Source organism: Chionomys nivalis, chromosome 19 (assembly GCF_950005125.1).
Source record: "Chionomys nivalis chromosome 19, mChiNiv1.1, whole genome shotgun sequence".
NCBI classification, from domain to species: domain Eukaryota; kingdom Metazoa; phylum Chordata; class Mammalia; order Rodentia; family Cricetidae; genus Chionomys; species Chionomys nivalis.
The window spans coordinates 38384169-38456257 of record NC_080104.1 but is presented as its reverse complement, the minus strand read 5'-3'; positions in this window follow the sequence as shown (position 1 = coordinate 38456257).

The window sequence follows — 72089 nt, the reverse complement described above, 5'->3', positions numbered from 1 at the left end:
CTGTACACAGGAAATAGAGCTACTGCAAAGTTCCCAGCTGGGATTGACATACCAAAATGGACCCTACGCTGAATCATAAGGCCAGTGTTATATTGTAAAAATCTCTGACCACAGTGAAAATAACCAGCCAATGCACTTTTACATCACTCATAGGTCAGACAATGTTAGAGTTGAAATTAGAAAATATTTTGAAGTGAAATATGACAAAAATGTGATCTCGAAACTTGGTAGACATAGCTGTAGTTGCAGTCCAAGAGAAATGCTTTGCTTTAGAATCACCAACTAGAATGAAGGTTAGAGTTTAACAAAAGGAAAGCAATGTGTGATAATAGAATGCAAAATCAGTGACTTAGGGATCCAATAATATTGATAAGATAGTTTGTTTGGAGTGAATGAGACTGAGACAACATAAAGCATTATGTAAGGAAGATATTCTTCAAAACACAACTTTTTTTTTACTCTGAATATTATCTTGTCTTTTTGACCTTAAAATGTAAAAAGAAGATAATATGAACGACATCATAAGCCTGATTTGTGAATTTTAAAATGGAGAAAAAAATTAACAATATTTATCGAAATATGAAAGATGGTCTATTAAAAATATTGAATAACTGATACTCTAGTTGTTTTTATTGATAAATTGCCCCATACTTTATGGAGATCTAATCTCAGGTTTTCTCAGGCTTATCTGGAAGATAGAATAGAAAGTCTCATTTCTCAGCTTGTTGTGAGTATGGCATAAACTTGACATAAGTACTGAAAAGAGAGAAACAACATTGAAAACACGTAAATATAGGTCAAAGATGGGAAAGGAGTTTTGCTTGTTTTACCAATAATATCAAACTAAATACACAAATAAATAAATGCAGAAGGAATAGTATATTACAACTAATTTAGAAACATCAGAAGACAGAACAGCAAGTTTTAACAATCTTCCTGAACAACCAGACACTATTAATTTTATAAAATGCTACTCTGTTCTCTATGTTCCAGTGAGCAGGGCCAAGGAGATGGTTTAATAAAGAGGAAAAAATCTTTAAGGAATTAAAATAAACCAATCACTTCAAACACAATTTCCTTGTAAGACATACACGGAAAGTACACGGAATGAAAATTCATGGGCTAAGGAAAGTTTACTTTTGTTTGCTTTAGTTATTTATTTTGAAGATGAAAACAGAGGAACTTCATTATCATGCTGACTGAAATTTGTCTCTTTGAGAGATTGGCTGTCGACCAGCACAGAGCCCTCAGGTGTTAGTTGGTGATATGCAGCTTCCACATAAGTGATTTCTAAAACATGGCCTCAAAATACTTAACATCTCACAATTTTAATCTAAATAAATATTCTTTAAATTCAAAGTCCCAGTTAAAATATATAATTCATTACACTTACATGGCAATGGAGAAAATGTAATTCTTGTCAAATATTTATGGAATCAATACTGATAAAGTTTTCTTAATTTGAGGAAAGTAGTGCCTAAAATCTACAGGACAAAAATTTTACTTAATGGTGACATATCAAAATCTTTACACCTAAAAAAATAAATCAATATTGTCTGTTGTTATAGCACCTCTTTAACACTGACCCGGCGATGATAGACATGGGAGTAAGGTAAGAAAAAGAGATCTTATCTGCGCACAGTGATTTATAACTGCCGCTTTTGAGGAGCAACTCTTCATATAGGTAGCAATTCTTACAAACAAATAATAAATTAGAACTTCATAAATACAACACTTCATAAATACAACAAATTTTCAAATAAGGTCTTACTATGTAGCTCATGCTGGCCTTAGAACCCCTTTAATTTGCTATTCTAAGAATATAATTTTTTCCAAGAGCAAACTCAATGACAGACTTGAATAACGGAGACACGGATGACTACAGAAATTGTGAGCAGAAGATATGCTAAGGATCATAGAGGGGCAAGTATAAGGAAATTGGAAACAGATGAAAATGGTTTGTGTCTATAGGAACCCCCAAACCAGCACTGGCATAGCCAAGGCGAAGTACACAAAGAACAAGTATCTCAGGTGTGACCCTAACCAGGGATATCCAGTTCCAATATACATAGCGGCTGCTCACATTTCCTATGTCATAATTAATTTCAAGTAAAATGATCCATCTGAAATGGTCTGGCACCCGGTAGTTTAAATATAAAAGTAAATCAGCACAAGTGGTCTCCTTTCAATTCTCTTCTTTATGACTGACTGATTCTATCAGCTTGAGTCCTGCAGAAGAATCTATATTTAATATTTAATTCAGTAGACTTTTAATTAAGAAAATATTAAACTTTATTATCTATTTTGAAACACAGAAAATACAATTTCTATAATTAATGTAACTAAAAGGGTCATTAATAATATGCCCAAGACTCATTATGCAATCAAAAGCATTATTTACCTCAGCTGGGGATCAGCTCTCCCATCTCAGGCTCAAATAATGTTGGACAGAATTTCTTTAGTTAAATGTGCTCTCAAGTCTCTTGGATATAAGGAGGCGAATTAGATTTTGTTCAAGTTTTCTCATCGTGTTCAGCTGTCTTCGTTTTGTGGAATTTGCTCCTGTCATTCATTCGTTTGATTTTGTTTTCTCAAGTAAGATATAGCTATGCAGTTCAAATTCGACTGCCTCAAATTTGAGAGCCTCCTGCCTCAGACTTCTGAGGGCTAACACATCCAGCTGCATTCTCAAGTCTTAACATCAACTAGGTAACCTTCATTGTTGACGGAGGATAGTTAGTCACAGACTTGAACCAGAGAACAAGAATAGTTTTGAAGTTGCTGAGCACTTACGACTTTGATATAATGTCACTTGAAGAGCCAGCTCATAGTTCTGTGCCTAGCTTTGCATATAACAGTCAGCATTTGCTGTTTTACTAAAATTCAGAGATAACAGGGTGTCTTGTATTTTTATTTGCTTTATTTAGTAACACTATCCATTGGACAATCATAAGCAAACCCAGACCTAAAATGGTAAAATTCATATTGTTTGAGGATCTCTGGCTACAGAAATACAAATGTCATATTTTATTGCTAGTTATTATGACAGACTATTTTTAGCACTACCAAAATACACCTGTTAACAGGCTGAATGTCTTAAGGCATGTAAGTTTTAAGTTACTTAATTAAAATATGTTAATAAATATTCTGCTGAAATCTTACTATGAACCACAGATACCTGTTTTACCATTAGTTATTAATAATTGGGCTCAAGTTGCAACAAGGTCAAAATACTTGTCAAAGACAATCATATCACCACTCATTTTGACATTTTTTTAATAGTGCAGTGTGTGTGTGTGTGTGTGTGTGTGTGTGTGTGTGTGTGTTACTGGAGATTGAATCTAGGGCCTTAAATATGTCAAGCAAGCACTCTACTTCTGAGTTGCATGCCTAGCCATCTTTCTACCTGAGATGATGTCTCACTGAATCAAGGCTGACCTTGAAATCACTTTGTGGTCCAGTCCAGGCTGTCCTTGGACACAGAATCCTCCTACTTCAAACTCTTGAATATTTAGAATTACAGGCCTCTGCAAGCGTATCTAACAATAGTACAGGTTTTCTAATGAAGTAAACAGCATGCTGATTGAGATTCTGGCCCATGTTCCTTATCTTTACATGAACCAGTGCCACAGTAGTCAGGTCTGCCTGCAACACAGCTTTATATACAAAAGTAGGTTGTGATAGTCATTAACATGTCATAATATATTCAACACTTGTCTTATGACATGTAAACATTCTATTAAGGATCATAAGTAACACAAGATAGAACGTCAAACAGAAATTGCATTATATGAAACCCCTGTACATTGTCAAAGAAACTGTATGCATGTTTCATTAAATAAAATCCTGGGATTCACAAGATGTGAAATCACTTGGCAAAGTGAGGGGATTGTAGCATGAACTAGCAGTTTTGAAAGTTCAGCATGTGCTAATATATGCTGTCTGCTGTTGTCCCTACTCTTCTATAGAAATACAAGTTACTTGGTGAACTTGTAGTCAAAGGTCCCAGTCCTTGTATATCATTTCTTAATAAGGAAGTTAACTCAGTTAAGCTTAGCAAAAATAAATAAATAAATGAAAATAAATTTTAAAAATGGTTTGAATAGCACCAATGGAATATGAGCACAACTGATGAGTTTCCTGTTATTCTGTATTGTTGCACAAACCTCCAATCGCTCACAAACAGAAGTCAAAAGCAATAGCGTACTTGCACAAATGCAGGAGAAATAGATGCTGAGCAGTGCCATCAATTTTAGTTCCCTGTCAAAGTTAATTCAAGAAGAGTCATGCGGTATGAATAGATGAAAGTGTACACCATCGTCTTGTAGGACACTAGGAGACAGGAAATAAATACATTGAATGTGTTGCAGCACCTGGTGGTGCAGTACGACGACCCCAGCTACTCAGGAAGCTGAAAGAGGATTGAGAGTGCAAGACCAGCCAGGGCATCTTTTAAAAATGATTAGTGACCACAACAGTCACCCTTTCCCACCTCCCTCTCCTCTGTCCTTCCTTTCGCATGTCTGTCTCTTTCCTGTTAATCCTCTCTAGTTCACTGCCTCTTCTATAACCATCTATGTTTGCGTGTGATTTTGAAATTGTTTAGGACTTGTTTAGGCAGTCACATTATTGAGATGTCATGGATGTAGCTTCCCTGTCATAGCTAGAAGGCACAAAAAACAATGTATTCTGAGTTACTGTTTGGAAACAAGACGTTTAAACTGTTCTTGGGCTCTAGTTCCCCAGGCTGTACCTTTAAGTGCTGTTCACATCTGGGCAAAGTGTATGTTGGACCTAGAAAAAGATGCCAACATGGAAGTCTACTGGCTGGTCCAAGAAGACAAACCAAAAGAGATTTGAAACTAGAAAAAACTTGGTTGGAAAAGAAAATAAATGTTCCACATGGCCCAAAAGGAAGAAGGAAACAGAAAAATAATCCAAGAGAAAGAAAGTGTCCTTATACTATGGATCCAGGAATTAAAAGACAATCTATAACCAAAATCTTTAAGTAATTGGGCTAAGACAGTCGAGAAAAACAAACATTTGACTAATTGTACCGTTGAGGCTTAGCCACATCATGTACAGATGTCTGTGCCTTAAACTGGTTTTCAGGGAAATTTACATTTCCTCACAGTGACTCTTTAAAACCTGCTTTCCAATACAGAAGCTCATCTGGCGGATGACCTTGTGACTTCTCAGGCTCTAGGCCTCTTTTTCTGCTGTAACTTTAGCCAGAAAACAACATGGCCCAAAGAGGGGGATTGGCCACCTCAGCCTGTGCAAAGGACTCTGAAAACACACGTGTCTTCATTACTGTTCTATTGCTGTGAAGAGACCACTGCCACGGCAACTCTTATAATAGAAAACATTTAACCGGGGACTTGCTTATGGTATGAAAGGGTGAGCCTATGATCATGGCGGCAAGGAGTATGATAGTACACAGGCAGCCCTGTTTCTGCAGAAATAGCTGAGAACTTTGTATCCTTTGTATCCTGAGCTTCTGAAAATTCAGAACTCATGCACAGTGACACACCTCCTCCAACAAGGCCATTCAGTTCACCTGCCTGCTAGTCAGTTGCTTTCACATCAAAGCTCACTGTCTGTTTTTGTTTATTGTTGTTGTTGTTATTTTCAAACTAGTGTTATAGTACTAGTTTGTGGTATAGTTGTGCACGGTCCCTCGCTGGGTATCACAAGGGGTGGTAAAATGGGGGCTCTTTAACCATTAGAAGCAACCTAATTGGTGACAAGGGAAAGAGGTGTCTTCCTAGATTCTGAACATGACTGCATGTCTACAGATGATAGATAGATGTCAGAATAAGCCTAACAAAATATACCCCTTTAACAACAGGCTTATTTTAGTTATCTTTAAGAAACGGTGGGTGTGGGAGGAGTTCCAAACACAGAGACATTCCTTTTGTGAGGGAAGTGGCCTATTTGCAGGAGCATCTCCCTCTCTGTACCAGGAGAGGAACAAATTACAGGAGACTTACCAATGGAGAAGGACCCCGCTTAAATCCACAGGATGGACTTTTCTCACTCATAGTCCTTTCCCTACCACTTCTAATATGTTCCCGCACATTCTTCCTCTCTTTAATCTAATAATGGTATGTAGACAGAGAGCTATGTCACTTCTTTGATATTTAACATTGGTGTTGAATATCTTCTGTGGATATATGATGTGCCCGTGTTAATATTTTGTTGTATTTCCTACTTAATCAGGCTGTGGTTACACACATCAGAGTTAAGTTTATAGAAATAAAGATAGATTGTTTTTTCTTCTCCCACAAAAACGGTGAAAAAAACCGTTCATAAAAGTGAACTGGAGCCGGGCGGTGGTGGCGCACGCCTTTAATCCCAGCACTCGGGAGGCAGAGGCAGGCGGATCTCTGTGAGTTCGAGACCAGCCTGGTCTACAAGAGCTAGTTCCAGGACAGGCTCCAAAACCACAGAGAAACCTTGTCTCGAAAAACCAAAAAAAAAAAAAAAGTGAACTGGTAAATGTGTAGATGAGTGTGTGTGTGTGTGTGTGTGTGTGTGTGTGTGAGAGAGAGAGAGAGAGAGAGAGAGAGAGCAAGAGAGCGCAAAGTGCCCCTAAGTGAATGATGCTTGTTGTAGAAAATGAATTACGTACCGTAATGAAGGGCATTATGAATAAAATCATCAAGAAGCTTTCAGTGACCCTACTGCTGAGGGTGACGGATGAAAGAAGCAGAACAGCTAGGGATAAACAGATGTGGCTCCTTCTGAGAAGCTTTGGAAATGGTGTGTTAGCTTCTTCCCAGGTGCTTTGTGTGTCTAGATGAGGAAAGACTATCACAGAGACCCACATGTTATATCACACTAACCCCGTTTCACTTCAACACTTTTACACTGTCAGGTTGTAGAACTGCTGTCAGCACGATATGGTGATGGCTCAGCATTTAATAGAAAATGCTCTTCTGTGCTATTTTAAGAGCAGACCAAGATGCACGAGCTATATGACAGTACGAAGTGAACCACAGCTACCTTCATCACCATAAAAATGACTATGATGATTAAGGGACTGGCATCCATCTGGAAGGAAGGTTTTATGGATAAGTAGAAAGGTTTTGATTAAATTTAGAGACTTTATCATGACATACATCACTTTTTTTCTTCTTTAAGCTCAACAGGATAGTACTTCTGTGGCTGATTGAATCAGAGCTCTCAGAATAAAATGTTAGGCAAAATCAGACAAGTTGAAACTTAATTGGGAAAAAATGACATGACCTGCCTTTGGGTACAAAAATAACTTTGGGAGTGAAAAAAAATGGAACAAATATTGTTTTACTTCAGGAAAAGGGAACAAACTTTGTGTTTCTAATACAGGTCACTGATGAGGTATGATTGCCAAAAATAATAATGAGCTGTATTAATTAAAATATAGCACCTTCTCAGCAGACACCATGATCTGTCACATGATTGGGCAGCTCACACATGGTGCTAAGAGGAGCAGACTGTGCCTGGGAGTAAGAAGAGGAGCTGGTGCGGAGACAAGTGAGCGAGAAGACAAGAGGACTCTCAGTCTAATATGAGACATGGTAAGATGCACACAGAGATGTTACAGTGTGCATTGGACCCAGATGGTCTTTCACCAGTAGCACACACATCCCCTGCATGTGCAGCTTCTGGGGGCACACAGCACAATGGGATTCCTTTTCTTAGAACTGTTATTGGCCAAATACAGGCATCACACCAAATGTCATTCACCTAGTCATCAGTCCTCAGAAGTCCTCTAATCTCTACGAGCAACTCAACACCAGGGACCAGCCTGCACCCATGAATGATGGATGGGGTGGTGTGATGTCTGCATCCTTTACTCCGAGGCAGAACAGATGAGATGATGTAATCAATCTATAATCCAGAGATGCTGAGATGCCTGCACATGGCATGGTGCCTTCTTATAAAATCTGGACATAGTACGTACCGCCTGCTGAAATACACAGATAACACAAATTAAATGAAGAAGAGAGAGAGAGAGAGAGAGAGAGAGAGAGAGAGAGAGAGAGAGAGCTAGAGAAAATGATGATGTTCCAAAATCCATTAGTGGTCTAATTCAGGGAAATTTAAATTTTTCTTCTTATTCTGAAAGTTCAAAGAATTTTATTCTACGAAATAAACTGTCAATACACAGATTAGCAGGAAGAAAATGGAAAAACATGTCAGTACACACATGCACAGGAAATACACATCAGGATACAGAAACAGGGCAATATAATTGAAATATATATACAGTCAAGCAGTGGATGAGCTTCTAGGGCAAGGAGGAAAGTGGTAAAGTTTTTGCTTCCTCTGAAACATTACAAACCAGACCTCTGTCATCTTACCTGCTCTCAGCAATATCTTCCAATTTCCTACAAACAGAACATTAAGCCCTGAGCATTCAGTGACTTTTCTGGTCCAGAGATCCAAAGTCCTTCCATAATCCTAAAATGTGGTCATGTATATCACAAAAATAGTCTATTCTCTGGTACCAATTTCTATCTTAGGGTTTCTATTGCTGTGTTTCATTCCGTACCTAATGAAAAAGCAACTTTAACAGAAAGGGCTTTTTCAGCATTCACTTACACATAGCTGTCTAACAACAATGGAAGGCAAAGCATGAGCCCAAGGCAGGGACCCATAACTGAGGCAGAAGCCATAGGGTAATGCTACTTACTGGCTTGAGTCTAATATCTTGCTCACCCTGCTTTCTTACATAGCTCAGGACCTCTTGCTGAGGGTTGGCACTTCCCATAGTGGACTGGGAATTCTCCCATGTATCACTAATCAAGAAAGTGCCCTAAAGACTCACCTACAGGCCAGTCTTATGGAGGCATTTTCTCAATTGACAGTCCCTCTTCCCAAATGCCATTAGCTTGTGTCAAGTTGACAGGAAACTAACAGAGACAGGAACAGGAAGCCAATTCATAGAACCATATAATTTTTCCCTGAAGAGCACAAAGAAATATACAGTTTCCTCTCGCCTATCAACCCTGATAAGCCCTCGCTCTTACTTTCCCCAAATAACTTCTTCCCCACTGACTCAGATCTCCAATTCCTTCCCAACGTCCTGTGAACACTGATGAACTAACAGCACCCAGGTATTTGCCAGAAACAGTCTTGATAGAGATCAATAAATAGAGTTCATCAAGCTCAACAAATTACAGTTTAAGTGGTATTTTCTTCACAGAACTAGGCATCTGGCTACATAAGAAGCATCAACAAAATGGACTAGAAAAAAATATTTCCTGTGCATCTTCTACAGAGGAAAAACAGCATAATATTTTTAGCCAGGATTGTTATAGAAGCAAAATGATGTTTCATTCAAGTGTTCTCTTTAAGGACGGTGATGGTTAATCATTACTGTCAATGTAATTGCACTTTCAGTCAACTAAGTGGCACTCCCCTGCAAGATTAGTGAGAATATATCCAGGAAAGACCATTTGATGAGGAAAGACTTGTCCCTACCGTGAGCAGCGCTTTCACACAGTGACACAGATAGAGATTCTAGGAGGAAAACATAATCTTTTACTTCTGAATATTAACCTCTTTTCTCCCTCATCCTTCTCCAAAAGGACTTGCACCTATTTCTGGTGTAATTGTACAGTGGGTCAAAGAAAGAGTCAATCACTAGTTCTTAATTGATATTGTTCTAAAAGAAACTCCATAGAACATTATGGCTCTTCTATCCAAATGGCAGCTTATGGAGGGCAAGTGATCAGTGTAAATTTGGCCATGAATAAATCTTTTAAAATGGGCAAAGTTGTAAAGGTATTTGTGTCCCATATACTGTTCATCAGAAAGAAAAGAACTTCAATAATCAGACAGATACAGCGACCAGTTCTCTTGAGAATGGTCAATATCTTTTCCTGGCCAACTGTATCATTGCTTATGATCCCATGAAACAAAATGTCCGCATTGCTAAAGATGTATAGTATGCATGGCTTCAATAACATGGACATGCAGTTACCAAAATGGATGTAACTAGAGCTAGGTTGCTGGGTGCCAAATCTGTCAACAGAAGACACAAACAACCAATATGTCACAGTTCCTAGGGTGACCAACCAGGTGGAAAGTTGACTACATTGGGCCACTTTTGTTGTGAATGAGCCATAATTTGTCCTTACTGGAACAGATTGTTATATTGGATATTAATTTGCCTTCCTTACGCATAATGCTTTTGTCAAAAATAGCATCCATGGGTTTACAGGATGCCTTAAGCACTTTCTTGGAAAATGATTCACACAGCTTCTCTAATTGAGGAACTCATCTCACAAACAAAAGAGTGTAGCAGTGACCCATGCTCATGGAATTCACTAGTCTTACCATTTTCTTACTGTCTTGTTGCAGCAGATTTTGTGGAATAGTGACTCAGCTACAATAGCAGCACTGGGGCAATTACCTGGAGACCTGAAACAGGTCCCTCCAAAAGGTATGTGTTGAAAGGAGCTGTTTCTTTGTCCTGGCCACCCAGAACTGAAATAACCACACAGAAACAGTATTATTTAAATCACTGCTTGGTCCATTAGCTCTAGCTTCTTATTGGATAACTCTTACATATTAATTTAACCCATCTCCCTTAATCTGTGCATCACCACTCGGTTGTGGCCTACCAGCAAAGTATCAGCACATCTGTCTCCTGTGGTAGCTCCATTGCTTCTCTCTGACTCCACTTCCTTTCTCCCAGCGTTTGCTTTAGTTTTCCCCACCTAGCTCTGTTCCTCTATAGCTCTGCTATAGGCCCAAAGCAGTTCCTTTATTAACCAATGGTATTCACAGCATACAGAGGGGAATCCCACATCAGGTATGTGTATTTTGAATAAGTTGTCTGTTTATGGTACTGTTTCTCCCATAGCCAGGATCATAAACCTAACAATTAGGGGTAGAAATAAGAGTGGTATTGTTCACCACCACTCTTAGTAACCTGCTATCAAAATTGTTGCTTCCTATTCTTATGACCTTATGGTCTGTTAGCCTAGAAGTTTTACTTTTAGAAAAAAAAAAGGAAAAACAACAAACATCTAACTGAACTTGAAAATAAGACTTGGCACTGGCTGCTCTGGGTTCCAGATGTCCTTGGACCAATAATCTAAAAAGATTTGCAGTATTGATCATGATTATGTTGGTTGATCCTGATTACCAGCAGAAAATTCGAGTGCCCCTCCACAATGAATAGATGAGAAATGTGAAAGAAATGTTCTGCCTTTTTTTTAACCAAAGGTTTAAATAAAACAAGGAAAGGACTATTTTTAAAAAGAATACTGAAAATTACCATTTGACAAATTTTTCCACTAAGTCAAAATATGCATTCTAGGTTGGATTCTGTACTCAAAGGATGAATTGCCTGTGCTATTTTAAAAAATTAATTTTACTCAAAAAATTTCATACTATATATTTTGGTTACGTTTTTCCCCTCCTCCATCTCCTCACAGATTCTTCCTATCCACCTAACTTCATATTCTTTTTCTTTTTCTCAAAAAAGAAAACAACAAAAAATTGAAATCCAAACCAATTTTCAAATTCAATAAAAAACAAAAAGTGCACATGCAGGTGCACACATTGCCCCTCCCACTTCACCCTCTGCACAGAAACCAAACATGGAGTTTGTTTTATGTTGAGCAACTACTCCTGAGCATGTGGCCTGCCCTGGAGTGTGGTTGATATACCCAGTGAGACTCTATTAAAGAAAACTGATTTACCCTTTCCCAGCAGCCACCAATTGGTTTCTTGATTAGGGATGGGACATCATATCCACGCCCCTTCTCAGAGCTGGGATTTTGTGTGATTTGAACCTATGGTCATAAGAATGGTATATCTGTCTCTGACCCCCACCAGCTGCAACACTAAGGAGAGCGGGCCCAGCACTTCACTAGGGCAGCACAATACAACCAATATGGTTAGCACAGATGTAGGTGAACCCGTCCTGAAATCATGACCATGGGAGAGCTGCCCTTACTTCCCATCTGGCAGACCAACCCTACAGCTACCCAGGCCCTGACCCAGGGTTTTGACTTGGCATGCTTCACCACCATTTACCCCATTTTGTGGAGCATGCGAAAGAACCTGACCTGCAGACCCAAAGCTGCAGAATCTCCACAACACAGGGTAGCAGCAGGATGTCCAGGAAGAGTCCTAGTGTGGGCCCAGCATTGAACATGTTGGGGCCTCAAACCAGACCAATGACTCTTTGCAATGAACATTTGCAAGTAGAAATGTATGGACAAAGGGGCATACAGGAGGAATTGCTGGGTCACACTGTAGCTTTCTTGACAAGATCTGTATTTCCTTCCCCCCTTTTGTATTTTTCTCTTTTTATTTTCTTCATTATTTCCTTGAATTCTGTTTTATTCAGCAGGGGAGTGTGCAGGGGCAGAGGGCTGATGTGAAGGGATGGGGAATGAATGGAATCAAAATACATGATGTGAAAAACACATAGAGTAAATAGAATTTGTTTGAAAAAAATCTTTCCACCTGCCGTTTTGCTTAGGTTCCTGAGCCTTGAGGAAAGGACTTAATGAAGGCATCCCATTTAGGGTTAAGCATCCAAAGTCTCTCACTTGCTGCACATTGTCAGTTGAAGGTCTCTGTGTTAATTTTCATTTACTGCAAGAAGCATCTCTGGTGAGGGATGAGGATCTCTGATCTTTGGGTGTAGCAGTATGTCATTAAGAGTCATTTCATTGCTAAGCTACGTTAGTAGAATTGTGCTATTTTAATCTCTCTAATCATGTAAGAATGTGAAGCTAGACTTTGATCACTCAGAGTGCAGTACAAGTCCTCTTTATGTTAGGAATAAAAAATCCCCCCAATGAGCGTGTTTACCTGCTTGATTTAGCATGGTTGTATACCATTCTGCAGAAACAAAACATTTTCCCTTGCTTAAAATATTTTGTATTATGTGAGCATTTTCGTAAGATCCATGGCTCATTTCCTACTGAGGTAAAGAAGAACATGTCTAGAATGCAGGAGAACCTTTAGGGCATCCCTTGATATTATCATTTTCTGTGATTAAAGTCAAAAGAAACCACGACAAACAAATGCAAACAGAATGATAAATATTTCAAACTCTTCTGGACTGAATTTGTGATACACCCTTTTAGGTAAAGAACCATGGTGCTTGCTGAAGGCAGAGGGATCATAGAATAGATTTAAGTAGTTATAAATACCAGCTAGGTCTACCTCATTAGCTACATAAATAAAAATTGTAATTATTATGAGTGTTTCTAAAGTATATTTTAAGAATGTTTGTTTGCATACTGTCTTTGTTTGGATTTCTATTGTTGTGAAGAGACACCATGACCCTGGCAACTCTTATAAAGGAAAACATTAAATTGTGGTGGCTCACTTACAGTAGAGGTTCAGTCCATTATCAATATGGTGGAAAGCAAGGCAGTATGTAGGCAGACATGGTGCTAGAGGAGTAGCTGAGAGTTCTTACATTTTGACTCACACAATAAGAACTGGTCGAAGACACTAGGCATGCATGGCTTGAGTCTCTTTGAGACTTCAAAGCCTTTCTCCACAGTGATACACTTCCTCCAACAAGGTCATACCTACTCCAATAAAGCCACACCTCCTGATAATGCTACTCCCTTTGGGGGCCATTTTCTTTCTTCAAACCAACAAGCATATGCACACACACTACATGAATATATGTGTCTTATTTCCCCAATTTATTTACCATATATTAATTAATTGAAATAATTGCAGCACTTAACAGTTATAAATGCACATTATCATTTTGAGTTATTGGATAGTAAATGACTAAGCATTCAAGGAAATTTTCTGTCTATTTGGGAAAGAATAATATGCTTCAGTTGTACCTGGTATTGTTGTGAATTACATTATTACATTCTTTATTTGGAAATTAGGAATACCATAGGGTATGTTCTTGTATATCAAGTTGACAATGGGGGCTGTGATGCTTGATCTTGGTATATGGATAGGAATCCAACTAAGAGACTTTTGATAAGTTGGTGAAATTAATCTCCAGGAAGAACTAACTGAGGCTGGTGAAAAACCTCCCCCAGGGCAGACAGCAGCCACTAGTCATAGCCCAACTTTAAAGAAATCTACAAAAAAATGCTGCTTTCACTTTCCTGCCTTTGTCCCTAGTTTGTGAGTTCATTTACCCTGTTAAGGGTGCAATCCTTTGGTATCAAAGCCCAGCTTCTTTAAGCTTCCAGTGTTGACTGATGGCCTGTTATTCACTGGATTCCTTCATCATCCATTGCCAAGTAGGTATTGGGATCATGACTTGACTGTCTGGGCCTTCATTTGGTAGCAAAGCTAACAACCAACAAAACAAAACAAAACCATTTCATCCATTCTATATATGGTATTCTTCTAGAAAACCCCAGCTAAAAGAAGGAGCTAACACAGGTCCGACACTTCTTTAAATGTTGGGAAATAGCTAAGAAACAATCAGTGATTGGAAATTAATTTTTAAAAATGTATTTACAAAGTTTAAGTCAATCATTAAAAACCAAAAATTTACCAAAATCAAGAAGAACTTAGGCCATGGTTTTAAAATTATTGTTACTGGAAAATTTCTGTCTGGTATTTCATCATGCAGTAACAGGTTATGGCTAAAAATAACATTTCCAAACAGCTAAGGGGATTTTAAATGTTCTCACCAAAATAAATTTCAAATAAACAACATAGATATGCTACTTATTGAGTATTATTATCATACCAAGCATATTTGACCAAAACCATCACATTATAATCCATAAGCTTGTATACTTACCAAGTATCAACTAGTTAATCAGACTAGGGAAACAATGTGTTCAAAGTAGAAGGAGCAGTTCAGTAGCCCATGAATTTGCCTAACGGCTAACGCTTTGGTGGAGGGCAGAGGGAGTCTAATTAGACTAAGGACAGGGCAGGGAAGAAACTGTTAGGAATTTAATAAGCAAGAAACTGGTTTACATGAGTTTCTTCTTCAGCAGAGTGTGAAATCCAGAGCAAGGACCATGAGTGACTCAATCCTGACTCTGGAGTTCAGCCCAGTTTCCCATAGTTGGTCTAATTAGTGTTGAATAAACACGGTAGGAGTTATTGCACTATGAATATACTTGAAAAGATAAAATGAGACCTATTTCTCCAAAGTAAAAACAGCTTTAAATAAACCACATTTTCTAGTTTCCATCACTTTTGAGTTATTATAATCAGTGGTGACAGTAAGATTTTAACATGAGAATTTGTGAAGTTGTCACACAGGAGTGCCACACAAATTAGAAAATCAGATCCACCTTTTAGCTGCCTCTGAGGAACACATATCGCCAAAAATAATAAACACCACTTTGGGGTACGAGGATGAAAATCGGTATCCAAGTTCATGGAACTAAAAAACAAGAAGGAATCTGACAAAATAGATTTGAAAGCAAAACTAGTCAAAAGATAAAAGCAGTAACACTTCATAGTCACTAAAGAGAAAATCTATTATCAGTCCCAAATGTGTATGTATGTATATATATATATATGTATATATATATTCAACCAAAATAGGAATACTTAATTTTATAAAATCAACAATGAACACTATTAAATATGAAATGACAGAATGATTTCAGCACAGTGCTAGTAAATGGTTTTAATACAGTGCTCTCACTCATATACAAGTTATCCAAAAACAAACTAACCAGAGAAAATCTGGAGTTAAATGGCTTCACAAATTAAAACAATCTAACAGACATCTAGACTGTTCAATCCAAACCTGAAGAACACACATTCTTCTCAGCAGCTAATGGAATTTTCTTCAGAATCTACCACATATTAGGGGACAAAGAAAATCTCAACAAAGATAGAACAACTGAAATCATATCGTGCATTCTATCAGGTCAGAGTGGAATAAATATGAACATCAATAATAATAAAGGCCACAGAAAGTGCACAAATTGGTGGAAACTAAACAACATATTAATGAACGACAATTGCATAATGAAAGAAATCAAGAAAGAAAATTTGAACTTCCTAGAACTAAGTGAAAATGAAGACATCAGTTGTCAATACCTCCGCAGGTAAGGGTGAGATTTGGTGTCTACCTTCACTTGCACTGCAGGGATTTTGTCTGGCTTGGGCTTGTGTAGGTCTAGTGCTTGCTGTTACAATCATTGTGAACTCAGTTCTGCCATGTATGGAAGTCACTTGCCTTGAAGTCCACCACCTCTGGCTTTTATACTTTTTCTGCCTCATCTTCTGCAATGATCCATGAACCAAGGAAGGAGAAGTTGCCATATATAGAGCACATCAGTATACATTCTCTTATTCTCTACACCATGGTCAGCTGTGAATTTCTGTGTTAATCTTTAAATACTGTAAATAGAACTATCTTTGAAAACAGTTGAGAGACTCACTAATCTACAGGTATAGAATAAGTCATTAGAGTCCGTTGACCATTACAACTGTTCGGTAGAATAATTAGAACTTGTTCTGTTCCTATTGAGAAACCTGACTAATGTAGAGTCTATCTTCTCAGGTAGCCCTCCAGTTTACAATGCACATTTACTACCAATTTTGAATAAGGATGCATTACACCATATAAAGTGTGCACACACTTTATAACAACCCCTTTTTGATTCTTCGAGGTCCATGCACATTCCTGTTGTTCTGCTAGCCTACACATCACCATCACCCAATGTATGGATGCTCTAATTATTATGAACACACATCTGCTGTCCAAAAGGGAAAAAAATAGTGAAAGATTTTAATTCCTCTCATCTCTCTTACTTCAAGGCTATTTGTAAGTCTGAGTTGTGATCTTTAGCATCTGTCTTCTCTCACTGTCCTTTCTTAACATACAGAACTATCAGGACTAAGGCAATGAACTCCCATGGTTTTTATTTACTCAAGAATTTTTTTTGTTTTGTTTTGTTTTTTTCACTTTTGAAGGTTACTCTTACTGTTGTGCTGATTAGGTTTTTTTTTTTTTTGTCAACTTGATACAATCTAGGATCACCTGAAAAGAGAAAACCTAAATTGAGCAGTGCCTTCATTGGATCAACCTGTATGTCTGATTATGGGATATTTTCTTGATTAATGACTGATGTAGGAGGATCCAGTTCATTGTGGGTGGGGCCATACCTACGCAGGTGATTCTGGAAAATTAAGTGAGCAACATTTCTCTGTGACTTCCACTTCAGTTCCTGCCTCCCAGTTTCTGTTTTGAATTCCTGCCCTGATTTCTCCCAGTGATAGATGACATGACAACTATAAATTGAAATGAACCCTTTCCCCCTCAAGTTGCCTTTTGGCCATGGCGTTTTACCATTCCAATAGAAAGGAAACCAGAACAGCTGTATTCATTCCCAAAGTACGGCATTACTACATATTTTTGTCAACATTTAAAATATTTTGTTAGAGTTTCCTTTTTTTGTATGTTTTCTAAAGAGAATTCTTAGCCTTGTTCTTCTGAGATAATAATGATGATGATGACGATGACGATGATTCTAATTTCTTAAAATGTTTTCTCTTTGATTTCCCAACCTGGAATAAGAGATGATTCCGTACAGATTTTTAATATCAATTCGGCTCTGCATTTCTGAAGTGCATGGTGTGTGTTAACTGATGTGTGCTCTTAAGAGATTCTGAACAAGCTACTCCAAAGTTGGTATTGTACCATTTTAGAAAATAGACAAAGGCATAAAATTGCTCTCCCACTTCCTTTTCTTAATATTGTGAAGGAGGTCAGAAAACTGATTCTTCTTCTGAAACAATTCACAAAACCCTTCTATGAAAGATTTCACCTCTATGCCCAGAGAAAATGGATGTCTTATATCTGAGGATACAGAGCTAAAAAGAAAAATCTGAATAGACCTTGCGTTTTTATCACCACGACATCATGCTTTCCTATTCCTTTGCACCACTCCATGACTTCTGCTTCAAGACTATTCCATGACTTTGACCATTTAGTCAGTTCTCCATCTCCTTCTGGTGATTTCCATTTCATGTAAATGTTAAATGACTCTGTATACTTTCTCTGTTATCTGTCTTTTGTTATAAGAGCCTTGGTCATAACCCAAAATGAGCAGGGAAAAAGGAATCTTCCCTCACATGGTGTTCAGAAGAGGGATTCTCCATTCCAAAGAGGAACATATATCATCTGATTGCCTACAGCACAGACGAGGGTCTAGCTAAGCCATGGCCACCCTTCTGATCCACTGTCACTGAAAATAATCGTGAAAATTGTAGTTTTCAAAGTAAGTGATAATAGAAAAGTAACTCAATGTGCACTTACATGTCAAGTGTATGTTACTCTGTACATCTGTGGTAAGGTTGTAAAGAAATGATGGATATTGCATAAGAGACTGAACTGTATCACAGAGAGCTTAGAGAAGGACCCTCCTCCTGACTCCCACTGCACAAATGTCAGTATTTAGGTCATGTTCACCCCATAAAATTATAAGCAAGCCCTCAATTAACCATTTTTGGATATGGTGTCTTTTCACAGTACTAAACCTGTAAGATACATGGCATGGGCAGTCAGTTTGTCCAGGAATCTGCCTTTCTAAAATTCACTGTTCAAAGAATCATGGAGGTTGCTATATTTAGTGTTTGATTCCTTCTCATTCACCCCTGAATTGCTAAACAAGCTTTTTCAATAATGAAGCTGAGGGCAGTCATATCTTCTAAGGAAGTCCAAAAGGCCTTGAAGACATATAGCAGCACACCATGTCCTGAGAGAGCTTTACCTTTCTTTTTATTTAGACAGAAGGGGAGGTGATATCGGAGGTGAACTATGCTGTGAATATGTTTTATTGCCATTGGTTAATAAAGAAGCTGCTTTCTGACAATGGCTTAACAGTGTGAAGTCAGACCGGGAATTCAAACAGTGATATAGAGAGATAGTAGGCAGAGTCAAGGAGAAGCCATGGAGCTGCCACATGATACAGATGCAGAAGACAGACACCAGACAGAACTTCACTGGTAGGCCACAACCACATAGCAATATATAGATTAATAGAAACTTGTTAATTTAAGTTATAAGAGTTAGCTAGCAATACACTTAAGCTATTGGCCAAACAATATTGCAGATAATATAGTTTCTGTGTGATTTTTTTTTTCAGGTCTGAGTGACTGGGAATGAGCAAGTGGCCTACAACAAGAAGAAAGACTGGACCTGTCATAGGATTTTGAAACTTCAAATCCCATCCCTAATATCACACCTTTTCTCACAAGGACATTCCCTGTAATTCTTTTCAAACAGTTCCAATAATGGGGGACCAAGCATTCAAATATATGAGTTTGTGGGGGCCATTTTCATTCAAACCACTATGCCATGGGTAAACATTTCCTTCCAAACATGAAGTAATCAGAGGAATTTGACTTACTTTATCATTTGAATGGTAAATATAGCTATATCACCTTCCCCATCATGTAGTTTTCTCCACACTTTAAAAAAATGGATTGATGTCAAATACTGAACAACATAATCTCTATTTTTATCAAGTATATATTTAAAGAAGGATTATTTATTCTAAAAGAAATCTAGGTAGTGCTAAACATGTGACATTTAAATGTGAGCCATTTTTGGAGACTCACTGGTAAGTGTGACTTGAAAGTGTAATATGTGTGAGGACTGGAAACTGTAATTTTTTTTCTCCTTTCAGGCAGACTCACAGTGGGAAATGCCACAATAAGACCATGTTCTTCTGTCTTCTGTAGCTGAGGATATATATATCCTGGAGACCCTTGACCATAATGAGTGCTTTAATACAGAAGTTTGCCCTCAGCCTCAAAGACTTCACCTGGAACTAAAAAATAAGAGAAATAACAAGCCCGCAGACCCAGGAGTGCCCTCCTTATGAACAATGATCAGAAAGGATATGGGGAACTATGTAAGGGTCCCACCCCCAAATGAGAGATCCAGGACACACACAGCCTCGGGGGTACCTAGCTCCAACATGGCTGCCTATATATGTATTTCCCCTAATTTAGTTACTTTCAAGCACCCAGACAGAACTACACCTTTGAAAGAAGGGGCCCAGGCTATACCTTGAATTTGAAGCAGAAGCTAACACTGCTTTATGGTGTTGTTCAGCACACATGCAGACTGGGTTACTGAGGTGTGTATCAAGATTTAAAATACAGTTGACACTACCCTGTTGGCAGGGGTGCAGGTGAGTCAGCCATTAAGATGTCAGTGTGGGAGAGTTGGCTATACACTTCATCTATCATGAGACAGCACGGGTGAGGGAGAGAAGGCTCCTTTACCTCATGCCCCTTGCTTCCTGTGGCAGACAAGGGTGCTGACTCTCCTCCTAATCAGAGCTGACCCTATTGGCAGGGATGCAGGTGTGCCAATCCTGAAGGCATGAGAATGGGCAAGTTAGAGACGCCCGCTTGTATGCCTTGTTGCGGCCATGCCCCCTTACCTGCCATGTGGTGGTGAGAGCAAGGGAAAGATATTCTCCCCCTAGCCCTGCCACCTGGAGCAAGTAAGGGGGCTGGCCCTCCCCCTTACCAACTGCGCTACTCGGGAAAGTGGGCCCTGTACCTCTTGGGAGATCTGATTCCACCCCTCATCTGCCATATGGTGATATGGACGAAGAAGAAATGCTCCCACTCCAGGCCACCTGTGGTGGTTGAGAGAGCTGGCCCTAAGGTCATAAGAGCAAGATTGCTGTCTCTGTCCCTAACCAGCTGCAGCGCTCAGGAGAGTGACTCCTGCACCTCACCTGGGCAACATAGAGCTGGCCCTGATGGTGAAGGTGTGGGTGAGCCTGACCCTGAAAGCAGGAGAACCAGCCCTGAACCTTGTTCATGACTGCAGAGCGTGAACTAGCCTGGGAAATACCTGAGAACTCATTCTGATGGTGAAGATGAGGAGTGCTGGCAGGCTGATCAAACCTGAAACTACCCAGACGTAGAACCAAGGTTGTAACTTTTGCCCCTCTTCAACATTTGCCCCATCTATGATCTGCTAGAACATGTGAAGGGGCCACTCCTGCAGACCCAAAGCTACGGGATCACTACAACATAGGCAACAACAGGATATCCAAGAGGAGCCCCGGTATCAATGGTGTAGCAGAAACCAGAGGCTTCAAATCAGAATGATGATTCATTGCAATGAACATTTGCAAGATGGGACCCTTTTTTTCTCTTTCATTCTTTTCTTCTCTTAAGTTTTATTTCATTTTATTTTGGTGGGGAGGGTTGAGGGCAGAAGGTGGATATGAAAGGACAGAAAGATAAATGGGACTGAGATGCATGATGTGGAAGATACAAAAAATAAATAAAAAAGTTATAAAAAATATAGTTGGTAAAACCAGGAAATCTGTAGGAAGATCAGATTCTCCGACTGGTGCTTTTGACCATGTGATAGTTGAAGATGTGAAGACAAAGTCAAAGTTTTGGTGAAGATTTCAGGATGATGGAGATTCCAGAAACAAATTTAAACAATTTTCAATGAAACTTTAGTCACTGACTGGAGGCAGCACAAGAGAGAGCCTATGGATGCAGTTGATGACAGGCTCTCTCACACACGGGATGACCCAAGTCATTGGAAGTCAGATGATGTCACTATGTGCTGTGGATGCTGGACACGGAGATCCAGGATTTAGGTTATCCCTGCCAGGAATATCCTTCTTCTGGTAGGTCTTTCCTTGCTTTACTCCTCTTCTTTCTTTTTGTATGACAACATTTACTCTACAGCATTGCATGTTGGGAAAATGAAAGTTGTTTTTATTATTTTCCATTTTAGTGAGGTTCACAGTTAAGAATGTACTTCATTCTCAGATGAGCCATTGGGCTTTTAAATAGTATTTGGACTATTAAGTTATGGGAACTATAGAAGTTGTATAACATGCATTTTGTATTGTGAGATGTCCGTGAGCATATGGGTCTTGATAGAAATGATACATCTTGATTATGAAGTGCCCTCCCCCATCTTCTCTGTGCTTTTGTCTGCCTGGTAGTTGTTATTTTTCGAGTATTGATTCTAAGACAGACTTTTGTCTTAATCCCTTTGTCCTGCCCAGATGCCACATCTGTCCTGCACCTGCCCTGCATTATATTTCTACTACTGAATCTTCCCCACACTCAGAGCATTGTACTTCCTTTAGTAAGTCGTTTCTTTACAGGGTCTATCCCAACAACTGTGTTTTCAGGTTCTCCCTACCCTTCTCTGTTCTTCTAAGGCTAATAATGGGCCAGCACACTCATGTGTGAGACCATGTTGTCCTCCACTGAAAACTATAAGAGACTGAGAAAAGTATTCTTTAGGCTGCGAATGTATTGTGAAATGAAGCACAGCCCTTGTTGGTTCCTGCAATCAACACCTGTCTTCTTGCAGAGCACTAGAATTTGTAACCTTGACCTTGAAGCAGATCACCTCTGAATACTCTGTTTTAAGCCCCGTGAGAATCATTGCCTTTCATGCTACCTTAACTTATTGAAGTTAAGGAATCTGTGGAGCTCCACAGAAACGGAGAAAAGTTGAATTTTAAAAGTTCCAGAAGCTAAGGTATATTTTACAGTACCTAGTTTAACAGGTAGTGGACTATACAGATTACATAAAAGAATTTTTCCTCCGGGCGGTGGTGGCGCACGCCTTTAATCCCAGCACTCGGGAGGCAGAGGCAGGCGGATCTCTGTGAGTTCGAGCCCAGCCTGGTCTACAAGAGCTAGTTCCAGGACAGGCACCAAAGCTACAGAGAAACCTTGTCTCGAAAAAACAAACAAAAAACAAAAAACAAACAAACAAAAAAAAGAATTTTTCCACATGTGTTTTCATATACTATCTGCATCAGATAGTCAATGTATAAATATTAATAACCTGTAATATGTATAAAGTGCTTTTATATGTTGTGCAACTTCAGAAATGGATATTTCTATGTGAAAATAGCAACTAGAGAGTAATTGTGACCATTCCAGTTAAGATAAATTCATGACAACGTTGAAAGATATCAATAAGATGGAGTGGGAGACTGTCTAGATTCTAAAACAGTTTCCTATGAGTTTGGAAGGTCAAAGTTCATCCCCATGATAAAGTTATCATTATGATATATACTTTCCAAATTCATATTATGAACCTTAACTTACAATGTTATCAAGATGAAGGCCTTTATATGTTGATAAGGCAGAACCTTCATGGATGGGATCTATGGTTATAAGAGACTCAGGGGAGTGAGTCCCATCCTGTTGCCATTTGAGGAGTATGCAGCATTTATTCTTTCCAGAGGAAGCATCATTGAAGGTATCTACTTCAAAGTGCACACTGCACCCCTTATAAACATCATCCTTGCTAGGACTTTTCCTGTGAGTGTATGGATTAAACTTGTAACTGTGTAAACAGAAAATACATTTCAACTCTAAACATTATCTAAAAAATAATATTTTGCTTCAATAGCATGAATGGATTAAGAAAGTGTTCTCCTCCTTGACAAGAGACCCTGCCAACAGTGAAGGGATCAGACTTATTGGAGAGGCAATGCAGAGTTGAGGCATGACCTGCATGATCAGGCCATGCCTTTGTGGTCCTGAAAAGCTCAGTGCTAAAGATGTAAAATCCTGATCCTAATTTTACCTTTACAAAGTTTACTTTCTGGGAATGGAGATATGGTTCATTGTTTAAGAGCACTTACTTACAGAGGAATCAAGTTGGATTTCCAAAAGTCACATGGTAGCTCAAAACTGCCTATACCTTCAGTTCTAGTGGATCTGATACCCTCTTCTGGCCTCTATAGGCACTATATGCACGGGGCACACAGACACACATGCAAGCAGAACACACACATGTGGCATAAAAATACATTTTTTTAACGTACTTTTCATACGAGTAGACAAGCCATTGAGGATAGCTATCCCAACAGCACCGGAAGAGAACAGGTTCTAATTTCAAATGACCTGTTTAGTAATTTAAATATTCACTCATCATGGAGCTAATGCACTCATGTTTTAATATTCTGAATGTAAAAGGGTTTAGATACTATGTACGGAGTGGTAAAACCAGACAATGTGGCATACTGACTTCTGTTAGAGGGGGTACAATGCCTGGTACCCTCCAAAGCCTTAATGTCTATGAAAATATTCCCTTACATTTTCCTTCAAACTCTAAGGGCAAAATACAATACAGTATTAATGATACAAATCAACTGAGGCTTATAATCATCTTAACATCAATGTAGGTATGTAACCTCAAATTATTTTTATGGAAAAAAGAAATAAAGGTCTTTAGAGGCAACATTGATCTGACTCAGGAAAGTCCTGCTGCAGCCTTGACTGTAGCTTAGATCAGCTAACTCAATAAATATCCACTGAGTGGAAGAGTAAATCAATGCGTTTGTAATGATCATGTTAGAACTAACGGTCCATGAGTAATTGTTTTAGTCAGCTTTCCATTACTGTAACAAATGTCTGAGATAAATCAACTTAAAATGAGGAAAGGTTCTTTTTGTGCACAGTTTTGAAGGGTTTAGTCCTTGACTGATGGGCTTTGTTTCTTTGTTCCTGTGTCCGCACAATATATTACGGCAAAGCGTTCAGTTCAGAAGGGTCATTTCATTATAGGCCAGGAAACAAGAAGAGTAGAAGGGTTAGGCTCTGGAATCCCATGGTTTCCTTCAATATCATGGTGCCAGTGACTGGAAGACCTACTAGGTCCAACTTATTACAGGTTTGCCAGCTCCCACTCAGTACCAGTCTTTTAACATATGGGGATTTGTGGGGTGGCATTTGTTGTGTGATCTTATTCTTGGAGAAATATGGGGGGGGGGGAATCTACTCACCCATGATTTGGAACCAACTACAGATCAGAGCACAAATAGAACCGAGGCTTGACTTCTGAACCAATGAGTTTTACTTGGGTTAGGCATAGGAATATGTATGAGGGGTTATTTACAAGAGTGTGACTCAGGTCAGTTGCATCACCAGAGTCCACCCTAGCATTTGTGACAGCTGATACTGGAAACCTGGAGCTCACTGCACAACTTACAAATACATGCTCAACAAAAGGGAAATTGTCTTCTCAGCACATTCCAGGTGGTCTGATCATCTTCTCGGCAGCTTCGTTACTCTGAGAGTGTCTCTCAGTCATTGCTGCTGATATGCTTAGAGGGGCATAGTGAATACTGTCAGTTTGGGTACCTCCTGAAGCCTTTGAGTGGTTTACTTCTTGAACTGAAGCAGCTTTCCTGTAGGATAGAATGTTTGACCTCCTTTTAGAGTATCTTGTGTCTTAACAAACTTAACAAATCCAAGGCAGAGACATTTATCTTGGAATAATTTATACAGCACAATTCTGGGTCCAAACTACAACACTGACCTATGATCACTGATGAATGGCTCACTGCACTCATGGTTGCATCTAAAACTTGCCAGCGAGGATCAGAGCATGTGTTTCCATGCAGAGAATATGTAAGAGAACCCTGAATTGTGGATATATTTTTTCAGTTACCCCTAACAATATGCCCTCAGTCTCACCCAGAATTGTTGACCCGTACACTCTACTGATTCTACTCAAATTTTCCATGAGCATGACCTGTTCTCATGTCTTCCTATTGTGACATGTTCTCCCTGTTTGTCTCCTACAGGATCCTAAAATGTGGAAGTATCTAACATCTCACCAAGTATGGAAAAAGAAAGAGATAGGATTTTCTGCAGTATATAAGATGTATAAGTTGTGGACTTAACTCCACAAAGCTCACAGCCAGATGAAATGACACCCATGAGCATTGTTGTAGTTTGTGTATAATGTTTTAAATACAAAAGCAGAAGAATAATCAAGGGGTATTCTATAGGGACCCAGATTATCTTATTGCAAGCTATAGTCACCCCAGCTGATTAAAACTTTTCTGACTTGATTATAGGGAGTATTCCAATTTTGTGTACATAAAAATAATTCTCTTGACTACAGTAGAACATTATGCATATAACAAGTAATTGACATTCTGGGTCCCTTCAGAAGTGGAAACATTTGCAATATAAATAATTTAGTTGGTGTTCCTTATTTGCCATTTTCTAGTGGATGTGATTAACACCAAGGAAAGCAGAACTTTTACCAAAAGGACTTACTTTCTGCATATTAGGGTTGTTTTGGTTGGTTCCCTCCTCACTGCCAGGGTAATGTAGCATGAAGATCCAGAACACTGGCATCAGATCTATCTTGGTTCTGCCAGTTCTTATGACATAACACTGAACAAACTGCTGGAAATCTCTGAGCCTCATCAATTGAGGGGTTACTGTTTACCTCTTAGGATCATCAAGAAGATTAAGAAAGACTGTGGAAACACTTGGCACTGAGAAACACATACAGTCAGTGAAAGAACACTAGCTGTAGTTTATTGGTCTTTTATCTGTAACAGATGTGCTCTGGTTGGCTTTGCATGTTCCTAGTTGCCCTATGTTCAGTTACTACTATTATATCTCCACTACTACTTGGAAGGCACTATTTGACTTTCTTTTGTATGATCTAAAGGACACTAATATTGAAATGAATAAAGATGAAGCTATATTCTCAGCATTCATTCTTCAAGAACCTAAAAGTATAACTTATTTAAAATAAAATCTAAATATTTCCCCTTCCACTCATGAAAATAAATATATGGCCTCAAAAACATATCATGAACTTACCAAGTGTTTCTTAATGGTGGTTGCCTGCAGTTCTACTGCTATGAAGACAAGTATACTCATTATTCCAGGGTTCTGGGTGTTCTTGAAATAAATAGGAGAGGAAATAAGAAACAAGAGTGTTCTTCTTGTATTAGGATCGAAACCTAGTGTCATTGTCCTTTTCGATCCTAATACATGAACTGGCTTTGTGGGAGCTTAGCCTGTTTGGATGCTCACCTTCCTGGGCCTGGATGGAAGTGGGAGGACCTTGGTCTTCCTGTAGGGCAGGGAATTTGGACTGCTCTTCAGTATTGAGAGGGAGGGGGAATGGACTGGGGGGAGGAGAAGAGGAGTGGGGATGGGGGAGGGGAGTGGGGGGAGGGGGCAATGTGTGGGAGGAGGGGGAGGGAAATGGGAAACGGGGAGCAGTTGGAAATTTTAATTAAAAAAGAATAAAAAAAAAGGAAAAAAAAAGGAACAAGAAAAAAAAAGAGTGTTCTTCTTAGCAAAACAGATAAATTCTGAGCCTCTTCTAATATAAACCATGATTTTAGTGAAGAGAAATATATGTGTTTTGTTATTAGTCATGAGCTGTTTGTTTATCATGGCTACAATGAGATTATGCTCATTCAGTAAATGCATCCTGTTTTAAAATAATAATGTTTTATATTTCAAATGTAATCTTTGTTTGTGGATTACAGAAGGGAGAGCACACATAGATGAGCCAAATGCAGAAAATAGTCTATCCTTGAGCCTACTACAAGGATGAAATACAACTTTAGATTTTTAAAAATATTCTTTGTTACAGTTTATTTTAAACTTCTTATACTATAGATCAATTTTATAATGCATTTTCCAATGAAGTATACAGAAATATTTATATAGGCTGTTTTAGTGCTTGCTATTATCGTATTATGTGACTACACTCCTGTGGGATAATGTTCTTGTACACCGTGAAGATTTCTCACTTTTATTAGTTTAATAAAACACTGATTGGCCAGTATCCAGGAAGGAAGTATAGACAGAGAGAACAAAGAGAATTCTGGGAAGAGGAAAGCCAGAGAGTCAGTTACCTGCCAGACACAGAGGAGGCAAAATGAGAATGCCTACCTGAGAAAAGGTACCAAGACATGTGGCTAAACATAGACAAGAATTATGGTGAATTTAAGTTGTAAGAGTTAGTTAGTAATAAGCCTGAGCAACAGGCCAAACAATTTATAATTAATATAAGCCTCTGTGTGTTTATTTAGGACTTATCAACTGCAGGACCAGGTTATAGAATCCTCTGTCTATAAATTGAGCCTAAACATTTGGCAAGAATTTCCACACAAAGCCTGAGAAAGCTTAAAACAAGCAAAAAAAAAAAAAAAAAAAAGTATTCTAGAAAAAAAGGAACAGAGTCAAGCACAACTTTTTGGTAACTGCCTTTACTGTGATAGACTCTGTTTGCTAGTGGTAAGCAAAGGTGCAATTCCTTTAAGAGAGGCTTGCTGACTCAGGGTTAGTGCCAAAAACCTCACAGCTATTTTAAGAAGCTCTGCCAGCAAACACTTAAGTATTGTTTATAAACAGACAGAGCCAGGCCTCTTGGTGGTGGCATAGACCTTGAAATTTCACAGAGTTGAAGGAATAAACATGTCTCCCACCAGTACCTCTACCATGAATCTAGACTCCCAGAAAGCTAAAGAATGGGGCAGAGACAGTCGCCAAAGCTGCAGTTTTAATTCTAGCCATGCTGTTTAGCAGAATAAAGATTCATGAGCTCAGAAAAGGATAGAGATATGCAGTAAAGAAAGATTCAGATGGAAAAAAAAAAACTTCTCATCTGTTTACAGTGTGTTTAAAAATATACATAGGCTTGGGAGAGAAAAGAAAAAGGATAGAGAAAGTCTTTAGAAAATGAAACAGAGTAGCTGGGCATGGTGGCACCTGCCTCTAATTCCCAGCACTTGGGAGGCAGAGGCAAGCAGATCTCTTTGCGTTTGAGGCCAGCCTGGTCTATAGAGTGAGATCCAGGAAAGCCAAAGATACTCAGAGAAACCCTGTCTCAAAAACACACAAAAAATTAAAATAAAAAATTAAAGACCTAAATGCCCCTTGACCAAAGAATTGATAAGGAAAATATGGCACATTTACACAATGAAGTACTACACAGCAGAAAAAATAACATCTTGAATTTTGCAGGAAAATGAATGGAATTAGAAAATACCATTTTGAGTGAGGTAACCCAGACACAGAAAGACAATTATCACATGTACTCACTCATAAATGGTTTTTAACCATAAAGCAAAGAAAACCAGCTTACAAATCACAATCCCAGAGAATTTAGACAACAGTGAGGACACTAAGAGAGACATATATAGATCTAATCTACACAGGAAGTAAAAAAAGACAAGATCTCCTGCGTAAATTGGAAGCATGGGGACTTTGGGGGAGAGTTGAAGGGGAAGGCAGAGGCAGGGAAAGGAGCAGAGAAAAATGTAAACCTCAATAAAAATTAATTTAAAAGCCGGGCAGTGGTGGCGCACGCCTTTAATCCCAGCACTTGGGAGGCAGAGGCAGGCGGATCTCTGTGAGTTCGAGACCAGCCTGGTCTACAAGAGCTAGTTCCAGGACAGGCTCCCAAACCACAGAGAAACCCTGTCTCGAAAAACAAAACAAAACAAAAAAATTAATTAAAAAAATAAAAAATGAAAGAACTAGAGTAATAAAAAGGCATACAAAGACAGAAAATACAGAGAGAGCCTGTATACTGTATGTTATTGAGTTGTCTTTGAATTCTTTGACTGCCAAGGAAGCAGCAACAGCTGCTAAAAGACATTTGATTATAAATGCTGCTGGATCAATTAACCTATTTTTAAATGTATTTTGAAAATTCCTTGACTTCAAAATTTAGGTCAAAAGATGTGTTACACTAGAGAATAGATTTTGCTTTTGTTTTTACAGAAAATGGGGGGGGGGTTGTGGATTTATTCTTGGTTAAGGACAATAAGGTTTGATCAAGGAAGACAACCTGAAAAATTTCCAATGGGAACAGATAGAACAGATGATCCAATGTTTCATAGAACCTCTGTTGTAGTTTCCTCTGAGTTCTACATTCAGAGTAGCCTCAAAACTGCTGGCTGAGATGATTCAGCCTCACAGAATACTCCAGTCAGGACTTGACCATAATCCTAAATTTTCTTTGAATCCCCATAAGATTATCAGGGCCCCAAATCAGCAGGAAGTAGCTTAGAAAACTACACACACATTCCCCTTATAAATGGATTAGGGGTGTTTGTCTTTGTGTAGACAAACAAGTTGGTAACAGGTTGTTATGGATAATGGTCAGGAAAAAAATCTAAATGAAGAAGATGAGATTTAGAGTTCTTGTTTTAAAAAGACAAAAACAAGGAGAAATGCTGTGGAATAATACTCTTGTACATTGTAATGATTTGTCACTCATGTTAGTTTGATAAAATGCTGATTGGCCATTAGCCAAGCAAGAATTACAAGTAGGAAGACCAGACAAAGAGAATTCTGGGAAGAGAAAAGGCTGAGAGGCAGTCACCAGCCAGACACAGAGGAAGCAAAATGATAATGCTTTCATGAGAAAAGGTACCAAGACACATGGTTAAACATAGACAAGTATTATGAGTGAATTTAAATCATTAAGAGTTAGACAGTATTAAGCCTGAACAATAGGCCAAACAGTGTTTAATTAATATAAGCCACTGCATTTATTTGGAGCTTAATGACTATGGGACCAGGCAAAACAGAAACTTTCATTTACACTGTATAGTAGTTTGTTGGACCAATAACCCATCATTACAGCTTCAGATTGTTTTTCTCTTTTCCTTTGAAATTCAATGAGATATAACACTTTTAATAAACCTGTGATATTGCTTAGTTGACAAACCAAGAAAATATTCAGAGTTTGATATTCACAAACTGATATTTAAAACTTGGAGTTTGTACTGTGTGCCCATAGCCTGCTACCTGAGGGTTTTCCAATCTCCATCCTCAACAGTAAGTATATAAATGTGTGTTCCCTTGTACTTCCCAAGTGGCATCCCTACCATTTTTTCCTTCAGTGCTGGTGGTAATGAATCTGTTTTTCATATGTTTATTTTATTTTGTGTTGATTTTATAAACTACCTCATGTTTCCATCCAAAATATTATTATTATATGCGTAGTTTATATGTCTGGTTCTCATTTATCGGAAACACAATACATGAGTTTATATGTTACAGTCTGATCCAGGTTTTTCATCTGACTTCTATTTCCATGTGGCTATGTTGTATAAATTGTTTAGTTTTATTTCATTAAATGTATCATGGTTCTGTTTGATTAAAAGTCTGTGCACTCTAAATGAAATTTCTAAAAGTTAATTTTGTCCCATCATTAAGCATGTCTCTTAATGCAGCATGAACCTCATCACCCTATACTTCAGCAATTTAATTTCAGGAGGAAATACATTTTAAGAAAAACTTTCAGAATGAAGTACCAAGGTGACACCCATTATCAGAGAACTGGAGCATTGCCAAAACCAACCAGCTCTCCTGGTTTTTACATATAAAGATTTGCTGTAAGGCTCAGCTTTTTGCAGGGCAAACAGACAAACACACATAATACTCTCTAAAGATCTCTGATAATCCTTTGGGCATATATTGAAACTTCTGCCAAGCAGTTAACTGTGTTTCTGGGATTTAAAATGCCTAATACATTAATCTGGAAATATAGATATCTATCTGGTAAAACAAAAGGACACTTAGTAAGGTTTCAGTGGAGAAAGTCAGGTCCAGTCAGGTTAAGTGCCACTTAAATGATAAACATCTAACTTGACATTGCATTTAATCTAGGATGGTAAGCACATGCATACACAAATACACATTGTGTGCATATGTGTACATATGTATATATATGCTGTGTGTAAATACATGTGCTATATATGTATATACATATAACTTGTACACAATGTGTATAATTATCAACATGCATGCATATATGTGCTATATGTGTATACACATATAAATATATGTACACATACATATGCATTATATATATATATGAAGTCTCTATGTGATTTATGTGCTATTAATTGAATGGCCCCATTTCAATAAGAAGAACTTTTTTAGTTGGCTTAAATCACAGGCTTCCTTTGGTTTATAGGGCTTTGCTTTGACAATTTATCACAATAGATGTGTAGTAAATACAGAAATGCATTCATAATGGCACAGGACATTGACTATGTTCATGTGAATAATGATTCCATTCTGTACCTTCACCAGGACACTCTATTTCCTTTCCACAGTAGGGGTGGAAGTTCTAGAAGCTGACCTCTATAGGTTTCTTTTCCCTGATTCAGCTCACCTGCCATAAATGATAGTATGTATGTCTAGAAAAGGCAATAATCTGAATTGTTAATAAGCAAGATGAGTATCACTTATAAACTCACAAAACCTAAATAAATATATACAAAAAATAATTTTCATTACCATTATGCCTGCCTGAACCATCTAAGATAATACGATGCAGCCCATTACTTATAAACTAGGCATCAATTCCATTTCTTTTTTTCCAACATAAAGCAAGGTGGCAATGCAGATGATAGCTCACTACTTTGTTTGTATTAATTATATCCAGACACTGGAAACTGATAATGTAAGATTGACTGTAATTGAGCCATAAATTTAATACAGAGCAATATCATCCATTTACCTGGACAACTCTTTGCTGAAATATATTTCTAGAACAGGGCAGGAAAGAGAGGGTCCAGCGATAACAAGTGATAAATGTTTCCTACCTGTAGCCAAGTGAAGCATCCATTGCAGAAGTTGGCACTGCCTCAGGGGCTCCTTACTCTCCTGTGATATGAATCACGGGAGCTGGAACTTTTAAACGACTGTTTATCACACAGGACTTTGACGTTTGGCAAGAGAAAAAAAGCCGAAGAGATTTTAAGATTTTGAAAGCGTCTGGGTTTTTGTCACGGTCTGGGGAGTATTCAGACATAGGACTGTGGTCCTCCCTTGTCAAGTGGTGCACAGTCCTCACAAGGTTCATGGGAATGCTAGGTCAGCTGTCCTGGGGCCTCCGAGATCGTTGGGTATGCACGGCAAAGGATGCAAGTAGGACACTGAGACTGTGCGCTGATCTTTGGTGGAAATTCATTAGATTTCTGTACAGACAACAAAAGAGATCAACCTCTGTCCTTTGACAGACAGAGTTAAGGGATCAACACGGTGGGAGGATCCACATTCTCCTCCCTTCGGGATAAGAAGTCCCAAGAGCAGCACTGACCAGGTTGTGATTCCAGCTATCCCAGTTCCAGCTCTCTCCCCTCTTGCTTCCTCCACCTTCCCCATGTTCCTTCCTCCATCCACTCCTCAGAAAGGATAAGGTTTCCCATGAGGAGTCAACAAAGTTTAACAATTTACTTCAAGGCAAAACCAAGGCCCTCCTCCCTAAATCTGGGCTGAGCAAGGTATCCCTCCAAAAAGAATGTGCTCCTAGACACCAGTTCAAGCACTAGGGATAAATCGTGGTCCCACTGCCAGTGGTCCCACAGTCTGCCCAAGCCTCACAACTGTCCCCCACATTCAGTGGGCCTAATTTGGTCCTCTGCAGATTCCCCCACTATCAATCCAGAGTCAGTGATCTCCCATTAACTCAGGTCAGCTGTTTCTATGGGTGTCCCCATCATGGTCTTGACCCCTTTGCTCATAATATCACTCCTTCCTCTCTCAAGGACATTTCCTCAACTGTCCTCATAGTAGTGCTATTTGTAAAAGCCAGAACCTGCAAACAACCTAGATGTCCCTCAACTGAAGAATGAATAAAGAAAATGTGGTACATTTACACAATGAAGTACTACTCAGTGGTTAAAAAAAATAATAACATCTTGAAATTTGCATGCAAAATGGATGGAACTGAAAAAAAAATTCTGAAAAAAACCATTCTTACAAAACACAATACCCCCTAGTTGTATCCATTTGAACACCCTAGCTACAGAAGTGTCAATAAGGTGACGTCATCAAGGCACAAAAGATTATCCCACTAAAGCAAGCCCTGAGTGTAATAGAAGTATCCAAGACAGATTCTGAGTAGTATAGACAACTTGAAAGCAAAAGGGCTGCCACCAAGATATTGCCAACAAGTCTAAGAAATGTCACAACAATACGGATGAGCTTTTTGTGGTACAAAATGAATAAATAAATTAAATAGCTTATGCAATGTGCTAAGACATTGAACAAAGACCTGGAAAGGCAACTATCAGGTTTTCTTGGATGCTACACAGACATCAACTTACTATTTGAAAACTGGTAAAGGAAACGAACCAATTTTGCACCTTTCCTTTACTATGTAAATATATCTCCAATACCCATGCAATGAGAGTGAGAAATTCTTGATTAGAAAATAATTAAGCAATGATCTTAGGAAACCAGCAGTTTCCAGAATGCCTTGTAATAATATCCTTGGTGTCTGCCAACTCCTAGAATGGGTGTTTGCAAAATAGCGGATTAGGCTGGCGGCACTGGAATTCATGAATCTCTTGGTGTAATACAGCGGAAAGTACTTAGGAACCTGAGATGAATCCCTGCCTTAAAAAATTAGGTAGGGCATCCTAACCTGGTCTCTAAATGAAATCAGAAGAGTAAGTCATATCTTGAATATTTTTTGGTTCTCTTTTGCTCAATAATCCTAATTCCCTTCAGCTATGCTGTATATAATTTGGAGGTACAGGAGATAGAAAAGGAACAGAGGGTAGCAGGTTGTCAGAGTTCCATCATTGCTTAATACACGGTAGCTGACACTCACTAGTTTTGATAACTAGTGAGAAGCCTGCAAATTCTTTTCACGTGTAGGTTATGCTTTTTCATATCTCCTCACTGGAATAATGGGGGAGAAATAAGGACCCGAACTAAGAGCAGAAGCATCTGTGTCCCCTCTGAAACTAGAGGCATCAGGCATGAAGGCATGAAGGTTAAGAAGTTAACACAGTAATGAAGTTTTACTTAACAACCTATTTACACCAAGTCATGACATAGTCATGGAGTCTCCTTTTGCTTTACCCTAACTTGTCAGTTTCTGAGTCAGAAATGCCCAAGTAGGAATCTGTTTGAATTTTCCCATCCATATACTGGCAATCTCTCAAAGCCTTTAAAAAAAGACTAATAACAACATTCATTTACAGATGCAGTTAACTTTACATAGCATACATATAAATATATATGACCTAATTTTCTTCTCAAAACAGTCATATGACAAGAATATAAATAACATTGCTTCATTTTACACAATGGAAAATGCTACTTATAGCCAAGGAACAAAACCATAAATCTAGATCTCCAGAATTTTGTCCTATGAAACTTTTTCCCCCATCAAATTAAAATGCATCATTAAATGAGCACAGAAGGCTGTTTTATCCTGGAGGTGGATTTTTAATTTAAGGGAAGAGAAACAGCACAGAGGAGAGACTCACCCTTGATGACTTGCTGGCTTCTGGAAGTCTGAGAGCAAGACCTAATTAGAAGCTATTGTAGACAGAAACAAGTGCTTGTTGTTTTGGATACTTGAGTATGTTCAGTAGGTTACAGGTCTCATGTACTAAGGAGCTCATTCCCAAAGAGATGAGGCCCTCATGTTTACCTCAGATCAAGGCTGGAAATCCTAAAGAAGACAATCATGAGTCAGAAGTAGCTGTGGTCTCCAAAATGGGAGCCTCAGACTGCTTAGGTTCTATTTGGATTAAGTCAAACTTTGTATTAGCGTGTTTGAAACTGTCATGACAACTGCCATGAAAAACTAGAGAGAGATGTTTATTCTGAGTCATGGTTTCAGACATTTAGAACATCATGGGGCATGGTGTGGCAGAGTTCCTGAAGGTGAGAGTATGCAGTGGCAGTCATTCACATTGATGAAGACTGATCATCAACATGAACCAAAACTCAGGTGCCAGCTATAAATTGCAAAGGCCAACCTTTGTTGACCCACTTACACCATCTAGACCCTGCCACCTAAAGACTTCACAACTCCTAAAATAGGGTCGCCAGCTTGGTACCAACTATTCAAACCCAAGTTTATGGGGCAGGCATTCTATATAGAAATTGTAACAACTCCATATCTGTCTGTCATGCTGGTGAAAGAGCAGAGCCTCTCTGAAGTATAAAAGGCATATTCAGAGTCTCCACACCTTCATGCTACACAATCTAGAATGAAGAACAGTCATCTAAGCATGGTAAAACACAGGACCAAGGAAGGAGAGAGGGATAAAAGGACAGAAACTGGCTCACAAAGCAGTATCACCCTTTAGGTTTGTGTGACTGCAGCTAAGAGGTTGACACAGGAATGAAGTTTCGCCTAATGACATATTTTCACGTTGTATTCTACTGATAAGAGGCTGTATGTATCTGGATCCTGGATAGTGAGAGGAAAGGGGAGACAGAGAAAGACAAAGATTAGTTTTGCATTATAACTTTAAAATATTTATTTAAAAATATAATTACATCACTTATCCTTTTCCTTTCCCCATCCAACCCTGCCTATGTAACCTACATGTTCTCTCTCAATTTAGTGGTCTTTTCTTCTCTCTCTCTCTCTCTCTCTCTCTCTCTCTCTCTCTCTCTCTCTCTCTCTCACACACACACACACACACACACACATTCCTCAATGTGCAAATGCAACCTGCTCAGTCTGTATATTGTTACTTTTGTATATAAAATTTCAGAACTAGCACTTGGTATTGGATAACCAGTCGGTGCTGGAGTGTTTTATAAATGTATCCATTGGGACTGAGTTCTACAACTTTGCATTTTGATTTGCTGTGGTTTTCTGTAATGATCTCCATCTGTGGCAAAGACAGATTTGCTTGATGAGTTGTGAGAACTACACTTATCTTTGAGTATGAGGATACATATTTAGAATGTAATTAGAGATCATGCTTGTTTCATAAGTGGCAACTGTAAGTTCTCTAAGATCCAGGACTTCACTAGCCTTGAGTAGCTGGCTAGGTTTCCACTACCAGGCATGATTTCCCTCCTGCTGAGGAAGCTTTCAGTCCACTTAGAGAGCTGTTGGTTATCACCAAGGTATGTATGCCACTATTCTATTCTTGGGGTTATCATGCCATGCTAGTGAGTGTGGTTTGTGACATTACTGATGGATAGCAATTATTGGTTGCTTTCCTTCCTTATAAGTGTGCATGGTAACATCTAGTATCACAAAAGCCAGTTGCCAGGGAGGAGTCTTTCAGGTCAGATCTAGTACAGATCCTCTGGGTCCTGTGTGGGAGTAGGGTACACCAATGTTTTATGTGTGTATGTTAAGAAACATAATGTCCTTTTTATGGTCTGTTACTTTAATGAGTACTAAGTAATCTACCTTATCTCTTTTAATTAGTTTTGCTTTAAAGCCTGTTTTTTTCAGATAATGAAATAAATATGCCTGCTTTCTTCTTAGTACCATTTTCTTAGAGTACCTTTTTCTACCCCATTTCTCCCAAGGTGAATCTAAGTCATACAGGAGAACATCATACTTTTTTCCTACTAAAAGTTTATCATAATAAACTGTCCTCTAAGTACATATCGTTATGCTCATAATTAATACATCTCTCAACAGTCATTAGAGAAGCTTCCTTCTGCAATGGATGGGCAGTAGATCCAGGACTGGTTGACATGTAGAGGAAAAGAGACTATGGAGTGCTCAGTTCTAACTGTGGCATCTATATGACGCCTCTTTTCTCCAAGGCTCAGAGTTCATTGCAGAAGAGAGGACATAAATATTATAAGAGTTAGAGGTACTGGATTACTACCCCATATCAGTATTTATATTAGGTAGGACACAGTAGCATCATTGCATAGAATAATTAACAGCAGTTGTGACTATATGGACCACTATAGGATCAAATTAGCCAAAATCTCAGCAAGTATAGGAGAGAGGTTCATGAAGTCCAACCCTGGGGAGCTAGTGACAATTGATGGATGCTGGGAGTTGTATAGACAGTTTTTTTTCAAGAATGTGATCCCAGAAAGGGTACCCAGTCTCCAGTAGATGGATCTGCATGCATTCAAGTAAGGCAGCACTAAGTAGACTCTTTGCTTAAAAAGAAAACACATGAAGTTGTTGGGGGAGCAAAGTGGTTAAGGGATAGGGAGGGAATTGAGGCAGGAATGGGCCTTGGAACTTATCAAGAGATGCACATACATGTACAAAATTCTCAAACAATGAAAAAGTAACTTAAAAAATAAAAAAGAAGAAATAAGAAGAGAGCTAGACCTTCACTGACCCGTAGAAGGGCAAACATTGGTTGTAGTTTGGCTTCGTCAGACTGAAACAGAAATGTGATCTCCTGTGAGCAGATAGAAAGAGTCGGGGAAGCAGGGAAACTAATCTCAGCTACCTCCTAGGAAGGAAATCTTGCTCCTTACCCTATCCACAGGCACATGTAATAGGAAAAGAGTCTTGGTATCTCCCCACAAGAACTCCCATCCTTTCCTGGTATGGAAAGTCTTTTTGCATATGTGTTGCTTTTATTGGTAATGAATTAAAAAAGCTGCTTTTGGCCAATGGCTTAACAGAATATATTCAGGCTGGAAAAGATATATATATAGAGAGAGAAGGCAGAGTCAGGGGGAAGCCATGTAGCTGCCATAGGAGACTGATGCCTTCGCCAGAATCCACCAAAACTTTGCAGGTAGACTATGACGTTGTAGTGATGCACAGATTAATGGAGGTGGTTTAGTTTAGGATATAGGAGATAGCTAAAAAGATGCTTAAGCTATTGGCCAAACAGTATTGCAAATAATATAGTTTTGTGTGATTATTTCGGGTCTGAGCAGCCTGGAACAAGTGAGCAGCTTCCGCCAATACTTCCCAATTCATATCTGTCTGGTGACATTCCTTAGACTAGGAAAACAAGAAATAGACTTGTTCTCTCTATGACTTATGATCAGTTTCGCCAAGGAACTGGATATGATGATTCACCAAGAGCACAGAGCCTGTGTCCAGCTACTACCTGTTTTGGTTTCATCCAGAGATGCTCTCCAGTAAGCATACATTCTGTGGAGGCAGAGCCATGGCATCCTTGCAAAGTCACTTCCTCTTGTCTCCTTGTTCAGTACTGCCCACAACATGAACTCATTTAAACCTACATGCAGGAGCCTTGCAGCTAATAGTAAGGAGGTGCTGACAGATTTTACAGAGTTCCCTTTTCTTCTCTTTCCTCTCTACTACTTTTCTCTACATTTTCTACTCCCTTAACTCCTCTTCTCTCTAATACTACAGAATCTAGGCCTTCAAGAATCCTAAGTACATGACTGTAGTACCATTTCATCTAGGAAATTTCTGATTATGACCTTGCAGAGACAATGGAGCACAGTCATCCCTTGCTATCTGTGGGATGTGAATTCTGGGATCCCCTCAGGTGCCATAATCCTGCTCAAGTCCCTTGATGTCAGTGCATTTGCCCAGAAGCTAGGCACATCTCCAGTGAGCAAAGACCATCTCTATATGGCTTATACATAATACAATGCCAAAGCGTGGAAATGGTTGTTCTACATTACTGTGTAGAGAGAACTTTCAAGAGTGGAATATGTATATGCTTGGCAATGATATTGTTTGTTCCAAATATTCTGGCTACTTGTTTGGTTGGCTTTGTAATTGTTGACTCAGAGGGCATACAAAGCAAACTACTGGCATGTTGGACGCTGTGTTGGGACACAGTAGGGATAAAATCAGCTGTTCTCTTTGGAGTCAGGCCCGACAGCAGATTGTAATGCAGTGCAGTGATAACTTAGAAAAGCTATTATTTTTCCAGTGCATCCCTGTGGCCTAATAAAAACTGAGGAGCAAACTAAAACTTAGGCTGCCCAGAATCTAGGCTCTATTTGGATGTAATAACAATGCTTTTGACATTTTCCTGGGTCATGAAATATAACAAAATTCTGACTCAACTTATCACTATGCATCATAATAACTCCAGGTTAAAATTAACAGCATGTAACAAACAGGACATTAAATAATGAATCAGTTATTCTAGTATGATTTGTTGCATTATTATGTAACAAACTGATTCAAATAGGTATTTCTTTCTTGTGATCAAATTATCAGTTTGAAAGAAATACAATTTTTCTACAAGGTCATAATTAGAAAATTTCTAGAAATCAGGTTAGGTGGGTGTCCCAGTTATGGGACTTGGTCTCATCTAGCACGAAGGATCAGAATGCAATTGTGCAGATGTCTCTGTGATGAGAACCACTGGGTCTTAGGTTAGAATAAGCAGCACCAGTGAGCACATACAAGAAAGTGATGTATCAGCAAAGTGATTCAATTATGTGGTGAAAGTAAAGAGAAGGAGAAATGGTAAAATAAGGAGTTGGCAGGAGAAACACGGTTTAACAATTGTTGAGCCTTATACCCCGTGCCTCCCACAACCACATTACCACTGCCCAGAGAATAGTCATGGTGGCAGCGGGAGGCCATCATAGCTTCCTGACCCATCACAGGACAGTACCAATCTCCCCTCACCATCACTCTAAGCAGAGAGTTCTCCTCTCCACAGTGACCACACTATGAAAAGAAATAAGCTATTCAATAAATAAAATAAATTAAAAAATCTGTTTGCTGAAGTATTCAATAATGAAATAATCTATATCCTGAAAAGAAAATGCACTCCACTGAGATTTGTAGTGCGTGTTTGAGTATATAAACAAGGGTAAATTAATCTACTCACTAAATGCTTTTAAAACATTTGTGTGAGGTTCAGATTACACTATAAAGTCATGTAAGGTTCTTAGTCCTTCAACTTCCCCTTGATATCCCTCTGTGCAATTAAAACAACAAGTTTTAATTAGCAGAAAAAATTGTATAGTTTTCTCTTCTAATTTTAATAAATGAAACCTATGTGGAGAGAAGAGAATTGAATTTTTAACATTCTTTATCTGCAGTGTTTGGTTACTCCCTGAGTTATTTTTGGTACCACATTTTTTAAGAATGCATAATGCATTTGTCTGTCTCTAGAGTTCACTTTTTTTTTAATTACAGAGAAGAAAGGAATGAATTACCCTCATTTTGCATTCACCCAGATACTGCTGACACACCATGGGATCACACACTTGTCTGTAACATTAACTCACACAACCCACTTCCCACCACCATGAGCCTCCTTCTTCTTTCACTGTTCAGGACTTTGAAAATAAATACATTTGAGACAACACATTTCCTCCCAGATCTTAAACTAATGTCTATTAGTCTTGTGTGTTAATTGAACATCATCACGAAAATGTTTCATGTTTTTACTTCACAGGGCTGAATCACAGGGTATGTGGGTCATAACGACTCCACTTGAAGAGTGTGAGTCAGCCCTCAGACTTAACCTGCCTAGTTTAGTCTTACTTCAGCTGGGTCCCAGGAAAATTTTTCCTGCTTCCCAGAGAAGGGGCCTCTGTAGCCAATATTTGGTTTTCTGCCACTTCTCTACTAATCCTAATCATGGCGGCCTCTTGCAGAGGAAATCAGGTGGGGCGTTTGCACAGTCTCAGTGTGCTCTTGTTGGGAAATCTCTTGTTCACTGAGTCCTTGAATAATATGATGAGTACCTCTTTAAGGCTCTTCATTATTTAAAGCAATGATTCTTAACCTTCCTAAATTCTGTGACCATTTAATACAGTTCCTTGTGCTATGGTGACCCCTCCACACACACACACCATAAAATTGTTTTGGTTGCTACCCCATAGCTGTAATTTTGCTACTGTTATGAATCCTTTTTTTTTTTTTTTTTTGGTTTTTCGAGACAGGGTTTCTCTGTAGCTTTGGAGCCTGCCTGGAACTCCCTTTGTAGACCAGGCTGGCCTCGAACTCACAGAGATCCGCCTGCCTCTGCCTCCCGGGTGCTGGGATTAAAGGCGTGTGCCACCACCGCCCGGCTTACTGTTATGAATCTTAACAGTAGTTTCTGATGATCTTAAGTGAATCCTTTGAAAAGCTCATTTGACCCACAAGGTGGTTGTGATCCACAGTTTGAAAACCACTGATTTAAGGATATTTAAATCAATAATCCAATACAATTAATGAAACTTGGTTAGATCCTGATGCAAACGAAATCAAGGATAAATTTCTCTCACAAAAACATGTTCTTCCTCCATCCCTATGCTTTGAACATACGTTTCAATAAGTAATATTATTTGTTGCTTTATTTTTTCTGCTTTTTGCCAATGAAAAATGCCAGGTATCAAATGTCAAGAATTTTGAAAACTTTTTTTCCCATGGGAAGCTCAAATCCAAGATGACTGAATTTGAAGCTTAACACTGACCAGGAAAATCAGCAGAGGTCCACCTCCTAAGATACCAACTCAGGATGGAAATCTTGTTTTGAGGACGAGTGTTTAACACGAGACCATATTTTGGGGGAAATCTAAGTTCCTCACGGTTATGTTACATGGGCTCAGATGTGGTTCCTACAACTTCAGGGTGTGCATAAAGCCCCATTGTCTGATTTCTTATCGTGTTATAGTTGATACCCATCTTTAAGTCGAAACTAGGTACTCCACTGTGCATTAGCCCAAGCACTCCCTATAAATTCACACACATTTATGACCCACGTTTACCGCTGTAATTGCCACTATATTTACATATTTATTATAATGACTATGCAGAAAGTGTGCCTTAATTAGATGATAATATTGTAACTATCAACCCTTACCACTTAATTTACATGGAAGATTAGAAATGAAATATTATATGCCAAATAGTTTCAATTAGCCTCTGTGAAATACCCTGGGCTCTCAGTTGCTATTTGCAATTGAAGCTACTATTTTATGAGTGATAAATCTATGAATAAACTATGTATATTTATGAATATATATTTCAAAAGTCTTAAATTCTCAGTGGAAGCATAAAGCTAATTCTGAAAAAACTAATGTTTTCTCTTAAAAGAAACAGAAGCTGGAGGTGGTAACTTATACCTGTATTCCTAGCACTGGAGGTGGAGGCAGGAAGATAGTGAGTTCCAGGTCAGCCTGGACTACTTTATGTTTCTCTGTCTTAAAAACATCTTCCTTTTGTGTTAAAACAGAATCTTTATTTCCTTCTCTTCAGTCATTATGGGTAGATAATCTAAAGAGAAATATAAGATGCAGGCCTTTGCTCGGCTGTAGCTACTACTTAGCAATTGCAACAAAAATGCTCATTTTCTTCATAGCTTTTTTTGTTCCCCCACATTATAATCCAATTTTGATTTTCTTATTTTATATTCTTTAAAATGACTCCATAAAGTTTTGAGGGGGTTGGCAAGTAAGAAATGTACAACTATATGGTTAATATGCTGAAGCCCCCCGTCATGCACATATCCAAAAGTTGTGTGGCTTTCTTTCCAATAGATTCACTCCCAAACTTGCAGAGCTCATGTCTTCACAGAAAAATGATTTGCTTATCAAACTACATCAAAGTTGGTGCATTTAGCTTCTATTGCCTTTGTATTGGATTGAAATCCATCATAGATTCCCTTTTTATTTCTTTACAATAATAATAACAATAACAATCTATGAAAACAGTATTCAAACACGAAAGGCTTTACAGGAGCCCTGAAACAGCTTGATGTCAGAATCACGAGGCCCAGAGATCCCTGTCAGGTTCACCAAAAGGGGATACAAAGCTCACGGGAGAAAAGAGACCCTCATGGATGCCACATTAGACATACCGAGAACAAATATCATGTGGAACAGCTCTTCCGTGCTGGCACTGAGCAATAAGAAACTTGTCCATCATATTAACCATCAAAAGGAACAATGATGCAGCCAGCACAATGGAGGCTGGGAAGTTATTTGAAACTGAAAACTATTAGGAGAGGGCCAGATGTTCCTCGATGAATAATTCCAAACAAAGGAGCCCGAACATTTCAAGTTGGTACTATGAAATTATTGATGGGACGCTAGAAGGTGCTAAGTTTGAGATTTTGTTCCCTTTACCTGTGACATGGAGCAGACCCCAATGGGTTGTCTTAATGGTTTGCTTTAATCTGGAAGATGAATACTCGACGCTGAAATATTGCAAACTGCCACATCAATTCTCAGATGGTAAACCCTTTTAAAACGACAGTGAGTGGAGCCTCCAGGAAAGGCAGAAAACAACCTTCTCTGTTGCCACTCAATGAAACGTAGCTCACATCACTGCGCTCTCTCTCCTAAAGCATACTTAGCACAACTCAATTCTTTCATGGTGCAAATAGCTAAGCGCTTTGAGCGCTTTTAGCGTTAGGCTGTATAAGCTTGATTTGGAAGACTTTCTACAAACTCTGCCTAAACAAAAGGGGGGCTGAGGATTAAAGGTTTACATCATCAGCAGATGGATTAAACTGAGATATAAAATACGTATTAGACTGCACTCTACTGATTTTGCTCCAAAAAAGTCAATTATTTTAGGCTTTCTTTCAAGGTAGGTTGCTTATGGATTCGTGGCTTTGATGCAGAAAACACATCATGGGAGGAAAACAGCAGCCAGTCCTGCCTGAGAAAGTACAAGATAGAAAAAGACACAACTTTCCACTGAAGTACCTCCATATTTCAGTTTTCTATAATATACTTGTACATAGAAAGATTGATTGGGACATAGTGAATGAAATTCTAGGAGGAAAAAGGCTTAGGGTACAGCCAGGGTCTGCTGGCCAGGTTGTCTGGTCTATGAATGCCTCACTCTGACTAAGGTGAGAGAGACGTGCTTCCCTGCAGCTTTCTTGCCTGACTGATGATTACCTGTATCCATAGAACTGAGAAGAAAGGAGAACTCCGTTGAATTGATCCCACTTGCCTACATTCCCGTGTAGTTTGGGGGAGTTAGACTTCTTTAAGATATGTGGATTTAGTTCAGCTTCTTTATTACAATTTGTCTAAACATTATCCCCCATCCTGACCACTACAGTGACTGTACCTTCAAGTTTACTTACATATAAATTACTGATAGTAATGTGTGACCTAAGCATTATCACAGAAAACCTAACTACTGCACCCCTCTACTCTCTCTCTGTGGCCTCGTCTTTGACTTATATGTCTTTATATAAAAATATGGACCCAGCATATAAAATAAAACATGGCACAGATAATGATGCTTTTATTTTGTTTACCATCATGACCGCCAAAATCATTCAACTTTTTGCAGATAACATTACTGTATTCTTTATGATGGGATGGAACGCCATTGTGAATGTGTGTGTATGTGTGTGTAAAACTTTTTCTCTATCATCTGTTGATAATGTAAGATACAATAATGGGAGAATATGAGTAGCAGATGTTATATACATATATGAAAGTCGAATAGTGAATCTCATTATTTTGTAAATCACTTCATAAAAATAATAAGAAAAAATTAAATTTACAAGGAGAAAATGGCATGTTCAACTGTGTGGTGGTGCGCTCCTTTAATCTCAGCACTTGGGAGGCAGAAGTAGGTGGATCTCTGTGAGTTCGAGACCCACCTGGTCTACAGAGTGAGTTCTAGTAGAGTTGGAGGGGTTACACAGAGAAACCCTGTAGAAGAAGGAGGAGGAGAAGGAGGAAGGGGGGGGAGGGTGAGTGGAGGGGAGGGAAGAGGAGGAAGAAAGGGAAAAAGGAAGGAAGGATGACAGAAAATAATGTCATGTGTACACAAACAAAAACAGCATATACACAGAGAAAAGGGGAGAAGGAATAAAATGTAGAGGCATACTTGCAGTGGAAAAACATCTGATCTGGAAATTGTGGTTTCTAGATTATAGAGAAAGTGATTTTGAATGAAAACTTCCTGGGTTAGATAGCACAAAGCTATCTTATGGTTTGCTCCCTGGGTACTTGTTAGCACTACTGGAAAGGGAATTCATACTCTGCTTGGTATCACATGCCTGCTATCCCAGTACTTGACAAATAGAGGCAGAAGGGTTGCATATTCCAGGCTAGCCTGGGCTATGTAGATTCTGGTACTTGGGAAAAGATCCAGCCCTGAGAAGTAATATGACCACATTTATCTGCCTCTAGGCTCTCTGCAAGCTCTTCTTCTTTCAGCCACACATGACTATGTATTTTTATATTGAGGAGAGAAAAGCTATAAGGCAATTCCAAAGGAGCAGAGACTTTTTATCACACCAAGATACATACACACAAAAATATGCCTTTCTTGCCATCTCATGTGTATAACCCAAAAGCAGAGGCACTTTCTGTCCCTTCGACAGAAGCCATTGACTGCATAGTTTCAGCATGTAGAGATCCCCCACCTTGGAATGGCACATGGAAATACGACATGGATCCTTGGGTCACACAAAGATACCCTGCATGAATGAAAACCCTGCCAATAAACTGACTAGGCAATGTGCCTCTTTAGACACCCATACAGTGAGGGATGACGAAGCCACATTGGTTGTTAAGACTGCGTAGAATCAAATGGCTACAGACTGAACAGAGATGCGGTAAATGAAGATATTGTGTTAGGAGCTGTGGGCATGTATACTGATCCCCTGCAGCAACTATCTTTCAGGACCAGCATGGTTAGGAAGTTTCTAAAAAGGTAGGAAATGTTAAAATAAGAATATCTGTGTCTGATTTTTTTTAAAAATAATTTCCAATTAATTTTGTGCTTTCCCTGTTGTCACTCAGTAACACTGCAAGAAACTTAAATAGGAAATTGTAGCTGAAACCCAGCGAAGTTGTAGAATGGATAAAAACAGTTAATACTTAGCCACAGGGCAGTTACACAGCCAGTCATTTGAGAAAAGGACATTAAACCGGCACCAAATCTCCACATCAGCACCAACAGGGACAGATGTGAGATCCTGCCTCAGTCCTGCCCTGGAGTCTAAAATCCTTCAAGCTTGCAAAGCTCTTTGAAAACTTGCAAATCGGGTTTTTAGCCCACTGAAGGAAAGAAAACTTCCTCCACCACTCCTAGGGGAGAGTGCTGAAGATTTCAAAGGTCTACTTGGCCCTGTGACTTGAGAGCACTGCCTGAACCTCCAGATTGCGTATAAAAGTGAGACAGGAAGACATCTCATTTTATTTCAAGTAACAGATTAGGATAAAACCATTCTCCAATCTGCAACATTTTCAACTCTTACTCTCAATAGTCACCATGACCTTTTCTTTGTTCAGCTACATACAGACCATATTCATTAATCATTTCTCTTCAGAAGGGTAAATTCATTAGGTTTAAAAGCTGATATAGATGCGTAGCTGTTAGTCACAATTAGTTGCCTAAAAGGGTGTGGGGGTGATTAGTACCTCATTAGCACCCCTCTTTTCTGTTAAAATGCTAACAAGCATTTAATTCAGCAGGAACAGGACCATTCATGCTCTGAAAAAAAAAAAAAAAAACTGACCCAAGCTAGTAAATTGCTTTATTCTTTTCCACTATGTTCTTCTGTGAATAAATTGAGCTAGAAACTGAGTCAGTGTCTTTTCTCTGCATGTAAAACAAAGAATATAGGGAAGGGTGCTATATCCTTTGCTCTCTTGAATCAACAGAAATATCTTAGCACCTGCTCCCAGGGCACTTCTGTGCATATTACAGGTATATTATTATTATAGGTAATACAGAAGAACACTCTCAAAGAAACTCTTAAAGGGGTGGCAATCTCTCTTGAGATAATAAGAGGATGTTCACACGGTGTGGTGACAGATGGCTTCTGGTGCATTTATCTGTATCAAGTTTGACAGCTCAGCAGACAGCTTTCTAAAACTGCCTTAGGAAGGTGAGGCTTCCATCCTTAAATCTGTAATTTGCCACATCGCTGTGAATTATGGCCTTCATTGTCCAAGTCCTTAAAAAGATCATACATTAAATTCAAACTTAGAAATGTGTGTTAAATGGTCCCAACATAGTACCTGACAATAAGCACAGAGGGCAGTGAAGAACACAGTTTCATTACATGCATGGAGTGAGCTCCTTGGGTGGGGTACTAAATGATATGGGATTTCCCTCTGTATGCTGTGATTACCATTAACTAATAAAGAACTGTTTTGAACCTGTAGCAGAGCAGGGCGGGGCAGGGCAGAGCCAGGCAGAGAGGACTGGACTGAATGCTGGGAGAAAGAAGGGCAGATCAGAGAGAAGCCATGTAGCCCTGATGGAGACAGATGCCAGAACTTTAACCAGTAAGCCACAGCCCAGATGACTAGAAATGGGTGAAATTAATATGTAAGAGTCAGCCAATAAAATCTAGAGCTAATAGGCCAAGCATTGATTTAATTAATACAGTTTCTGTGTGATTATTTGGGGGCTAAGCAGCCGGGAACCAACAAGTGGCCTCCTTGCTACAACTAAAACCCTATCTTGAGGAACGAGGCTATAGAATCAGCATTAGAAAAGACAGAACCTCATCCTCTACTTTCTTGCTCCTTGTATTCAGAAAAAAAAAAAAAAAAACTGACAAGTGCAGACATTGGTGCAAACCATGCTTTGTGGCTAGGTTCTCAGCACAGGGCACCAAAGACTCAGTAAGATAAAACATGAGAAGTCATTAGCAGGCCCACAGCATGCAGTATACACTCAATCCATGTTATCTGATATCTTTTTTGTTATTAATTGTGTCTAGTAAAATAGGTGCATTATAGATATTGGATCATATTTCATGAGAAAACAATAGAGCTTTTAGCTATTTCAAAACCAAACTAAGAAAGTTATGATGATAATTCTTTATTATTAAAGGGTTCATTATTTACTTTTCTGCTGCTATGATGAAACACTGATCAAAAACAATTTGAGTCTGAAATGGTTTGCTTTGGCATATACTCAACAGTGTATCCTTAGGGGAGCCCAGGTCAGGAGGTCCAGGAAAGAACCCAGAGGCACAAATGGAAGCAGAGTTTGTGGTAGTTTGTTTTTTGTTTTGTTTTTAGATAACTCAAAACTTATGAGGCTGGGCCCTCTTTTGCTGGTCAACAATCAAGAAAATGCCCTACAGATGAGCATACAGGCCAATCTGATAGAGGCATTTTCTCAATTGAGGTTCCTCTGTAAGTTGAAAATTTATCTACCACACAATCCAGCTACACCATTTTTAGTCATATACTCCATGTCTGGAGTTGACACAGTTGTCACTCAGACACAGAGCAAGCAAGATGAGAATGCTTCACTCATCAAAGGTACCGAGCCACATGGCTAACGCAGACAAGAATTATGGGTTAATATGTAGAAACTAGTTAATAAGAAGCCTGAGCTAATAGGCCAACCAGTTTTTAGTTAATGTAGATCTCTGTGTGCATTTCTTTGGGAGTAAATGGCTGTGGGACCAGGTGGATCAGAAACCTCTGTCAACAGGCATTATCAGTCAAATATCTGTCTCGAAGATTTTATGACTAAAGTGAATTAAATTTTAGACAGGAGGAAGAAATGACTTCTGGTAAAAGGCATGCCCATAAGTGTGTGTGTGTGTGTGTGTGTGTGTGTGTGTGTGTGTAGAAAAAGTGAGGACAAGGCATGCCCATAAGTGTGTGTGTGTGTGTGTGTGTGTGTGTGGATGGGTGTGTGTGTGCAGAAGAAGTGAGAACAACAGTTGAATGTCTTCCAGGAAGCCTGACCCTTGAATCAACCTCTGTGACCTTGTGTCAGATCTAGCTGAGAATGAAGACAATGAAAAATAAAATTTCTCTTAGACTTCAGATTGATTCACAACCTTCCTTTCCAATCCTGGTGACAGAATGACACAAATGAATGCTTAAAATGAGAACCCATCCCCTCTGTCACTTAGTGAGCTAAGTTTCTGGCACAGCTGAAGCTTAGAAGCTTCTCATGAAGAGGCATGAGAACAAATGGAGTCAGCACCAGCCGTAGCGCTTGGTTGTCCTGATAATCAGAGGTATCTGGATGGCATCAACAATGGGAAGAGGCAAACAAACCAAAGTTAACTTACTGAACCCTACATAGTAAGTCACAAATGGATTGGGTAAGATGTGGAGGACAAACCAAAAGGCACATACTGACTACAAGGATGGAGAAGAAACACATTCATTGTGTCTGCTGCATTCCATCTACAGTGCCATCCGCATGTCTGCTGTGAGTGATCACTGTGGGCCTTTTCTCGTGAAACAAGAAAATCAATGCCTTATCTACTTTCCAACACCACGTTAAAGGATAACAAGGAAATCATTAGTCATGAGTATAGACATATGATAACGATTGGGTCTATAAATTAGCATTGAAAAGAAGTGATAAACTGCAAATGTTTCTTTTCACCATTTAAGCACGAGTGAGTGTTTTGTTCCTGGATATCACAGGAAAGCCTTGTTCTGCAGCAAATAAAAACATAATAAGGTAGATCCTCTAGGCTGGATATTTATTTGGCTTTTGACAAATACAGCTAAATCAGTTTCTTGATTAGTAAGAAAAGAATGCCCTATTGGGTAACTTTCGTATGGAGAAGGTGTTCTAGTGCCTCTTAGGAAAGACTGAGTAAAAGGAATACAGTTTGGGGAACAAAATTTTGAGAAATGAAAAAAAAAGTCTTGGTTCCTTTAAAAATTCACAGTCTAGCCAGGAAAAAGATAAGCGCTGTAAAAAAAAAAAAAAAAAAAAAAAAAAAAAAAAAAAAAAAAAGGCGTGTTTATCCGACTGATTCATTGTATCCAACATCTCTGTTAATCTCCCTTCAATTCCAATCAGGGAGATCAGACAACAAGCCCTTGTGAAGACACATAAGCAAGCAACTCTGCTTCTGCTTATGTGTGCAATACAAAATCATGTACAACTGCGGAAGATGGGCAGCTGTGCATCCTTTCTGTGGATATCCTGTCACAGTGCATGGGGAATACGCAATGTAAGCAGAGCCCATGTGGACACAGAAAGGGAAGGAGAAGGAAGGATCAGCATAGAGAAGATGGGAGATCTGAGATCTGGGAATTGTCATGTGTCATGGTTGAATTTTTTCCCCATTGACAATCACTACAACCCCTGAATCCTTGCTGCATGCATTTTTATTGGAAAGACACTGGAAGCAAGGACTTCTAGACTCAATAATAAATACGTGACTCAAAGCAGCCTTTAAGTTTTAAACAGTATATCCACACCTTCACATTTACTTAGAGCAGTCTAGGGCTTTGTCCGTTACTCTGGCTCCTTTATTAACCATGTCATTTTTAAATTTTAAAAAGTATTCGAATCTGGGACTGGAGAAATAGGGACTGGTCAACACCAATTATTACAGACCAGGAACGGAGATAGAGAGAGGATGTTGTCTGTGGCCATTGCAGGAGGCAATTTTGAAGGTGCATTTGTGTGCAGCAGAGTGATCAGGTGATGCATGGTTGTCCATTGTGGAACTGTGAAAGTACCTGGGTGCAGATAGATTAGCCATATGCATCTTATGACAATTAAATCTTAGGCAGATTGTGAAAAGTAAATGGAAGTCATACACATCTGTACAATTTGTGCTCACATTTACTTGATATTTCTATAGAAAATACACATAATTTAAGATGACGATTAAAACATTACAGTAAAAGATTATGGTGGTCTTCAGAGGAATACAGCTTGAAAAGATAACTAAATTTTGACCTGGAGTGTGGGGGTGGGTGATAAAAGATAAAAATAGTGGGTCACAATTTTATTAAACATATGCATTGCCAAATGACTTTGCAATCTTGAGTAATAAAGTCATGTTAAGTTTATGGTACAATGTTAAGTTTATGGTACAATAAGTTTATGGTATGCATGGGTATTTTTTGCCCCATTAAATGAAAAGAAATAATTATAATTTTATCTATTGCCAACAGTTAGAGTGTTTGAAATTTTTCCACTTCCTCATTAAAATCAAAGTTCACCTGGTATTTTATACTAGAAGACATGCTTTGATGTAGTTTCTAATGAAATTCTTTCTCACCTATGTAAACTTAATGGACTTTTCATAAAAAGCTAGATGAAAAATCATTGATTAAACACTAAAAGAAACTAGTCTACGTGTGCTCAAAGAAAAGAAACAGTAAGATTGAATCAGGAAAAAAGCAAGCCTCCAGTTAGATTCACCAGCATAAAGAGAATTGACCTTGTCTGTAGTCAGTAGCTGCTCACGAATAAAGGGTTGCCAGTATCTTATGACTTCATTGAAGAATTCAAAGAGAATTAACACCAAGCCCAAACCAGCCATATGAAGCCAGCCTTATCCAACACTCAAAACTAACCAAAGAAGCCCTAAGAAGAGAAAATGGCAAGCATCCCTAATGAATATCAATGCCAAACTCCACAGCTCAAAATTATTATACATCCTCACAGAGTGGGATTTGGAAGTGTGTGTGTGTGTGTGTGTGTGTGTGTGTGTGTATGAAAAAAATCAATCAGTTAATACACCCAATGAACACAACTGAGAGCAAAAGTCACATGGCTATCATCTCAGTTGACACAGAAAGAGCATTAGGTATATTATTAGGTATATTCAACAGCTTCATATGATAAAAAATACTTAAGGGGTAATTAAGAAAGTGATCCCTTAATATAGCATCAAAAATAAATTAATTCTTTAGAATAACTGTAACCAAGTAGACATGGACTCAAACTGAGAGCTACAAATAATGCTAAAAATTAAAAAGGATATAACTAAATGGATGATAGCTTGTAACTTTGGAAAGTTAGTTCTCTAAAAGTAGCCACAGTATTCAAAGTGAATGACATCTCAGCTAATGAAATTCCTTGTAATATAGTTTGCATTGTGCTTTTTTTAATCCTAAAATTTAGGTGATACTCAAAGGAATCTAAGTTATAAATTTTGCTTTGAGAAAGCAACAGCAAATAAGGAAGCTGCACTTTTCCTAATTTCATAGTATATTACGGTGCTACTCAGAATAAAATAGTATCCGTGATCATAAAAACAATATCTAAGCAAATGAGACAGAACAAAAAGCTCATCAACACATATATATTATTACAAATGGGTATCAGCACCACACAATGAGAAAAAAATGGTCTTGTCAACAATGGGTTCTGAAAAAGAATTGGGAAAAATCACACCCAAGAGGATTAATGTGGATTTTTTTCATTATACCATGCATGCATTTGTGTGTGTTTGAGAGAGGGAGAGAGAAAAAAAGAGAGAGATTATGTGTGTGTGTGTGTGGTATGTATATATGGTGAAGATATATATGATTGTACACATGCACACACACACACACAAACACATATGATGCTAGAAACATTAGACCTAAAACTAAAGTTTTCTACAAAAACAAAATAAAACATAAAACATTTGTAGCATTGGTTTTGATAGTGATTTTATGGACTTATTTTTCCATGCATATTGGCATGATCACTACCAATAACAAAGTAAAATAAAAAAAGAGAGTGTTGGCATGGAGGTAAAGAAACTGACATTTTAAGTCAAGTCACAATTGTTAGAAAGATAAAATGGGAATCTGCCATAGTAAAAAGTGAAAGAATTTCTGGAAGACTTAGGGGCAGATCTGAAATGAAACTGGAATCCTGAACAGCAATTTGGACACCAGTGCTCATTGTGGCATTGATGTTTATATATAGTGGAGAACATTATGAGAAAGGCCTCGAGGATGGCACACACAATGAAGCACCTCATCAAGGTATTAAAAAATAAGCCATTGTTTCCATGGGCTCTCCAGGTAGATGGCATAGAGAACAAATGACAGTAAAGGTGTGTTTAATTTCTAATATCCAATAGTACCAATCTTAGGAATGTGCATTGCTACTGATAGCCTCTATTTAGTGTGCCATTGTCAATGCAATGAACATCAAACTATTTTTAAAGGAGTTGTGAGTTTCTGTCTTACCCATGGTCTTCTAAATAGCATTCTCCCCTAATGCATACAGCCTCTTCAACCTTGAGTTTTCTAACAATGGACTTCTATGGGTATATCTTTGATAATTGGAGACGGAGTTCTGTTCCATTCCTCCTATTAATGTTGCTGTAATTTTCACTCAAAAATACAATGTCATAAACTGGGGCATTCAGGACTCTCTGTACAATGGGACAATTCTGATGAAGTCTAGAATGTTGTGTCACCTGTGAATGCTATAGAAGCTATCGCTGACGATAGGTGAATGTTCTACAGCCTTCCAAATCACTTGTAGGGTCACGTGCTCCCATTTCTGACTTTGTGGGGGCATTTCTGTGCATGCTACCTCTGCCAGTCTTTAGAAAAGAATTCTAAGGTAAGGATTTTGGACAAGAGATATGTTGAAATTAATTTGAAACATAGACAGATTAAAAACTAGCCAATGTCACTGGTTGCTCAGGGTTCCTTCATGAGACAGATTTATGGAAGGTGGCGTGTTGAATGATAGATAGGCCACGAAGTTACAAGAAGTGTGCTTGCCCAGCAAATAGCCTCTTTCATATTCGTTAACTCTTTTGGGGAGAATTTCCCGAATGACAGGGGTTCAGGTGAAAAATTGCTTGCAGTGTCCCCTGGAAAGTCCCTGTCACTGGCCTGAATCAGTTGGGCCTCTCAGGAACTAAAATCTACATCTATCTGAACGTTATCACTACACTGCACACATCAGAAACCTGCTGCCAGAATGAGGAGAGATGGGAGAAGCGGGGTGTTATTTCACATTGCGATGTAAAATCTCTTGTGGGGATCATTATAATCAGTCATTCTTAAAACTGAGACAATAAAAGGAATTTATAACTAATACTAATTTTCTAAATCCTACCCTTGCGTGTAGCATGAAGCTGTTTCCTCTGCAGGTGCTTGACGCTTCCTCCTTACAGTGGACTAGCTAGCCTTCCTCCAAGGCTAGCTTCTGCTCAGACAGACAACCTCCTGAAATCACATCGTCTCTGGCTTCTGGGAGCTGTGCCTCTGCAGGTTTCCATTTCATTTACCCACCAAATTTAGATGTTCATAGTCAAGGTCACTGCCTTGATTAATGACTCCAAGGTTAAAATGAAAGTTGTGGGCTAGAGAAAGCGGAAGCCGAAGCATGTGGGGAGAAGCGAGACCTCGCAGCTCTGCACCCGGGATAATACACTCGCCTGATGAAGATCAATGATGCGGGGCTCTCGGTCATTAGTATTCTCTGGCAGCTCATCGTGATGGGAGAGATGGATAGCACTGGCTATTATTCTGAGAAAAGTTACTCAGCTTGACACATTCTCTGGTTCTCTTTTCCTCCAAAGAATCACAAACACCACAATTAAGGGGGAATTACCGTGTTAGAGGAAAACAGTACCAAAATCTGGTTCTTGCTGCAATTCCCTCTTTGTTGTCATTATTTATTTTGCCTGCATTCCAGGAACCAAAATATGAATTTCAGCAAAAGTACCTTGAGCACGGCGCTGGTGTAAATAGTGCCTGCTATCAATCAAGGTGCCATGCTGTCCTGCGCAGGCGCAGAAAGTTACAAACTTTTGATAACAACTGAAACTTGCATTACCCTTGTTGCCATTCTCAAATGTTTAAACATCATGTTGGCCAAATGATCTCAAGCTTAAGTCAGAGTGATTCAGGTGACTTTAACTCTCATGGACTCTGCACAGGCATATTGCAAATTTCTATTTTATAATAATAAACAGAGGGTGATGAGGCAGCAGAAAACAGCAATAGGTGTGAAAGCTGGACAACCACAAAGCAGGAAGTCAAAGCCTCTTCAAATGTTGTGAAGAATTTCAGGTGATGACAATAAATGTTTCACATAGGAATCTTCTACTATGGAGCCTCATTAAATCACAAACACATCTTGCACATAATACTCTATTGGGAAACACAGAGGAGGGCAACCATAAGCCAACATATACCTAACCACCTGGCCATAAAAAGACATAAGTTGGGCAAAGACAACATACAGAATTTAAGAAAACCTGTGTCAACCATAAATCAGTCAACAAATCAACAAATGAGCAATGCACTCATGAACAAATATCAATATCATTTATATCTCAAATATATAAGAACTTAAAAAATCAGCAAATCAGAAAAGGAAAGGAAAAGAAAAGCAAACAATCCATTCAAAAAGATGGGTTAGCTATTTCAGCAGAGATTCTCAAATGACAAAATAAAAATTGCCAAGGAATATCTCAAATAATGTCAATTGTCCCTAGCAACCAGGGAAATATAAATCAAAGCAATGGGATTTTATCTTATCCCACTCAGGACAACAAAAATCAACAAAATAACTGATTACAAATGCTGGAGAGCTTCCGGGACAGGCACCAAAGCTACAGAGAAACCCTGTCTCGAAAAAAAAAAAAAATGCTGGAGAGGATATAGTGAAAAGGTAACTTTCATTCGCCGTTGGTGGGATTGCAAGCTAGGTCAGCCACTATGGAAGTCAGTGTGGAGAGCCCACAAAAAGCTCTAAATAAATCTACTATATGAGCCATCTATGACATTTCTCAGAATATGCCCAAAGGACTTGACATCTTACACCACGGACAATTACTCAGCCACGTTTACATAATAGTCAAGAAACGTAAACAACCTAAATGTCCTTCAACTGAAGAATGGAAATAAGATGCATATATCCTATGGAATATTCATCTGTAAATACAAGTGAAATCGTGAAATTTTCAGGCAAATGAGTGGTTAGTGAAGGTCATACTGAGTGAGGGATTTCAGACTCCTAAGCATAAACCTCTCATGTGTGCTCTCAACTGTGGTTCTTACTTCCAAACTTTCAAATGTGAATTAGTACAACCCAGAGTAACTTTTGAAAACAGAAAAGTAAAAAAAGGGACCATGATGGAAGGAGTAATAGAGAGAGGAATAGGGTACAACTAATTTGAAGGGCTAAAATGGTAAAAATGGGGAGTTCTTTAATTAAGAAGGAAAAAGGAGGTCAATATAAAAAAGAGAGAAGAAAGAGGGCAAAATGAAAGTAAGGATGTCTAAAAAAGTCATCAGGAATAATATTTTTTATTTATCTAAAATTATAAATAATGCCTACATATATAAATGGAATATGTGTGTATGTGTGTGTGTGTCTGTAAAATTTACCCTCATGGGTGGACAGCACTGCCCTAAGAGCTGTAGCCACTGTAGACTAACAAAACTCCAACAGCAGGCATGAGAAGTCCCCTTTTGAGTTGTTGATCATGATTATCCAAGAGTGTCCCCAAACAGTGTACTTATTACTGTTGTTTTTGGTTACCTCCCAGAGGTGAAAGATTGGTCCTTATTGCTGAAGACAACATTCACTTAGGATACAGTATCCAGAGGACCTAAATTGGATCTGTACTGAAAGAACCCGCCCTGAGAACTAGATTTAATTGTACATAAAAGTGTCATACGAATTTCCAAGGGAGAAAAGCAAATTATCTTCCTATTTGTCTCTGATGCCTATGAAATATAACAATGATCAACCCTGAACAATAGCCATCAGAGTGCAATGGTGGCATGCATACCTTGGCAGTTACCAACATCTCTCTAGCTGGCTAATTGGATTGAGGACCACTCAACAAGAGGAAAATTGTGTCTGGTACTGGAAATCTAGCTAACTATCCAGGACTAGTGAAGTGATAAATCTTGGAGAAAACCCACAACCGCCAATTTTGCTTAACTAGCACAATTCCTAGCTACATTTCTAATATTTATTTTTATACACACTGATAAGTGTCGTTTTATCCCTCAACAACAAAAAAAAAGTCTCTTTACAACAGATGGACATCAACTCAGAAAAACACAACTGATTAAAATGAAGGTAACAAGCAACTATGTGGTTTGCAGTCCCAACTGAAATATCTACAACACAACTCCTATATCTATGTTTCAGAATCATTGTGGATGAAAGAGAAGAGACATTGTAAGAGCTAAAGGAAAAGTAAACCTGCTGTGATCTTATGTCTTCTAGAAATGTCTAAGAAACTACACCCGTGAAAGATTATCAACATGGTTGTCTGAAAAAGACCTGGATGAGAAGAATGCCAATAAACATGGTAACATGGAGGGAAGTAATCCCACTAGGGCCTCAATTTTAGACCAAGAAGAAATATATGTTTATAAAGATAGATAGATGATAAATAGGTAGACAGGCAGACAGACAGACAGATAGATGATAGACAGGCAAGCAGGCAGACAGGCAGATAGTTATTGGTAGATAGATATCACATATATAATACATACACACATTCAATCCATGTATGTGTGTGTTACTTTTAGGTAAATATATAATAAATAGTATGATCCTTTAAGACTTCTGTTGTTGTACTTGTTTTATGATATAGACATGCAATGTTCTGCTTTAATAACTATGACATAACATTCGTACATTTTACATTAAAACAAATGTGCATCTGTGGAGGACAGTGCTGACTTTTAAGGTTAAGATTTACAGTTATAATACAAATGCACTGAGCTCTTGCCAAGTCTTTGAGTTCAACCTTGACTTTGGCTGAAGTCCTACATCAAACCAAAGCAGACCACCTAGAACTGTGATTATTACATGTCAAGGCTCATCTGCTCTTTCCCGTCCTTCGGAGTCTTTCATAAAACCTGTCTGGCCAAAGCCCAGACTTCTCCATCCATCTGCAGCTCATTCCTATTAGCTCAGGATAGAAAAGCATTTCAGTCATCTTTGTTAGTGTCTCTTCTTTCCTAACACCAGTTGCAGAGCTTCCAATATTTCTAGGGAAGCTCTATATTCCACAGACTGCTAGATATGTGGAAAAGAAAAACAAACAGCATGTCATGAAGTGAAGCAGGAAATCAAACTTTGGATTGAGGGGCAAAAGGAAATAGCAGGCACACTTTATTCAGTTTTGCCACTCTGTAATTTGTTCAGAGGATACGCATGTTCCCTTCTCAGCACCCTGCATTTATTACCCAATAACATACCTCTCACACTTTCTTTCCACCTCGGGGCCTATGGTGGTACAAATTAGACACGTCCCCCATGGGCTCATGTATTTGAACATTTCATTCCGGGTTGGTCATGCTGTTCGGGAAGGTTATGGAACCTTTAGGAAGTGGAGAGCTGCTTGGGGGGGGGGGGGGGCGGGGAGATTTTGAGAGTTCTAACCTTGCCCTTCCTCAATTCACTTTTTCTGATTTGTAGTTACAGCTGAAGATGCAATCTCTCTGATTTCTACTCCAGGTGCATACTGTCAAGCCTCCCCACCATTAGGAACTCTCTCTGGAATCTTAAACCCACATAAACTCTTCCTTCTGTAAGCTGTTCTTGATCATGGTGTTTAATCACAGCTATAGAAAAGGAACTAATATAGTGCTGTGCTTAGACGGGTCCATGGAAACATTAAGCTATCAAGAGGTAGGCCACCCACCAGTAACCTAATAGCTTCATTTCTGGCTCTGAAGGACAGAAGAAAATTGACTCCATTAATGACCATTTCATGTTGACTCCTGAAACTCATATAAAACATATTTTAGTCACTTCCATATCTGTATGAGAGGCATTTTGGACGTGAATACTAAGTGGTATTGTTAACAAATAGCATATGTGTTTGAGCCACGGTGCAATAAATCCTCCCAGATGCTGAAGTGCTCTAAAATGGATTTTGAAGACATAAGATCTATAAGAAGTCACAGTAAGTAGCAGCAAGTCACTTTCTTCTGAATTTACACCCCCAAAACTGGGCAATATCTACTTAAAATGTAGGAAACTGGTGAAACGGTTTTTTGGGTTTAATCAGCTATTGAAACAACGTCAAAGAAATGAGAGATTTCTTGGCATCAAAGACATAAAGAATGGGCTAACAAAAATATGTTTATGTCTTTGGCATGAAATGGAATCTTGGCAACAACATAGCAGAACATAGCAGGATATATATATATATATATATATATATATATATATATATATATATATCCAAAAGGGAGCATGTCGGGGTGAAAAACACAACTCTACAACCATGAGTCATCTTCTCAGTGGGCTTAGTGTTATCCTTAACACACTTCAGAGGATCTATTCCAGCAGGGCATTAAGTGTTGGCTGTCCTTGAAAATATTACTGGGAAATGGGCTGTCATGGTGTTTTATTGGGTAAAGGCACCTGTCATCAAGCACGGTAGCCTGACCTTGATCCCTGAGGCCCACATGGTGAAAGCTATAAGCTATACTCTGACCTCCATCACAGGCAGGTCACATACACAATAAATAATAAATAAATATACAAAAAAACAAATAAGTGTAATAAAAGTGACTATACTAAAAAGATTATTGGAAAGGGCTTTTTTATAATATGCATTTCACTTACCTTAACAGGATTGAAGTTAAAAAATAAATCATGAAATTCCATTTTGCTCCCAGGACAGGATATGAAGGGCTAATTTAGACAGGAAAGGTGACTTCTGGGATAAAGGCTGTCAGATCTGTCTGTCCCTGGAGTACTGCTCTTAGCCTGGCTAACACTGTGCTCTGCAATTCCTCTGCTGATCTTAGTAGGGTACTATTGATCCTGTTCCTATGCAAGGAGATTGAGGTGGGAAGATTTCAGAAACTTGATCAAGGGCAATAGCTAATAACTTGTGAATATTAAGTCTGTCACCTTAACGCTACAACTTTACATAGGGAGGACTTTCATTTGGGAAAGTGAGAGTTGGAAGGGACATGTTAGAAACATGCTAGATAAAATATTAAATTTATTTTTTAGATTTGTTTTTCATGCGTACAGATATTTTGTTGGCATAAATGGTTGGATGCTGTGAGTGTCCTTGTCCCCACAGAGCTCAGAAGAAAGCATTGAATCACCTGAAGCTGGAGGTACAGACGGTTGTGAGAAGCTACATGGATGCTAAGAATTGAACCTGGCTCCTCTGCAAGACCAGGAATTACATTTAAACACTTAGCCAGCTCCCTAGCCCCACGTACATTTCCTTTTCAGCAAAAAGCAAGAGAACAAAATTAAATAAGTCCAAATCACACCCTGATGCTCTTGCCTCCTGATTATGGCACCCAATGAGTCAAAACTAAAGATTGGATCATATAAAAGAAAAAGAGAGAACTTGGGGAGATTCAATGTTTGAAATTAATTTGGGCACTATTTAAGATAAAGTGTTTTATCTTGTTGTATAAGTAGAATATTCCTCAAAGGAGAAAGCTAATTCCAGGTAAAATGACTTGAGAGTGGAAAAATAGCACTTTCTACTATCTATTCTGCGCACTGTTCATTTCAGATGCACACAAACGCTACTTAGAGAGCTCGAAAATGAATCAGTGTAAAAATAGTGCTGACATCCCTGCTGCTTAAACCCGCCAGCGGGTTCATGATTGGTATAGAAATACCTGCCGTAAACTGTTGGAGGACACTCAAATTATGCCATTTCAAGAATGGTGCAGATCATAAATATTCAGCAATAGGCTCTCATATTTAACAACCCTAGTCTGTGCTTGCCAAGTGCCCTATGTTTTTGACACGAATGTACCCTAGATTTAACACCTACTCATGAGTGTAACCATTTCTCACTATTTTATTGGTTTCAAGAAAACGAAAAGGGTTCCACCTTCTTGCATTTTGACAGAACAGACTTAGCGAGGTGTTCACAGGACTTTGCTAAAAATATGAGGTGTCTTTTCAATTACACAAAAGGAACTCATAGCACAGAGAACTGGAGACCACTTCCCCCTAGTACTTAGCTAGTTCATGGTTTCTTCACTATTCTCCTTGGCACTGTTTGAACATAGTTCTGACATCATTTTGTAGGGTACCGTTCCAGCTTGTCTATCTTTTGCTTCTGAACACGGACTTTCCCAGGTATCCATACAAAGCATTCACCTTGTCTCTTCCAACCCACATCCCAATACCATATCCTCATAGGCAGCCTTTCTACATTCTTAGCATTGCAAAGTTACTTTTTTCCAGAATTTTTATTGTCTTGTAATGTTTTTCATAGTATCTGAAATAAAGGAACAATAAAGATAACAAGTGAAGAGAGAACAGAACAGTTATGAGTGACTAAAAGAACAGCAGGAAAAAAGAGAGAGTAAGTAGAAAAACAGAATGTTAAAAAAATAATTAATTGTCACAAAATAAAAATGCTGGGTGATAATGGTGTACACCTTTAATCCCAGCACTCAGATGTCAGAGGTAGGTGGATCTCTGTGAATTTGAGGCCAGTCTGATCTAGAGAAAATTCCAGAACATCCAGGGCTACACAAAGAAATCCTGTCTCAAACAAAGCAAGCAAGCAAACAAACAAACAAAAAACCCTGATGATTGGCTTTCAGATATAAGTTAAATTATATCTGAACATGGGTCTAGCTGAGGAAGATATAGCCATTTCCATAATACTACTTGACACACACATGTAACCACGGCAGCATTGACCTGTCTCAGAGGGTCCCCCTTTGTCATATAATATTTAATAGCTTAATGACTTTCTTCTGTGAAACAGTACCATGACTGACGCTCATTTCTTGCTTCAGTAAATTACAATTTGACGTTCTGTTGGGGGCAATCTGAAACCCTCTAGAAAATTTGGAATCGGAACCAAATGTGATTTCAATTGATGACTCTGCCACATAGTAGTCACCTGACTTTTGATAAATCGTTTCCTTTCTCAGTCTATATTTGTTATCTGTGAGATGAAATTGCAATTAGTATTTTCCACAGCATTTGATAAGATCTGTGTACTCTGGTTTCCTAAATTCTACCTCTACTAAATTGTCATAAGTGTTGACCACAACTGGGGACAGGCGATGTGCAGCAAAGAGCTAAAGCTTCTCTCATCCCAGCGACTTAGATTCCCTTACATGCTATCATTGCTGCAGCGGTCCATGCATCTATTTTGGTTATGACCTCATTGGTCAATAAAGAAAGACTGGGTACGTTAATAGAGGAGTGATACACTAGCAGTATAGAATCAAGAGAATTAGTTATGAAAAAATTGTCATAGAAATGTTGTAACTACCTTACATTATAATTTATGCTGTCTAGAAAAATTGTTTATTCAGAATTCAATCCCTCTTTTATTGCCTCAGATTTGTTGTTTGCTTAATTTAAAAAAAAATCTTATCTCCCAAATTAATCCAAACCCACAAGTTGTAAATGTTGACAGTACCTAAGTAGGATTTTTTATGCTCCATATTCCTTTTTGAAAGAATTTTTTGAAAAAGAAAATTGCAGTGACTTTCTCCTGAGTCTTTGCCATTCAGTCTTAGAAGTTTGAGAAGATTTGGAGAAAAAGGAGAGCTTTTCTTAAACATGCCTATGATTCTAACCTTACTGGTCCCCTTCGCCTTGGAAACAAAGACATCAGTCAAAATGTCATATCGCCTGTCTAATTTACAGGATTACTATACTTAATAAACAACTGACTGTGTCTTATAAAGAAAGTTCTCCAAACACAGAGAACTAATCGATGTACCACAAAATTATGTACAACTGGTGATGTTTCAACTAAAAATACGGAAAGGGATATGAACCACCAAAGAGGCCCATTCTTTCCAACACTACTATAGAGGAGCAGGTATGTGCTTACTGTCTACGACTTCTATGCACTGCCCGCAGCTTCCATCTGATGGTGCAAGAACTGTGAGCCACAGATAGAATGGCCTGTCCAAAATGAATGCTGGGACTGGCAGCGGCCTCCAATGACAACTCAAGGAGCTGTAAAAAAAACAGGAGTCAACATTAAAATGCAAAGGCTAGCAAAAGAGACCTGAGAGCTTGACAAAGCACCAAGTGCCAAATTCTCTGCAGATTGAAACAGGCTGTCCTCTCAGAAAACAGTGCTTAGCTCAGCAACGTATGTCAGAGCAGAACCAAGGCTGGTAGGATGGCTAGGAACTTCCTTTTATTTTTTTTTATTTATTCTTTGCTCATACAATACATGCTGAATGTACTTTCCCCTCCTTCCTACTCTTCCAAGCTCCCTTTATCTCCCTCTCTCCCAGATCCACTCCTGTTCTGTTTCCCTTTAGAAAAGAGCAGTCGTCCCAGAGATATCAACCAAACATGACATAACAAGTTACAATAAAACTAGAACAACCCTCATATCGCAGCTGGACAAGGGTCCCTAGAGCAAGCAAAGGAGTCAGAGACACCCTTACTCTATCTTACACTCTCAGGAGTTCCACAAAAACTCAGAGCTACACAGCCATAACATATATGCAAAGAACTAGTAAAGACTCATGCAGGCTCTGATTGGTGCTTCAGTCTCTGTGAGTCCCCACGAGCCCCGCGTAGTTGCCTCTGAGGGCCATGTTCTCCTGGTGTCCTGGACCACTCTAGTTCCTATCTGTCTTCCCATTCTTCCACTGGATTCCTCAAGCAGCACCTAGTAGTGTTATGAGCTTTCTTTTCAGCCTGAGAAGCGGTCACTCTCCTCTTCAAGTTAACACAGCTGGCTATCTGGTAAAGGCTGATATAAAAACTCCTTTAAATGGACACCTCTCTCTACACAGTCTTATTCCGACAGTGATACCATTGACAGACGTGTGGCCTACAAGGCAAAATAAACTGTGAGCTTGAAACAGTGTTCTGGTGATGCCATGAGATAGAACACCAAAAACTAATTTTTAAAAAGTGAAGAATTAAGAGATGTGGATAAATTGTTTATCTGCAAGTTTCGTTCCAGCAGAGAGAACTATTTAAAAAGGAATCATCTCCCATTTTGCAGCATTAATCCTTTCAAACATTCTTTGCAAAAATGTAAATTAGAAACCTTTCTCCATAATCATAGGTCTTTAAAAAAATGTAGCGTGTTAGTTGTTAAGCCAAAATCTCTAACCAACCACTTAAGATATGATTAAATATAGACAACGTTTTTGCAAAGCTACCACTGTGTGTGTATCATTAAAATGAAACAACCAACGGCTTTACAACTTCTTCCCAAAGTAATTAGTGCTATTCAACTTCCATGCTAAACTTTCCACACTGCCTTTATAGCCAGGAAAGGAAATAATTACAAACCAAGCAGTTTTATATAAAATCATAGTTATGTTTGCTATATGGCCACTTTTTAGTGGGGACCTAAAATATTACGGGGAGTGCTGGGGTTTAGATGTACAACATCCTCTGTAAGTACTCCTGTCTGAATACCTGGTTCCCGCCGGCAAGGGGGTGGGATATTGTAGTATCATTGGAAAACAGGGGCTAGCCTCTTCCATTAGAGTAGACCCTTGGAGAGATAGCGATATCTATTTTCTGAAGAAGATCTCTGCTTCCTGTGTGCTGTTGTGATGCACAGAGTCCCAGTCACACCCTCCTGTGGGCATGACCGCTGTCACTCCTCCCTGTCACAGAGTCCTGTTTCCTCAAACTGTGAGTCAGTGTAAATCTATTCCCTCTGTTTGCTCCTGTCAGGCATTTTGTCCAAGCGATGGGACAAACCTAACACAGAGCAGGGAAGAAGAATTGAAGAAGCCAATCTCCTCTGGTGACAAAGAGGATAAACCTATAAAAGGGCAATGTCAAGCACATGCACAAAATTTTAGCAAATTTGTTACACGTAGACGACAATTATTAAAATGCAAATATATTTATATGGGAGACAATTATACATTCGCTAATCTGTGCCATCTGTAAATCCAGGTGTAGGTATACAGGGATGTACACATGCATTCCCAATTATGTGGGAAGTTCATGTGACTGGAAGTCTTTGGTTTCTAGGTTTGAGGTCAGACTAGGCAACTCTATTTATAGAGGGAGCCTGGTTGACCCAAGACTTTGTCAGAGGCCCTGATAAAAGGACAAAAGGATTTTTAGCTTTGTGTCCTTGTCCAGGAGTGGACTAAGCAAGGTTGGTATGAAGCTGGAGTCAGGGCCTTGGAGGAGTCAAAGTGGCAGCTTCTGGGGACAGGAGTCCTCCCCCTAGGCTGTGATTATCAGCCCTAAGGCAGCTATGTCTGAAGAATCCTGAGTTCTCTTTGCCAGCATTGTCTGACTGAACTCCCTGCTGACCTTGGCCGTTTCCCCCTGTTAATAGTGTGTAAGATGCTGTACTCCTTAATAGACTTGCTTGGCAGAAGTCATCAGCTCATGCGAGACCTTTGGGGCATTGCTTTCATTTTATTACTCTTCATTATTTCTCAGCCCTGGTCTTCCCACCTGACTCACCACTGTTTGGGATCCTTATTACTGCAGATTTAAGTCACTTTGTCAAAAAGGGCTGGACATAATGGAACAGGCCTTTAATCTCAGCACTCAGAAGACAGAGCCATGCTTATCTCTGTGAGTTTAAGGCCAGCCCAGGCTACATAGTGAGACTCTTTATCAAAAAATAAAAAAAAGTTAAAATTTGCAATCTAACACTTATATTCTGAGGGTAACCAACAGCCATCTGGCTGGATTTAAGACCTATTCAGTAGGAGGAAATTTATGACTGGCAGTGTAAATCTACCCAATTACCAATGGCTGCTGCAGCCATGGGCCCAAGGAGGGAACCAGTTTATTTTTTTTTCTAACTGCACTCTAAATACTTATCCTTACACCCACACATAAGTGTTACACCCACACTTAATTCACCCCCGATCATAGAAACTTCTTTTGTAACAAACAAAGACAATTAGAGAAATCCACAGCTGGTCAAAAATGCAGAGACCAAATGACTGTGTGGTGCCTAACTCCTATTGCTCCATCTCCAGTGCAGCCCCTATAACTAATGCATAAGCAACATCACAGAGAAGGGGGCAGAAAGACTGCAGGAGCAAGAGGACCAGGATGTCTGCTATGAGATGACTTTTATAGACAGGAAAACTGCACCAATCAAATCTCAAAAATGTGGCTGCCTAAATAAGACCAGCACAACATCAAGAGTCTCCATGCCAGCCCCATCCTTAGCTGAAGAAGTGCAGGCAGTTGTTGCTGAGCCCTCTGGAGAATCCATCTTCTCCAGGAATGAGTCCGCTGATAGCATATCCAACCTTAACTGGTTATCTCTTTAAATATATGAACAACACTGAATAGACTCAACAGATTGTATTTGTATATGTATATGCTTATATACAGATATGTGTATAATAGTTAAGGAAGAAGTTCATGAATTGAGAGAGAGTGGAGCAGTTGGAGTAGGGAAAACAAGGGGAGAGATAATTTAAATGCAGTACTCATGCATGGAATTCTCCAAACCACTTTTAAAGGTATATCTAGGAATGAATACCTTTAAATTCCACCTTAAAACTACAAAACTAAAACAGCTGCACTAAAAGTCCAATATGCCACATTCATACTTCTGGATGATTGGCAGGCCAAAGGTTTGGATTCTCCATAGGGTATCATTTCTTCCAGGAGTTATGTTGGGAAATTCACAAGGTAACTTTCAATTTTGAGTGGAAGATTTGATTGATCAATATTTTAGACTTGTTTAAGTAACAGCAATTAAGACACTGTGGAAATGATGTGAAGATGGACAGATTATGTGGGATTGAGCAAACTAAAAACAGTATTCCAGAATTGGCACTGTGTTCAGGATTTACGACAGATTCCACCACAGCACAGGGAGAAAGTGTCCTTTCACTAAAAGATGCTCTTCTGTTGGCTATAATCGTTCACAGTTGGCGAACTCTACACCTAAGTCTGAAAGGACTTTTAGGATAAGAGTTTTAGGATAAGAAGCCTCAGCTCCCCCAAGGACCTGGCCCCAAGCCATTACTGTCTCTGCCAAGCATATTCACTGTTTTGGTAAAGAAGCCGAGTTACTTCTCCACACATCAAAGCCTTGGGGAAAGGCTTGGATGAACCTAGCCCTCAACACATCTTGTTTAGGCAGCCATATTGTTGAAGTATCATGGATGTAGCTTCCTTATCATTCCTCTTAGACCCAAAAAGCAAAAAATAACTGCTGAAAGAGGAAGAATTAGTATCCCTCAAGGATGAGCCCCCAATCAATCATCTAATATTAAGTTGTGAGTTCTGAAATCATACACACAAGCAACAAAATCAGAATCAGTAGGATGAATACACTCAGTCACACACACATGAGTATAACAATAATAAAGAAAAAGAGCCCATCACTTTGACAGGGAGTAAGCAATGGGAGTGGGCAGGGTTGGAGGAGGAAAGAGAGGGGAAATGATTTAATTACATTTTAAATAAAAAATTTAAATATCATGTTAAATGACATCATTAAAAAGATAGTGAGTCAGAAAGTGGGGGAGCAGTAATATTTGCCTTCTAACTGTAAAACACATGAGAATATTCAGTAGGTATTGAAAATAAATGAGGAAAATGAAATCCACCTGGACTTTGCATTAAAAACTTTTATATAATCTTTTACTTAAAGACATTACAGGACTTCTTAAATTTGGATAAGGAGCAGAAATTAACAAGAGGATGTATTCAACCTCCAGAGTAATCACTGAAATCTAAAACCACAATACCATTTCATGGCCACATATTCAAATGGTGAAAAAAAATAAAACAGAGGCATGGTAATGACCCACAGTGATGGTGCTGAGAAGGGATTAGAACTCATATCCCCTTGTCCAGGAAATATATGTATTTACCTTAATATCAAACTTCATCCCAGAACACTGAGGCAGAGGGGAACAAATTCAATGCCAGCCCAAGCTACCTTGGACTAGCATATCCCTGGATTACATAATGAAACCTGTCCCTAAAAACATACATATATTTGTACATATGAATATGTTAATGATTACACATACACTTTACTTCACACAATTCTATCTTAAAAATATATGCAGCAAAGTTGCATCCATGTTCGTCAAAAGACAAGTTAGTATTGTGAGAACCAAAGGTGTATTTTAATTTTTAATTATTATGCTTAAGAGATCCATGAAACAAAAATGTCTCTGATCTGCAAGCCACTTGCTCAAGGACAAACAGTTCCCAAAATGCTGGAGGCTATTGCTTGTGAGATTACAAGCCACGTGTTTTTCACTCCCCTAAACAAGATTGTTTGACCCATCTGTACTGGATGTGCTTGATCACTCGTGGACAGGTTCACAGGCAGGAAATAAATCGTGATGTATGCTTGCTCATGACTGGATGTAGGCTGGTATGTCAGGATGTTTGCTTGCCCCTGATTGGACCTGATGGGAAATACTTAAGCTGTTGTACACCCTGATTTGGGGCTACGTTCTGGAAACCCAGAGATGGACCTGGCTAGAACTTATCCACCTGGCCAGTATTTAATTAAAACTTGCTTCAATTTTGGCTTTAATTTGTGATAGCTGTCTCATTCTTTACTAGGGGGATTAACAGTATGTCCATAACTGCATTAATGCAAACGAGAAATGTCACAAGTATCCATTGGTAGTAGAATAGAAAAGAAATGTAATCAAAACACTACACTCAAGAACAAACACATGCTATGTCATACCTACAAACATGAATAAAGGTCACTGACACATCACAGGATAAGGGAGCTTGACAGAATAGACTTTATAATGCATATTTCCAGGCATTAATGTAGGCCAACCTGACTTTCTGTGGAAGAGGATGGGTGGGTAGTCACGAGGCAGAGAATATTCTAATAGTCTGTATTTTGTTTGTGACTGGACTTCAAAGGATATCTGCATTTCATAAAAATATAGAGAGCTGTCTTTGTGATTTCCTGTATATAATTTCCAACAATAAAAAAGCTTATTTTAAATTTCCACAGAAACATAGAAATATATATATATATATATTAAAATGAAAGAAAGCTAGAAACTGAAAGACAGATTAAAAAAGACCTATAGGCAGGATAGAGAGGACATGCCCTTTTCTGCTTTCTTGTTGCCGTGAACTATAAATGATGAATTGATCGATGAGGGAATTCTCTTCAGAGTCTTTGATGCTCTCTGAGAAGAAGGTATTTTGCTCACTTTGTTGGAATTATGCACAGGGACTGGAAACAGCTAGCTAAGAACATTCTAGAAGGACATTTTTCTTCCTAGAGAGTTTCCTTCACAATCCTGAACTGCTTCTCAAGGTTATCGGTGCCTAGCACGCTACTTGCACACACCTCACCTTCCCTGGGACACTTTACTGAGGAGACATTCCAACACACCTGGAAAGCTGATGAGGGGCCGTGTGCATCAGAACCTTTCTCTGGGAGGCTGTCTTCAGAAGACTTGCCTTTTGCTCGTCATGGTAATAAAACTCTCTAGTTATTGCTCTTTATGCCCCAGTGATAACAGACTGAAATATTCATAGGGGAGGGGGTGAGTCTTTATCTCCAGGATGCTGTATTGGGTCAACTACATATTGAGTATGGGAGTCTACGATACAAGAACACAGTATTTGGTTGTAGGGAATGTTACTTAAAAATTTATGAATCATTTTATATCTATGCATACATGCAAATTTCTATTAAAATATTTATGTCCATAACTGATTGTCCACAGGATCCTATATTTTCAAAATTATAAAGAAGGGAGGTCTTACAAAGTGTTGTTTAATGTTTATTTTTATTTTATTTATGTGTGTGTGTGTGTGTGTGTGTGAATGTCTGTGTGGATGTATGCCACTGTATGCAGGTTATCACAGAGGTTAGAAAAGAACATTAGGGCATTGGATCTTCAGGAGGTGAACTTATAAATAATTGCACAAGGGTGCTCAGAGCTAAACTCAGGTCCTCTGAAAAGGCTCTGAGTTGTGAGTCATTCAGGGAATGCTCACAAACTGGCCTGCCCTGGGTACATCATAGGAACAGGAAAAGAAGGGTTGTTGGAAAAGAGAAAAAAATAGATAAGAGGTGTTCAAAGCTGCTACTTCTTTTAGGTGTCTGTAGCACAGCCCTGCGGAATGCCCCCAACTCTGACACTTAGCACATCAAAGGGAGGCAGTTCCACATCAGGTACCAGGTATATCTTGAAGTCATCAGTTATCATCATCAGGGTCCCTGGAGTTGCCTTGCAGGGCAGTTCCTGGAGCTGGGGTTGTAGTTGGTTTTGCTGTGTAGTTTTATTTGGTATGTCAAGAAAAACCCATTTGCACATGCCACTTGCGTAGCCTCAACCTTCTAGTCAATTTTCAAAGCAACAATATCAAGGGCAAGGGGAGCCTCAAATTTGTTCTGGATTATTTGATTGACAGAACAGTAGAGAAGTTTGGAGATGTTTCCTGCACTTTGCATTCCTTTGAAGTCAAGGAGCAGCTGTTATCGTTCTGAGATATGGTTTGTGACAGGTATACTTTATCATGAACCTGAGCTTAGAGGTGTTTAACATATGGTGGCTCTCGAGCCTCTAAAGAAATATCTAAATACATTACAAATCACTCACTGAGTATTTCAGTCCCTGTATACTACTTTAAATGCAATGACTGCATGCATATATAACCAAGTAGTGAAGATACCCTCCCTCCTCTAGGCAAGCAATTTTGCATTTAGCTCAGCCTCTGGTCCTTTCTTTACCTAATTCTCCTGCATTCCATACATGTTGAGTTCTATCACTGGTGATTACATAGGCCACCGTGGGTCAGAGCTTGTAGGTTTCTGCTTTCCCAATAGACCAATCAGCTCCCATAGCTATGACCTCCCATCATAACCCCTTTAACATGGAGCTGGAATAAATAAACCCTTCCTGTCAGACTCGACTTCTGTCAGAATTATGTGATAGTAATAAGAAAAGCAACTAAGGTAACTGTTAAAAGAAAAAGTCCCTTGTTTATACTATTCAAGGTTGCATTTTATTATATCTATGCATATTAATAGAATAATGTAAAGCGTGTCTTCTTTTTCTTTCTTTATAGAAAACCAACAGGCCAATAAAAACATAACAAAATAAAGCAAACAGACAGAAAACAAAACAAAGAAAAAGCAAGAGTAACAGACACACACATATGCACACACGCACAGCACAGGCATGGCACACACACCATAAACACACAAAACCAGAAAAGAAACTGTGATAGATAAGCAAAAGACAAGTAAGTTTAAAAAAATGTCCAAACAAATCACTTTGATACAAAACATTTTCAAAAATAATATTGAGTTTGCTTTGTGTTGGTCATCTATTGCTGGCCAAGGGGCCTTCGTTAAGTGTGAGACACTGACCTATGGGTGTAGCATATTCCTGTTAGGAATTGTTTTATTGCTACATTCCTTGAGCAGAAAAATAATATTTTGTTTACCCCTACATCCATGGCCTAATTAATCTCAGAGTCTTGGCCAAACAAGGAGTGTCAAAAACTATTTTTAAAGTTCTATATCAACCAACTCCTCTCATTTGGAATCAATATTTGCATTTTATAGGCCTTTTGCTTGTTTGGGCTGTGGTTTTCTGAAACAGGGACTCACTATACTGCCCAAGTCTTATCTCACACTCATCTGCTTTTCAAATTATATGCCTGGTATGAATGTCTGTCTGTCTATCTGTGTGTATGTGGTGTATGTGATAAGTGTGAGTGTCTGTGTGTGTCATGCACGTGTATATGTATGTTGCTGTATGTGGTGTGTGTGTGGTTTGTTTGCCTTGTGGAATGATATGTGATGTGTCTGTGTGTGTGTGATAGGCGTGTGTGTGGCAGTTTTGTGCATGTGTTATATGTGTGTGGTATTGTGGTGTATGTGGTGTAGTGTGGGGGGTATACTGCATGTGTGGTGTGTTTTTGGTGTGTGTATGTTACACTTGTGTGTGTGTGGTTGTGGTGTGGTGTATGTGCCTAGAAGGTGTGATATGTGTGTATATGGTGTACGTGTGTTTAGTGTGTGTGAGAGTGTATATATGTGTGCTGTTTGTGTGGTATGTATTACAGTGTGTTGTGTATTGTGTGCCATGTTTTTGTGTGTATGTATGTG